The sequence below is a fragment of the Erythrolamprus reginae genome, chromosome 6 (genome assembly GCF_031021105.1).
Source record: "Erythrolamprus reginae isolate rEryReg1 chromosome 6, rEryReg1.hap1, whole genome shotgun sequence".
Classification (NCBI taxonomy): domain Eukaryota; kingdom Metazoa; phylum Chordata; class Lepidosauria; order Squamata; family Dipsadidae; genus Erythrolamprus; species Erythrolamprus reginae.
This window is the reverse complement of record NC_091955.1, coordinates 67591146-67643727: the sequence shown is the minus strand read 5'-3', so window position 1 is coordinate 67643727 and position 52582 is coordinate 67591146. Positions and strand designations below refer to the sequence as shown.

Below are 52582 nucleotides of genomic sequence, written 5' to 3'. Positions count from 1 at the left end.
AGGAGGGTTGTGTTCTCCCCTGCCCTGCCATGGTGTGTGCTTGACTTGTGGGATAATGTTGGCGTTGCCAGTGGTGTCTGTGTACCACGGTATCCCCAAATCAGTCCTTGCTATTCTTCTAATGGTTTATGATGTATTTATTAGTGTGTTTGTATAAATTATGCTGATCAATTGTGCCAAAGTGGTATGTTGCCTCTGGGCCTACTCCTTACTTACCACTTAACTGTACCTCCATGATGTTGTGCTTTTTCTGACGCTTGCTGTGATTCTGCATTTAATAAATTGCAGGCACCAGATGGAATTTGACTGTATTTATTGAACTATTTGGTGAGATTGCTCTATGATAGTTTCTAATTTCATGTTTTCATTAGGAATGTGCAGAAATCATTGATAGGGGGACGGAATGTTCCAGAGAATTCCAGAATGTTCCATTTCTCTTAGGATTGTGTTAAACCTTCTTCTCGACCACGTCTTTTTGAGACGGTTTGCCAATTTTCAGAAGTAAATCCTCCAAGCCAAAAGAGATTTAGGATATTTTAAGACTGATCTTTTATTACACTCATTGACGAACAAACATAACACATTCTATAAACAATTAAAAAATTAAGGTAATTCATACATTCATAATAGCTTATTAATCTGCACCATTTTTTTTAAACAAAGGGGCAACTTGGAGATTAGTACTTCTAAAATGTTTCTCCAAATGTTAGTACTTTAAAAAGCTGTTAAACACTTTTAAAAAGTGTTTTAATATTTTAGGTTCTATTCCTGCTCAAACTTTCCCATGCTTTATAAAAATAAGCTTTTTATCAGGAAGAAATTTGGCATAATTCACAAACACAACACTAGCATTCTGAGGAATGTTATTTTCACAAGTTGACAGATATTATACATTATTTTCATCCTAGCCACACAAATCCTGTTGGATAGAGTACAAGGCAAGGGAAATGACACTGGATTAATAGTCCTCACATAAGACCAGGAAGATTTTTGTTAAATTATTAATAGCCTCTGTTGTCTTTTTTTAAAAAGAAAAAAATCAGCCTGCTGTCATTGAGACTAAATATAGGTCAACACAATGCTGCAATATTTATTATGTTCCATTCATAAAGTTTAAAGTGCTAGAGTTAAAGCAGCTTAATAAATAATGTGAGTTAAACACAACTGTAATGATCTACTGCGAAGCCATTAAATGTCCTTGCACTTAAAAAAAACACAACCCATCATGCTATACTAAGCCTTGGGACCAAGTCAGCTGTTTATTAATTGTGTGTAAAAAATTGGTTTGACTAATCAATCTGCTTCAGATGAATCCTGTAAAACTGGTTAGAATTTTAAAGCTGGGTCAAAGAAAGAGAAAAACGTTACAGCCATGAGAGCAGGCCAAATGCATATAAAGATTAAGTGTAAAAGAAAGCTTCCTAGAGAGCAATATGTTTAGAATAAATAAAAACTCTAATTGATAATTATAAAAACTATAATTGATCACTATTCACAAGTTTCCAATATAGCGCCAGAAGAAATAGTGTATTGTCTTAAAAGTATTCAGTTCGGTAGTAACAATTCCTGCTTCTAGGGGTGGACTTCAAAAATTTTAGCGAGAGACTGTCTTTGTCTTACAAAGATTTTAGCAAGGGATTCTCTGCCCGGTTGCTGAGTAGGCGTGGCCTAGTCAGCCTTCTGCATCATGGCGGGAGTGGGGGGCGTTTTTGCTCTCCCCATGCTTTTCTTGAGCCTCTGGGAGGGCAAAACCGGCCTCACTAGGCTCTGGAGGCCAGAAACAGACCCATTTCCAGCCTTCCGGAACTTCCAGTAGGCCCATTTTATGCCCTCCCCGATCCTCCACACATACCCTGCACTTACCTACATTCAAAACAGGCCACATGGGGACTCCTGGGAGGGGTTGGGTGGGGCGAGCGGGGTCATCCAGGAGTGGAATTTGGGGGTTCTCTGAATTGCACAGAATCTTAGCCAGAGGTTCTCCCCAAACCCCAGCAGCCCACTCCTGCCTGCTTCCTCCCCCAAGATTCTTTTTCCAAAACTGCTTCAGGGCAAGACATAGACAAGGTTATTGAACACACGGGTACATGACATCTTTGCCACACCTTTCACACAATAATTAGTCACACTTATATTCGGTTACGCACTCTTGGGGCAGGAGGCACATTCATAATCTGGCACTTTGAAGTATATTTTTCAGAGTATAAAATGCACTGGAGTATAAGATGCACCTCAGTTTGGGTGGAGGAAAACAAGGAAAAAACGCCTCTGCTTCCCAGCAATTTGCCAAACAGCACAGATAATATACACTGTTTGCTGTGTATTTCTGTGCATGTGTGCCTGGCCCATAGAAATAGCAAAGAATTGGAGAAATGTACATTATGGCAGTACAGTGATACCTCATCTTACAAACTTAATTGGTTCCGGGACGAGGTTCTTAAGGTGAAAAGTTTGTAAGACAAAACAATGTTTCCCATAGGAATCAATGGAAAAGCGATTAATGCGTACAAGCCCAAAATTCACCCCTTTTGCCAGTCGAAGCGCCCGTTTTTGCGCTGCTGGGATTCCCCTGAGGCTCCCCTCCATGGGAAACACCACCTCCGAACCTCTGTGTTTTTGCAATGCTGCAGGGGAATCCCAGCATCACAAAAATGGGCGCTTTGCTGGCAATGGAAGTCCGGAGGTGGGGTTTCCCAGCGAAGGGAGCATCGGTGAAATCACAGCATCGCAAAAACACCGAAGTCCTCGAAACCCCAGCCCTGGACCTCTGTGTTTTTGCGATGCTGCAATTTCACTGAGGCTCCACTCGCTGGGAAACCCCACCTCCAAACTTCTGTTGCCAGCGAAGTGCCCATTTAAACGAGTGCTTTGCTGGCAACGGAAGTCCGGAGGCGGGGCATCCCAGCGGCGGCGGTGGTTTGTAAGGTGAAAATAGTTTGTAAGAAGAGGCAAAAAAAATCTTAAACTCCGGGTTTGTATCTCGAAAAGTTTGTATGATGAGGCGTTTGTAAGACGAGGTATCACTGTATATTAATCCCAGAAAGTTTTCTTAAATGTAATCACACTGACTCCCCCCCCCCACCCATTTAAATAGATTTACTCCAAACATGACTAAGTCAGGGTTTAACTCAGCTGCCTTATCTTAATACTAGAATAGGACACTGTTACATTTCAGATTATACATTTACAGATCTTTAAAATTGATGTGGCTTACTTGAAGTATTCTCTGCTATTTAAAAGAAGATACAATAGCACTGGACCTCTTCAGGTCAAGCATTTATTTTAAAAAGTTGCTTCATTTTACTAAGTTGTCTAGAACAGTGTTTTTCAACCAGTGTGCCGTGGCACACTAGTGTGCCGCGAGACATGGTCAGGTGTGCCGCGAAGCTCAGAGAGAAAGAAAGCAAGAGAGAGAGAGAAAGAAAGACAGAAAGAAAGCAAGAGAGAGAGAGAAAGCAAGAGAGAAAGAAAGAGAGAGAGAAAGAAAACAAGAGAGAAAGAAAGCAAGAGAGAAAGAGAAGAAGAGAAAGAAAGAGAGAGAAAGAGAAAGAAAGCAAGAGAGAGAGGGAAGTAGAGAGAGAGAAAGACATAGAGGGACGTAGGGAGGGAGAGAGAGAGAGCAAAAAAGAGAGGAAGGAAGGAAGAGAGAGAGAGGGAGAGAGAGAGGGAGAGGAAGGAAGGGAGAAAAAGAGGGAGGGAGAAAGGAATAGAGCGAAAGGGAGGAAGAGAGAGAGAATTTTTTTGTCCAAACTTTTTTTAGCGCCCCCCCCCCCGGTTCAATGTGCCCCAGGGTTTTGTAAATGTAAAAAATGTGCCGCGGCTCAAAAAAGGTTGAAAATCACTGGTCTAGAACGATAATAAAGCAATCTTTAAAAAATAAGTCTAATTTGAACATTCTATAGGCATTTATAGTTACTGACTTACCTCCTTGCAGGAAAAAACAAACAGCCAGTTTCAGCACAGTAGGATTAGCAGAAGAAAATAAAATTCTGTCTTTGCCTCTCCCTTCAGCAGTTTGCTTCCAGTGGAGCTTTAATTTCACTTTCATTTTGGCATGTCGGTTTACTGGCAATTTCAGTGGCTTGTGCTAATCAGGTTCTACTGCTCTTTCCTGCAAGGAGGTAATTTGCTGGCAGGCAGAAACCAAAGAGTGAGGGTGGATGGATGGGGTAACATTCGGTATATAAGACACACCCACGTTTTCACCCTCTGGGGGGGGATAAAAGGGTGCGATTTATACTCCAAAATATATGGTATGTTCATTTCCAATCTTATTTTTTTCTAATTTAAAAAATATATATTTTCAAAACTTCATTCAGCAGAAATTGGTCAGAAAACCTTCCTTTTATTTAGGCATTTTTAAAAAAAAATGAGAATGCTCTTGGTACAACGGTTTCTTGTAAGTTGTACTATTAGCATGATTTAGAGCAGGAGTCCCCAACACCGTCTGTGGATCTACATCGGTCCGTGGTGTGTCAGAAACTGGGAGAAACACACAAACAAGCGAAGCCCCAGCAGTGGGATGCAGGCAGCACATGAAACTACACCCACTCCCGTCTGCGGAAAAATCCTCTCCAAGGAACCAGTCCCTGGTGCCCAAAAAGTTGGGGGCTGCTGCTATTTTATAACTTCTCTTTTCAACTTTGGGTCAGGAATCCTGTATCTGAGTATTGTATTGGCAGTTCTGTGTTAGCAAAAACTTCAGAAGAGAAGGATTTAGGGGTAGCGATTTCTGACAGTCTCAAAATGGGTGAGCAGTGTGGTCGGGCGGTAGGAAAAGCAAATAGGATGCTTGGCTGCATAGCTAGACGTATAACAAGCAGGAAGAGGGAGATTATGATCCCGCTATATAGAGCGCTGGTGAGACCACATTTGGAATACTGTGTTCAGTTCTGGAGACCTCACCTACAAAAAGATATTGACAAAATTGAACGGGGTGGGCTACGAAAATAGCGGAAGGTCTTAAGTATAAAACGTAACAGGAAAGACTTAATGAACTCAATCTGTATAGTCTGGAGGACAGAAGAAAAAGGGGGGACATGATCGAAACATTTAAATATTTTAAAGGGTTAAATAAGGTTCAGGAGGGAAGTGTTTTCAATAGGAAAGTGAACACAAGAACAAAGGGACACAAGCTGAAGTTAGTTGGGGGAAAGATCAAAAGCAACATGAGAAAATATTATTTTACTGAAAGAGTAGTAGATCCTTGGAACAAACTTCCAGCAGACATGGTTGGTAAATCCACAGGTGGGTTTTAAGGAGTTTCCGAAAGGCAAGGAGGGTGGGGGCGATCCTAATCTCTGGGGGGGAGCTGGTTCCAGAGGGTCGGAGCCACCACAGAGAAGGCTCTTCCCCTGGGTCCCGCCAGACGACATTGTTTAGTCGACAGGACCCGGAGAAGGCCAACTCTTTGGGACTTAACCGGTCGCTGGGATTCGTGTGGCAGAAGGCGATCCCGGAGATAGTAGATGCTTGGAACAAACTTCCAGCAGACGTAGTTGGTAAATGCACAGTATCTGAATTTAAACATGCCTGGGATAAACATATATCCATCCTAAGATAAAATACAGGAAATAGTATAAGGGCAGACTAGATGGACCATAAGGTCTTTTTCTGCCGTCTATGTTTCTATGTTTCTAACTTGCTGCAAATTTTACAGTGTGAGATGTTGTCCTGCAATGGGATGAACAGCACCAAGCAGGAGGCTGTTAGCAAGTTCCTCTGGCTTTTATTAATTTGATCATGTCACTTAATGATTCATGCTATAATCACAAGATGTACATTATGCAAAGAAAACCAAGAAAAATACACAAGAGAAAGTATGTCTTGCCTCCTGATTCACAGCTATAGCTTAATAAAGCAAAATGACCTTTTCCAATCCAGGGAACATAAAGTTCAATTTGAAGAGTAAAGAATCGGGTGAGACAAGAATGAGACCAGAGGAACACAGGTCTCATAATGGAAAATTGTTTTCAATGCAGGGAAGGCATTTTGGGAGTGTTCCTAACTGGTGGGAATTCAGGACCTTCGCTAATTAGAAGAACAGATGCTTTCTGCTCTCAAAGACAGGGCTCTCCAACCTTGGCAACTATAAGACTTGTGGACTTTAATTCCCAGAGTTCAACAGCCAGCAAGGTTGGAGACCCCTGCTCAAAAATACATGCCACTCCTTTCTTCCTTAGATAACCATGTATTTTAAGATTGAGTACTCTCCCAAATTCTGGATTTGACCCCTTGTTCTGCGAATCAGCGATTATCAACACTGGGTCTGGATTGTTGATTTGCTCCCCATCTACAGGTTCTCTAGCTTGAGAACTAGGCAAGCCTGTAACAACAGTTAAATGGGAACGCTCCGTTATCCTGCCTGAGTAGGATCTCACTCTGAATTTTATTGCATAGAATATTTGTCTTACATCTCCTTTGAAGAGTGTTCGGAAACTTCAGATTGTGCAGAATGCAGCTGCGAGAGCAATCATGGGCTTCCCTAAGTATGCTCCTGTTACTCCAACACTCCGCAGTCTGCATTGGTTGCCGATCAGTTTCCGGTCACAATTCAAAGTGTTGGTTATGACCTATAAAGCCCTTCATGGCACCGGACCAGGATATCTGCGAGACCGCCTTCTGCTGCACGAATCCCAGCGGCCAGTTAGGTTCCACAGAGTTGGCCTTCTCCAGGTCCCATCGACTAAACAATGTTGTCTGGCGGGACCCAGGGGAAGAGCCTTCTCTGTGGTGGCTCTGACCCTCTGGAACCAGCTCCCCCCAGAGATTAGGATTGCCCCCACCCTCCTTGCCTTTCGTAAACTCCTTAAAACCCACCTCTGCCATCTTCCCCTTGCCCATGTAGTTTTTGAGTATGATATGATTGTGTGTATGTTTTTATATATTGGGGTTTTTTAGACTTTTTAATGTAAAATTGTTATTTTTAGATTTTAAATATTAGATTTGTTACCATGTTTTGTTTTTTTATCACTGTTGTGAGCCGCCCCAGTCTATGGAGAGGGACAGCATACAAATCTAATAAATAATAATAATCTCAAGATTAAAGGTTGAAGCAGCAGTCTTCTAAGATTAAAGGCTTAAACCTATTATTTCAAGGATAAGAAACAAAACACCTGATTATAGATTTGAAAAAGGTCATCAAGTCAAGCTGGTGATTTAATTCCAAGAATTCAAGCAAGCATTAAAGAGCCAGTCAAGGAGAGTTAATCATTTCTTTTATTTCTTGAGCTTACTGCCTTATTGAAGTTTTCTTAATATACAACTGGAATCTTTCTTGATTACAAATTATTATTCTGTATAATGAGTGAATAGGCATTGACCTGTGGAGTGTTATCCATTCATATTCTTGAAAAGTGCTATATTTCTACTTCCTTTAGTAAGGCTACCATATTTTTCAGAATATAAGATGCACCTTTTCCCCCCAGGCTGAAAATTTGGGTTGGTCTTATACTCTGAATGTTGCTTTGTTGAAGTTTTTTTTTCTAGCCCCAATGTGGTGCTAATCATCTACCTATCTTGCAGGACTTTTTCAGCCCTAACCAGGAGATAAAATACTGTTCTGAAGCTGACCAGACTAAGGACACTAGCCAGATGAATAGCTGGGAGACATATCCCCTCCCTATTTTACTCCCACAAAATTAAGGTGCATCTTCTATTCCAATGTGTCTTATATTCCAAAAATATGGTAATTATTACAGATAACACAGTTCTTCCAACAGGGTGGATAATTCTGAAATGGACTCAAACCTGATTACAATAATGTAATCCCTGGTCTCCTAGTCATGGTTGCCACCTGCTCTTTGAACAGGTCCTGTGAATCTAAGGAAGACCTTTGTATTGAACAATGGGTCTGTCTGAGATAATGCAACCCTGTCCAGACCAGAGGTGGGGGTGGAAACTTGATACTAAAAGGCCCAAGTACCCAGGGCCATTCAGTCTTTCTTGGGTTAAGCTGGAGCCCATTGCATCTTATCCCGGCAGGGAGAGGACCCACTCTTTAATCACATTCCTGTACTGCCCATAAACATAGAAGGGTAATTATTTTGTAAGGCAGGATACTGTGGTGTTATATATTTCAGTTGTCTTTACAAAATGCTCTAGCTTATTGGATGTTCTGTCTGGGTTCCCCCAGACCTCAACACCAACTGGAAAAAACAGCCAGACACTCTGGTAAAAGCCAAAAGTATTTTATAACTGGAAAAAAACAAGCACAGAGGAAAACCTGTTCTTCCCAACAGACAGGCTATAATACGTTACAGCAGGGTCCTGATGTCCAGACAATACAGCAAGCTTCTTGCTGGCACCCCCCCCCCCCCAAGGTTTCAATAGTCAAAGGCACAAACCAGGATTCCAAGACACCAAAGTTCACAGCCAGGTCCCACGACTCTCAAAGATAAAACTCCACAAGCCAGGAAGGGTGGGTCTGCCTTTTAGCCTTTCCCAAGAGCACCACACCCAAACCCAGCTGTTGCCACTTTAATGCTGAAAGTACTTAGCCAATTGATTCCGTCTCTGAGTAGCTCTTCGTTGTCGCAGATCAATTATGGCTTGTGCATTTTCCTCTAAGGAATCCAGGCTGCTTGCTGGGGAGAGCTCCCCCTGGTGGGACTCTGGCTGTCCTCCCTCTTCTTCAGCCTGGGATTCCTCCTCCTCGTCTGTCTGCACCTCCTGTTCCTCAGCCTCTCCCTCTGAGCTGGAAACCGACAGAAGATCAGCCATTCCCGGAGGGGCCTCAGACGGAACCACAACATTGGAGAAGGACAATAATAACAAGGAATGCATTTTCCCAATGAAGCTATATTAGATCAAATTTTAGAACACCTCAACTGCTTAAATAGAAACATTTCCTTGAAAAGAAACTACTGAATCCCACACAATATATTTATTATTTGTTATGTTCTTCAATTTGTCAATTGGCCTTGAAAGCAACTGGAAAATACAAACTTCAATAAAGAATTCCAGCAGTAGAGGGTGCTCTAACGCAATACTGTACCTGTTTTGCAATATTGCAGTATTGATGCAAAAATACATTGTAAGCAAAATAAGTATTTTATTTAAAATAGTGGAAAATACCATTTTTAACATTTAAATATATTTCTAACATAAAATTATTTTGGGGGCTTTTTAGGAAGTGTGATGTAATGACTTCTCTCTCTCTGTTAGAGTATCCCAAAAACAATCAAAGCAGGATAGGAAAAAAAATAATAGCAATTTCTTAGGATAATAAAGGAAGTAATTATCAGGGTATAATTTTCTTTTACTTGCCTTTCAAGTGATCTGTTAGACTGGAAGAATTGTGATACTTGGGTCACCAAATAGTATTCAAAAGAAGAAAGTAAATGCCAAGTAAAACAAATAATAGTAAAATTAACCACAGCAAATAAAAGGGTGAATCACAAGCAAAACAAGAAACAAAAAGAATTCGAACTTCTTATTCATGGGGAAAATAAATTGTTTTAAATCCTTGATTATAAATTACTCACTTTTTCCATGGAGAAGTTGAGTTGTAATCTTTTCCATAATCAATGCATGCTTTTTGAGTAGTTCCATATGCTGTAATCCCCGCAATCCTAACAGTGGTGTTAGTGATTAGGATAGTAGCATTGCTCATTAATTGTGGAATAGTAAATAACATGAATTTATTTCTCCAGGATCCAATCATTTCAAATTTCTATTTCAAATTAACTTGCAGACAAATCAATTTCTTTTACTCACTCTCTTCTCCACAAATCTGAGAGTTTATTTCTCTGTTATTATTTGTCAGACTGATTCTTTACGGGAACATAATATTTTCCCTTTTCACAACATAATCCAACAATCTCAAATGTCTTACTGTTAGTTATGTTTTATTTGCATTTTCACTGGGAGCATATTATCAAAACTAAGTTCTTTCACAAAGCTGTCTAGTTATAAAAACATGACATTCCCTTTCCTTTTTAAAAAATAATGTCAATAATATAAAATAAGAAATCTGTGAACTGTACATTTTTTTGGAATAAAACATGAAATTTAACAGCAGCAGTTGAGACCTATGCTGTAGGTGGGCATCAGAATTATTGCCCACATCTTTTCACCATAAAGCTGGACTTCCAAAAAATGAAGGAAAATGACATTAGTTCAGGAGTAAACCCATCTACTGAAAACCTGTAACTTAAGATGCAAACTCCAAATAATGGATCTCAAATTTAAAAAGTTCTGCCAACTGAATATACAGTACAGTGGAACCCCGACATAAGAGCTGCTCTACTTAAGAGCAACTCGAGATAAGAGCTGGGAGGGGAGAGATATTTTTGTTCTACTTACAAGCCCAAATTCGAGATACAAGCGCCAAGGAGCTGTCTCCTGAAGCCAAACGCTAACTTCCGCGTTCGGCTTCAGGAGACAACTGCGAAGCGGCGCGCGTGTTTTAAAAGGTTGCAGCCGGCCTGGGGGGCTCGGGGGGGTGCTTGCAGCTTTCTTTCTTGCTCTTTTTCTTTCTCTCTTTTACCTTCCCTTCCTCTATTTCTTCTTTTCTTTCTCCTTCCCACCTTCTTCCCTCCCTCCCTCCCTTCACTCATTCCTCTCTTACTCTCCCCTTTCATAAGTTTCCTTGCTTCCTTCCTCTGTTCCTGTCCCTTCCCCCTTTCTTTCTTTCTTGCTCTTTTTCTTTCTCTCTCTTTTCTTCTTTTCTTTCTCCTTCCCACCTTCTTCCCTCCCTCCCTCCCTTCACTCATTCCTCTCTTACTCTCTCCTTTCATAAGTTTCCTTGCTTCCTTCCTCTGTTCCTGTCCCTTCCCTCTTTCCTTCCTTCCTTCCCACCCTCCGTCCATTCATTCACCCATTCCTCTCTTGATCGCTTAAAGCCGGTCCCTGGTGCAAAAAGGGTTGGGGACCTCTGTCCTACAGGATTGGGTGGCAGAGAAGTTGAACATATGTAAATTTAAAAGTTTAAGAAAGTTTACAAGTTAAGTGAAAGAAACTTCATTATTCATTTATATGTACATGTACATTTCTTCATTAAAAACATGTCTTTCTGCATAATTTAGACTAACTTTGTGAGTTTTTTGAGGGCTGAAACCAATTAAAATTATTTACATTAATTCCTATGGGGAAAAGTCGTTCGAGATAAGAGCTGCTCGACTTAAGAGCCCAGGTCCGGAACGAATTAAACTCGTATCTCGAGGTACCACTGTACATCATTGGGTTAGGCATATGCTTGTCTAGCTGTCTACCAAATGCTCTTGTTTATATCCTGACCTTGTGCAAGACATAATAGTTGCATCAGTCCCTGGTATTTTTTTCTCTAATAATTGAATGACATCTCCAAGGCAAATTTTCTTATTTATGTATGGCAGAGAATAATATGGAAATCTTCCAGCTACCCCCCCCCCACACACACACACACCTTTTTAGTGAAAGGTTTGGCTGCTGTATGCCCTTCTGCTCTTTTCAGTTACGAACTTTTCTAGATAAGAACTGGGAGTTCAAGATTTTTTTGCCTCTTCTCAAGAATGATTTTCCACTTACAAACCCGAGCCTCTGAAACTGTAACCGAAAAAGGCAGGGAGAAACATCCGTGGGGGCTTTCTAGGAATCTCCTGGGAGAAAACGGCTGGAAAAGGTGGGGAGAAGCCTCTGTGGGGCCTCTTTAGGAATCTCCTGGGAGAAAACATGGCTGGAAAAGGCAAGGAGAAGCCTCTGTGGGGCCTCTTTAGGAATCTCCTGGAAGAAAACAGGGCCGGAAAAGGCGGACAGAAGCCTCTGTGGGGCCTCTTTAGGAATCTCCTGGGAGAAAACAGGGCCGGAAAAGGCGGACAGAAGCCTCTGTGGGGCCTCTTTAGGAATCTCCTGGGAGAAAACAGGGCCAGAAAAGGCGGACAGAAGCCTCTGTGGGGCCTCTTTAGGAATCTCCTGGGAGAAAACAGGGCCGGAAAAGGTGAGGAGAAGCCTCTATGGGACTTCTCTAGGAATCTCTTGGGAGGAAACAGGGCCTCCACCCTCCCTGTGGTTTCCCCAATTGCACACATTATTTGCTTTTACATTGATTCCTATGGGAAAAGTTGCTGCTTTTTACAAACTTTTCTACTTAAGAACCTGGACACGGAACAAATTAAGTTCATAAGTGTTCTGTCTGGGTCCCCCCAGACGCCAACACCAACCAAAAAGAGTATCCAGACACACTGGTAAAAAGCAAAGGCAGTTTATATACTGGAAAGCAAACACAGGTAACAAAAACTGTTCTTACAGACAGGAACACGATGAAGCTTCACAGAGGTTTCACGAAGGCCAGGCAATAAAACAGGATTCTTGCTGGCAAAAACAACACTGGAGATAATGAAACCCACGCCTCCCCCAAGTCTTTCAGCCTTCTAGGCCACAAGCCAAGATCAGAGACGCCAAGAATCGAAGCAAGGTCACAGGACTCCCAGTTGATAACTCTCCACAAGACTGTAAGGGCGGGCCTGCCTTTTCAACCCTGCTGAGGAGAACCACACCCAAACCCAGCTGTTGCCAATTCAGGGATGGAAATATCTTTCTAATTGGCCCCTTCTTTGAGCTGCACGTCTCTGCCTCATGTCTATTATAGCCTGTGCGTCTTCATCCAATGAATCCAGGCTACTAGCTGGGGAGAGGGCCCCCCCGGGGGTCTCAGGCTGCTCCCCCTCCTCCTCTTCCTAACGTTCCTCTCCCCCGTCTGCCTGGTCCTCCCCCTCCTGGTCACTGTCCTCCTCCTCTGGGCATGGATCCGGCAGAGCTCCAGCTGGTCCCTGAGGAGCCTCAGGCTGAATCACAACAATAAGTAGAGGTGCACAGTACACTACAGTATACCCATACAATGAAATCCACATAATACCTATAGACCAGGCCCAATGCACATAACAATCCCCAAAACATTCCCCACTCACCGCAAATTCCCCACCCTGAACCACCCAAACATCCACATAACAGACCAAGTAATACTGTCCAACAGCTCACTGATGACCCTTTAGTTCAATGTTAAGTGCAATTATAGCTCTGGGATAAAAACTATTCAGAAAGTGTGTGGTCCGAGTTTTAATTGTTCTGTATCTTCTGCCAGACGGCAACAGTCCAAAAAGATTATAAGCAGGATAAGAAGAATCTCCAAGAATGTTGTGCAACTTCTGTGAGATGCGAAGATATCCTCCAGGGCTGGTAGCTGGAGCCCAACGATATTCTGGACAGTTTTAATGATTCTCTGTAGAGCTTTTTTGTCTGCTATAGAGTTACTCCCATATCATGCAAGAATGCCATATGTCAGGACACTCTCAAGGACGGTGCAATGTACGAGAGGAAGTTCCTGTCCAGAATTTCTTCTTTGCTCCCTACTATGAGTTCTGATAGTGGAGAAGTACCACCAGTGAAGGGCTGCAATTTTTTTTACTACCACACTATGGATGTGGCTTATTTTGTGGATGTGGCTTGCCAGCCGGGTGACCAGGTGGGAGTGGCTTGATGATCATGTGACCGGGGTTGGCTTAAAGGTCATATGACTGGCTTAAAAGTGGCCAACTTCACGTCACTCACATCAAGGGTTAGGGTTAGGGTTAGGGTTAGGGTGCCTGGCCTCTTCTCACCTCAAAGAGATACAATTTCTCTGTCTATTTACTATTACTGAACATCCAAAATATACTATTTAATTCTATGTACATATGCCATATGTGTATATACATATTACACACAGGCACACAAAAATATACATTATCTACTATATAAACTCTATGTGTATGTACACATAGCTCTTCTTAACCTCATTTAATGTGATAGGAAAAACATACCCAGAGCCCAGAAGGGGGAAAAAAAGAAAAACATTCAAAAATTTTCTACCGGTTCTGTGTACCTGACCAAAATTTTTCACCCGGTTCTGAGTACCTGATCATACCTGTAGGAGCCCATCACTGAGTACCAGCCATCAAGTCCTCTGAAACAGATTACGATTCTAAGGTAAAAACCTACCTGTGGAAAAAAAATATTTGGCCAATTTTAACCCAGTCACATGACCTTTAAGCCACCCCAGTCACATGATCGTCAAGCCACTCCCACCTGGTCACATGTCTGGCAAACCATACCCACAAAATAAGCCATACCCACTGTTGTGGAGTTTTATCTTGGAGATTCGTGAGACCTGTCTGTGAACTTTGGTGGCTTACAATCCTGGTTTGTGCCTTGGACTATTGAAACCTTGGGGGGGGGGGTGCCAGCAAGAAGCTTGTGGTATTGACTGGACATCAGGACCCTGCTGTAACGTATTATAGCCTGTCTGTTGTGAAGACAGGTTTTCCTTTGTGCTTATTTTTTTCCAGCTATAAAATACTTTTGGCTTTTACCAGAGTGTCTGGCTGTTTTTTCAGTTGGTGTTGAGGTCTGGGAAAACCCAGACAGAACACCCACGATGTGGGATTTTAAAAATTTGCAGCCCTTCACTGGTGGTACTGAAGACAACAAAGACATTTGCAGATCTTGATCCAGAGTTTAGAAGCTCTTATCACCCTTTCGATTTGGCAAATAATGGTATTTTTGTTGTATAAAAAATATTTATATTTCTGATGATACTGATGCCACCAATAAATATTGATATATTAAATGGCAGTCAGTTATAATGATTGCAGGTGCATTCATTGGTACAGAGGAGCATTGTTCAGTTTATTAACTTTGTTTTTAACGAGAAAGGAAATTATATTAAAATTGTTTTCATAAGGCTAAACGTGCCTAGCTTCTTCAAACTATCTTCATAGAACTTCGTATCTAATTCTTTTGAATACAACTCTTGAGCCAGTTATATATCTACTTAATTATGCCATCCAGCAGGCACGTACAGTAACTAGCTAATCAACATGTCATTTGGTACATTGACAAAAGTTTTGTAATGCCTTCAGTATTCCCACACTTTATTAAGGAACTTGTCAGATTTAAGAAGGAGATAGGTTTATCTTACTTCTTAATAAATCCGTGCTGATTTCATATAATCGCTGCATTGTTTCGAAGGTGCTTACAACGTGATCTCTTCCTGATCTGTTCGAGCCCAACTACTGATGTCAGACTGGTCTGTAGTTTGCTGGATTCTTCTTTTTTCCTTCTTTTTCAAGATAGGATCAACATTTGTTATCCTCCAGTCATCTGGTGTTTCACCAGTTCCCCAATATGTTTAAAATATAATAAGGGTTCAGTCATATAATCAGCTAATTTCTTCTGTAACTGAGAAATGGAATTAGACTGGCCTGAAGGTCAGGCTAATTCAGGGAATCCAATTATTTATATAAGCAGTACTTTAGAAAGTCAAAGGCATGCTCACTGCACCTGTTTAATGCCTCCTTTAAAAAGCCACACCTTTTCCTGAGGCCTCAAATGCATATTTTTCTGGGATCACACATCTAAGTAAATAATATTTAATCCTTTTATATCCCCATCCACCCTCTGAAGAAGAAAGTAGTTAACAGACAATTCAGGAATTTCTGGCCAAATTTATGCTTAAAGGGAGTTTGTCTCCCAAAGGATTTTGTTTGATTTGTATCTAGCCTTTGGAACAAAGGGTCAAGGAGATAGACATTGCTCTCTCTCTCAAACCCGGTTCTTCCTGGAGCCAATCCTACACTTTAAGCACAAAGTCGATGCAACAGATGTTAGCATAATTAAAGTCTCCCATCACTACAAATTCAAATTTCCTTTTTGTAGACATCTTCTTTTTAGTTGAGAAGTCCATAATAAATGCTGACAACAGTATTTCTTTGATTATCTGAAATAAATATCATTTGGATAGCATTCATTTGGCTTTTTGAGCAAAAATAGATTTTGTTAGTTCTCTGGCATTCCTAAAAATAATAATTAAATCATATATGCAGGGGTGGGCAGCAGGCAGGAAGGGATGGAATACAGTTCCACCGGCAGAAATGAAGATGCGTGCTCAGCTCCAGCTGATCAGCAGATGTTACTTCCTGGTCTCATCTTGGTTGTCCTTTTTTCCCCTGCTGCTGCTGCTGGGTCTGCGCTCCTTGCTTTTTTCCTCTTTCCTCCTTCCTGGCCTTGGACGAGCTTCCCTCTCTCCTGAGGTACAAGCAGAAGGCGTGGGTGGAAGTGACGCTGGCAGCATTTATGCTTCTGGCAGCACCCATTCGCCTAGCTACCCAGCCTAAGGCGGGGGGTGACCCAGGAAGGAGAGCGCAGGAAACACGAAGCAAATTGTCACCCCAACGAGCGACACTGGTAAGGTTGTTAGTCGAGGACTTAACAGTTCACTTGAACGATGATGATCATTCAAGCCACTCCCACCTGGTCACATGGCCGGCAAGTCACTCCTACCCAGACACATGACCATTAAGCCACACCCACAAAATAGGCCACACCCATGGTGTGGCAGTAAAAATTTGGCTGCCCATTACTGCATATATGCCCTGCGCTAAAGCTGAAGTTCATCTTTTTGTGTGTTTGTCTGTATCAGTGTATTATAGACAATGGAGCCCTAAGCTTTATCATCCTGATTTTAGCCGCAACAAATCCATTCTTCTTCTTGTGCCATATCCTTCATCAGATTGCATGTTGGCAATCAGATGTTTATCAACAGCCACATGAAAAAGTGCTGGTGAGTTTTATTCAAACCAAGTTTGGACAAAAAATCTTTTGAAGCCATGATGTTCTTCTGCCTGGACCTCATTTGCTTTCAATTCTTCCTTGGAAGATTAAGTGAAGCATGCCAAATTTTTCTGAGTGTCGCATCGCATGACCAAAATATTCTAATTTTTGCTTTTTTTATGATTTTGATGACTTCCCTTGGCTTTCCCAGGTGGCTTATCACCTCCTCATTTCTTTTTTTTGTCAACCCAACTTATACGTAACAGATGCCTGCAAATCCACATTTCAAATGTTTCTAGTCTCTTCAAGTGGCTGTCAGAGACCAACTATCCACTGATGCCTCTCATGCCAATTTCTTATACAGTTTGCCTTCGTGTGTGCCTTTTGGAATTCCAGTTGTGTGCCGCAACTGTAAGCTTGAGAAAAAAAATACATTGCTTGAATTCCCAGTGAAGAGGGAATCAGGAATGCTTCCAAAGCCGATTTGATATAGTGGTTAAGCCATCCAGTTAGAAACCAGGAAATCAGGAATTCTAGTCCCACACTAGGTACAAAGCCAGCTGTGTGACCTTTAACTATTTACTTTATCTCCGCCATAGGATGGAGGCAATGATAAACCTGCAGGGACTTACCCAGGTAATGAGTCAGACATGATTGAAGGAAATGTGTTCTACTAAATATTCAATTACTGCCTTTTTTAAAAAAACAAACCAGACAACCGGTGACACAACTGAAATAATTCAGGTGACAAGCAGTGATGCAATTATTAGCGATAAAGTTATATTTTATTGTTGCTACATTCAGGCCACAACAGTTCCTTGTTGGCAGGTAGCTGCCAAACAAGCTTTCAAATATTTGTCTTTTTCCTACAAAGACAACTTTTTCTGCCAAAAAGTTTGTGTCTCATAATAAAGAAGTATAGTAGTAAATATTTTTCTTCTCACACTTCCTACACTTGTGACACTTCTCTCATTTTTCAGCCACAGTTCTAAAATCCTGCAACAATGGCAGCCAACTTTGAGTAGAAGGAAAACTTGTGATTTGCATTACAGGTAGTTTTCAACTTACAACTATTTGTTTAGTGATCCTTTGACATTACAATGCACTGAAAAAAGTGACATGACTATTTTTCATACTTAAAACTGTTGCAACTTCCCCATGGTCACATGATCAAAAGTTGGGCATTTGGCAAATGCTCTGTTTTCATGGCCATTGAACCATCCCAGGGTTACATGTTGTTCTGCCGGGCTCTCTCATAGGAGCCTCCCGAAAATTCAAGGATACAAATTTCAGATACACACATGTTTGAAAATTCAAAACAATGTTCTTTATCACAAAAGTCAAAATAAACTAAGCACTCTTTTTGTATTGCAAAGAGCACTCTTCCCAAAACAACCAGATAGTCTGAACCCATTTCCCTTAAGCAGTCATTAAGTACTTAGCCAGCAGCTGTGGAGAAACTTCACACCCCTTCTTCTTACAACGAAGGGAGACGCACACACACGTTGCTCTGCTTTGGTTTCAAAGGCGTGAAAAAGCAACAAAGTCCAGCACACAAGATTCCTGACGAAACTGCAACAGATATTCTTCCACAATGGCCAAACTCACATGCTGCTATTTATAGCAGCAGCCCTAATTACTGGAGCCCCACCCAAACACAGGTGGCCTCTCTTATTTCCTGTAATATGTTCTTACTTGGTCTCTTCTACGCATAATTCTGCGCTTGCGTGGGTCCAAAATGTCACCATCTGAAGCTGTAGAAGATAAGGAAGATTGACTGCCTTGGCTGTGTGCCAAGCCCTCCTCTGCCGAGTCACTCCCACCTTCTTCTTCGTCTGAGGAAACTAAACTCTGATCTGATTCTGTCGGCAATAACACAGGCCTGTGACATGGTGAATTTTCCCCTGCATCCACCTCCCCATTCCCTGGGGCAGGAGCTGGGCCAGAGCCAACCACAACACATGTTGACCATTTATAAACTTCCCAGCTGGCTTCAATGTGGGAAGCCAGATTCATTTCATGACATGATTTACTTAACAACTGCAGCAATTCGCTAAACTGTGGTGAGAAAGATTTAAAATAGGGTGCAACTCAACAACTGTCTTGCTTAGCAATGGATATTTCAGGCTCAATTATGGTTGTAAGTTGAGGACTGCCTATATTTAACTCCTTTAGCTGAGAAGATAACGGGTCTTCAGACCCAACCTTCAGTGTTAGGCAGGTTAAAAGAAGCATCCAGAAGCCCAATCTTTTGCTCTCGAGTCTATAAAAAATGCAGGAAAAATTTCACTTCCAGATGGCTTTTTCTCTGTGTGTGTGTTTGTAAGTAAACCACATTAGCATGGATTGAATTGATTTATGATTTATTTTACGAAATTACAGTAAATTAGAATGCATCGCTGCAAGACCGTTAGTCCCCAAGCTCTTTTCCATTGGCAGGGTTTTATATGCTTCTCAAGGAAACACAAAGCCAGAATTCAACAAGCTGCATCAGGTGCCTAAACATGTGGGAGTCTTCATTTATTTTGATCAGCAGATTCTTGGGTCAGAATCACAAGCTATTACGAGAAGTCCCCTTGGTTTCCAAAGCAATTGCATTTCAAAACATCCACATTGTGGGCAGGAAGTTAAGTAGATTCCATTATAGATTTTGATAATTTGTTTATGATAATGGTAATTTAATTTTAGGAAGGAAGGAAGGAAGAGAGGGAGGGAAGGGGGGAGGGGGGAGGAAAGAAAATGAAGGAAGGGAAGTGTTGTGATTCAGCCTGAGGCTCCTCAGGGACCGGCTGCGTCTCTGCTGGATCCATGCCCGGAGGAGGAGGACAGTGAACAGGAGGGGGAGGAACAGGCAGACGGGGGAGAGGAAAGTCAGGAAGAGGATGAGGGAGAGCAGCCTGAGAGCCCCGGGGGGGGCTCTCTCCAGCCAGTAGTGTGGACTCATTGGATGAGGAAGCACAGGCTATAATTGACATGAGACAGCGACGTGCAGCTCAGAGACGGACCAATTAGAAAGGTATTTTCACCACTGAATTGGCAACAGCTAGGTTTGGGTGTGGTTCTCCTCAGCAGGGTTTAAAAGGCAGGCCAGCCCTTGAAGCCATGTGGAGCGTTATCAACTGGAAGTTCTGTGACCCTGCTTTGCTTCTCGGCGTCTCTGATCTTGGCTTGTGGCCTAGAAGTCTGGAAGACTTGGGGGAGGCGTATATTTGTTATCTCCAGCATTGTTTTTGACAGCAAGAAGCCTGTTTTACTTCATGGCCTTCGTGAAACATCTTTGAAGTTCCAGCGTGTTCCTGCTTGTAAGGACATTTTCTGTTACCTGTGTTTGCTTTGAATTATATAAACTGCTTTTGCTTTTTACCAGTGTGTCTGGATTCTCTTTTTGGGTTGGTGTTTGCTTCTGGAGGGACCCAGACAGAACAGGAAGGAATGAAGGAAGGAGAGAATGAAAGAAGGAAGGAAAGAAGGGAGGGAGGGAGGGAGGAAGGGAGGGAGGAAGGAAATGTACATAGATTTTTTCTCTATATCATTACTTTTATAATTAACTAATGCAACTTTCTGGTGGATAGTTCAGCCTCTCTGCATGTGAAATTGAATTCTTTTTATGGCTCAATGTGCACCAATTTTCATTTGCTTCCATTGGACCATAATTGCTATTTAATGCACATCCCTGCAGATCCTTTCAAAGTTCTGAATATCTTTTTTTAATTTTAACTGCTACCCTAAATAAAATAATGGCTTCAATGGATATACATCTGCACTTTACTGCTCCAGATCATTTACAAATGACTTAAAACATTTCCCATTACAAATTCTTGGTGAGATCTTGTTATTTATATCCATCCATTGTGACATGAGAATAAACTATTCAATAACATTGAATAAGTTATTATGTCGTTCAATTGGTGCCCTCCAATACCTTTCTCCCTCTGCGATGTCCTTTTGAAAATGGATCAAAAACTTCAGAAAGTGCATTTCAGATTTTCTGTTCACATTTATTTCCTAATACTTAAAAGAATTGATTTTTTTTACTGTTGCTGTATATTATGAGTAACTAAGCCATGCCCACCAAGCAAGCCACGCCCACAGAACCAGTAGTAAATTTTTTTTGAAACACACTACTAGTCACTATGTATGACTTTTTGTACTAATTCTGCCCTTTTCAGCAAATGTCCTATTTATGTTCTTGCAGGATTAATGTTGCATTTAAAAAATATATTTCAAAGTGCATATGAAGAACAACCCTAACCTTGTGGTTTATCTCTTTTTTTATATAGAAAGTTTCTTTATTGGTTTTTATAGTAATAATTAAACATTCACACAACACATAACAGTGTGCTCAATGCTCCATGCATGCAAAGAGTGATACATAGGAGACAACAACTGAAGGATTATTACAAGAGAAAATGAGGCCACCTGTGGTTGGGTGGGGCTCCAGTAATTAGGGCTGCTGCTATAAATAGCAGCGTGTGGGTTTGGCCATTGTGAAAGAGTATCTGATTGCAGTTGCTGTTTTCTGGACTTTGTTGCTTTTTCATGCCTTTGAAACCAAAGCAGAGCGATGTGTGTGTGTGTCTCACTTCGTTGGAAGAAGAAGGGGTGTGAAGTTTCATCACAGCTGCTAGCTAAGTATTTAATGACTGCTTAAGGGAAATTGTACAGACTACCCAGTTGTTTTGGGATGAGTGCTCTTTGCAATACAAAAAGAGTGCTTAGTTTATTTTGAATTTTGGGATAAAGAACATTGTTTTGAATTTTCTAACGTGTGTGTGTCTGAAATTTGTACCCTTGAATTTTTGGGAGGTTCCTACCAGAGAGCCCGGCAGAACACTATCTATCTATCTATCTATCTATCTATCTATCTATCTATCTATCTATCTATCTATCTATCTATCTATCTATCTAGTCCAATGCACAATAATACACAATGAAGGTTATAGAGGTTATACTTGAGTAAAATATATTAGAGAAAGAATAGAAGTGAAAATTTAGGAATAGAATATATCAATTAGAGAATAGAAGGATATTATGAGAGTACTATAAGAAGAATAGAATAGAAGAATAGTAGACAAAATAAATTTGTATATATGTGTTTTTTAAAAAAATAATAAAAATTAAAAAAAAGAAAAAGAAGAATAGTAGACACAATATATGAGATATAGGAGAGACAATAGGACAGGGGATGGAAGGCATGCTAGTGCATTTATGCACGCCCCTTTCTGACCTCCTAGGAATCTGGAGAGGTCAACTGTGGATAGTAGAACCTGCCTGTTTGAAACACTGTGGTTTACCCACCGTTTCTTCCATCTTTCGCCCTTACCACAAAAACTAGGCACACAGATGGAAGAGAGCTTTCCCACTGCAAGAATCCATGACAAACCATCTCTGACGAAGGGCCATCCAGCTGCCTCTGAAACAGATGCAGTGGCAGGAAGCCCATTGCTTCACTGGGTAATTGGTTCCACTGTTACAATGTACAGTACTCTGAAGCGAGGGAGAATGAGAATTTTAAAGAGGCACGAAAGGGGGAAGAACTGAAGAGAGGAGGGCTAGGAACAGGAATAGCTGCCTCTCTGGAAGGCTCTTTTCAGAGGCCTCTTTATACTATATCAAATGCTCAACCTGATTGTTAGTTAGTCTGCATTGGTTGCTGATCAGTTTCCGGTCACAATTCAAAGTGTTGGTTATGACCTATAAAGCCCTTCATGGCACTGGACCAGAATATCTCCGGGACCGCCTTCTGCCGCACGAATCCCAGCGACCAGTTAGGTCCCACAGAGTTGGCCTTCTCCGGGTCCCATCAACTAAGCAATGTCGTTTGGCGGGACCCAGGGGAAGAGCCTTCTCGGTGGCGGCCCCGACCCTTTGGAACCAACTCCCCCCGGATATCAGAGTTGCCCCCACCCTCCTAGCCTTTCGTAAGCTCCTTAAAACCCACCTCTGTCGTCAGGCATGGGGGAATTGACATGTTCCTTCCCCCTAGGCTTATAAAAATTTATGCATGGTACGCTAGTGTGTATGATTGGTTTTAAATTGTGGTGTTTTTTAAAGTAATTTAAATATTGGATTTGTCTTACATTGTATTTCTATTGCTGTGAGCCGCCCCGAGTCTGCGGAGAGGGGCGGCATACAAATCTGATTAAACTTGAAACTTGAAACTAGTTCATGTATTCTTTTCTTTAAAGCTTTATTTATTCGATTTTTCATTTTTAAAAACACCACAATAATTTTACATAGATCAATACTAGTAATAGAGTTGTTGAAGCATGGAACTCGTTACCGGACTCGGTAGTATCATCCCCTAGCCCCCAACGTTTTACCCTTAGACTGTCCACAGTTGACCTCTCCAGATTCCTAAAAGGTCAGTAAGGGGTGTGCATAAGTGCACTACAGTGCCTTCCGACCCCTGTCCTATTGTCTCTCCTATATCCCATATATCTTCTCTTCTATCCCTATATCTTTCTTCTATTCTCTCATTGATTTATTTTATCCTTCTCTTCTATTCGTTCTCTAATTTTATTTCCTTGAAGGTGTCCTCTACTATCTTCATTGTGTATTATTGTGTATTGGACAAAATTAAATAAATAAAAATAAATAAATAAATAAATACCAATCTCTTATATTATATCCATTCCATAATCTACTATTCAACTCAGGAAGCTCAAACTGCCCAAGGAGCTGCTGATTCAGTTCTACAGAGGAATCATTGAGGCTGTCATCTGCAGCTCCATAACTGTCTGGTTTGGTTCTGCAACCCAACAAGACAGACACAGACTTCAGAGGATAATCACAACTGCAGAAAAACAATTTCTGCCAACCTGCCTTCCAGTGAGGACCTCTATACTGCACAAGTCAAAAAGAGGACGGGGAAAATATTTACCGACCCCTCGCCTCCTGGACATAAACTGTTTCAACTCCTACCCTCAAAACGTCACTACAGAGCATTGCACACCAAGACAACTAGACACAAGAACAGTTTTTCCCAAATGCCATCACTCTGCTAAACAAATAATTCCCTCAACGCTGTCAAACTAATTACTAAGTCTGCACTACTATTACTACTAGTTTTTCCTCATCATTCCTATCACCCATTTCCTCCCACTTAGGATTGTATTGCTTGTATCCTTAACATTTTTATTAATATTGATTGTTTCCTCATTGCTTATTTGACCCCTATGACAATCATTAAGTGTCTCTGCCCCATCTATTCTCAGCCTCCTGAGTCCCAGCTGATTGGGAAGACATTGGGATTTTGCAATAATCTTCCCTTGGAGTTGGGAGGGAATGGAGATTTAGCACCATCCTTCCACTGGAGTGGGATGGAAATGGAGATTTTATTGAATCCTTCCCCTGCCACGCCCACCAAGTCACACCACACCAACCAAGCCATGCTCACAGAATCAATGGTTTAAAAAAATTAAATCACACCATTGGTGGGGATGGAAAGAGATGGAATACTGCATCTAGATTCTGTGCAGTTGGAAATATGGGGTTTGGTTTTTTAAAATGTGGAAATATGTGAACAGAAAATTAACAAACTGGAAATGTCACATTGTCAAACCTGCCAGCACTTATACCCCTAAATAGAAACAATCCTTGGAACCATTTATTAGAGAAAGGTATAATTTTATTAGAAGTTGTTCTGTCTGGGTCCCCCCAGACGCCAACACCAACCAAAAAGAGTAGTCAGACACACTGGTAAAAAGCAAAGGCAGTTTATATACTGGAAAGCAAACACAGGTAACAAAAACTGTTCTTACAGACAGGAACACGATGAAGCTTCACAGAGGTTTCACGAAGGCCAGGCAATAAAACAGGATTCTTGCTGGCAACAACAACACTGGAGATAATAAAACCCATGCCTCCCCCAAGTCTTTCAGCCTTCTAGGCCACAAGCCAAGATCAGAGATGCCAAGAATCGAAGCAAGGTCACAGGACTCCCAGTTGATAACTCTCCACAAGACTGTAAGGGCGGGCCTGCCTTTTCAACCCTGCTGAGGAGAACCACACCCAAACCCAGCTGTTGCCAATTCAGGGATGGAAATATCTTTCTAATTGGCCCCTTCTTTGAGCTGCACGTCTCTGCCTCATGTCTATTATAGCCTGTGCGTCTTCATCCAATGAATCCAGACTACTAGCTGGGGAGAGGGCCTCCCCGGGGCTCTCAGGCTGCTCTCCCTCCTCCTCTTCCTGATGTTCCTCTCCCCCGTCTGCCTGGTCCTCCCCCTCCTGGTCACTGTCCTCCTCCTCTGGGCATGGATCCGGCAGAGCTCCAGCCGGTCCCTGAGGAGCCTCAGGCTGAATCACAACAGAAGTCAAGTATATTGCAGTAATGCATAACCAGAACTGAGAATCACACACCGAAATCCCTGAGTTCAACTTTTCCCTCGCTTAACTGCTTCCTATCATTGACCCCCTCATGTTCAATCAGATTCCAGCAAGATGTTTTCCAAAACAGATACTTCAAAAATAGATTGGTATGCAGTTGTCTTGTTCTTCCAGCCTTGAAGCAGCATCTGGGGAGGTCCAGAAATACTTTCACATTCCTCCAAGGATCCCCCCCTTCCACCCCCATCCCCATGCAACTTCAGGGCAGGTACACATGGTAGCATCATCACCACATAGTAGCAAAGTACATAACCAAGCATAAGGAGGCAGCCAACCCATATTTTCTAGTTCATTTATCACTTTAATATCTCGTTGTTATGCATTTTTAATTAGAAAATAATTGGAAGGTGATTGTGGTCTATAGAGTGAATGGCAGTCATCTTTATTAACAGCTGATATATTTCTTTTTCAGAAAAGAGCCTGATATTGCCAGATGTTTTAGGACCAATTTATAGAGATGAATCATCCAAGGAGTGGCAGGCTAACTAGAACCAGATTCTAGTACATTTGTAATCTGATGCAACTCCCACTGCAGGCAAAATGTCTTCCCTTGTGGAATGGAACTAATTACTACTTGTTCCAAGGAGTAAGTTTTAATCTATTTTAGTTCTTGCTTGGTTTCTCCCTATTCATAAAGAGATGGACTCCACAATTTCTTGCCTATTAAATCCGGTCTTAGTGGAGCTGAGGACAAGAATAGTTTATAGCAGAGATAGATGTGCAACTCTAAGAGTGTCTCTTGGTCTCAAACAGTTATACAGTATATACAAATTCCTAGTTAATACAGATATCTGTTACTTATTTAGACTATGGCTGGGGAGAATGTAGTTTACGATTACAAACCAACAAATCAGTGCTTTGCTGTAGAGATCTGACTTTCTGTCTCCCAGTTATTTAACTAAACAAAAAGCACTTTCTTTCCATTCCTAAATTATAGTGTCAACCTGGAAGAAAGTTTTGAATGAAAAACAAAGGAGTGCTTTTTATAAGTGCCTGAACTGTGAGTTAATCTGAACGTGTATTCAGAGGTATAGTCATTCCTCAACAGTAAGGTCAACATTTATTTGCATTTTCTCAAGCCACTATTTTGTACCTGATTTTTGTTGTTTCACAAAAAAAATGATACTATATGTTGCAGGCTTGGAGTCTCTGCTTCTTTAGCTCATGCTAAACCCCAAGTTTTTGCCTTATGCTGTCTCCCTGCCTATCTGTCTACTAATTGATTTGATTTAATCTCTCTATACATAAGTCAAATGCCACTCATGCATCATCACAAAATCTCCTTAAAATCAACAAACTTGAAATTTGGCACATATGTTCCCCTTGGCTTCAAGGTGCTTTCTAAGAAAGATTTTTTTCAAAATGACCGTAATATCATTAGTATTTCCTATACAGTAATCACTTGCTACTTCATGGTTCATCTTTCACCGATTCACTATTTCACGGGTTTTCAAAGGGGGGTTAAACCCATTGAAAATTTTAAATCCATTAAAAATTCATAAAATTCTTCTACAGTACTACTGTACTCTATTAAAGAAATTGGTAGGATATCCACCCGAGAAACATTATATAATGACTGTTTAATGCAAAGGGTGGGTTTTAAAAGTCCAAATACTCATTAAATACATAAAAAAATATCTTTCCTCTACTTCACGGAAATTTGTTTTTCATGGGTGGTCTTGGAACGCATCCCCTGAAAAAAATGAGGGATTACTGTATATTAGTGATGGTGAACCTTTTTTCCCTCAGGTGCCAAAAGAATGTGCATGCATGTTATCACACATGCACAAGTGCCCACACCCATAATTCAATGCCTGGAGATGGTGAAAATAGTTTTCCCCACCCCCTGGAGGCCCTCTGGAGGCCGGAAACGGCCTGTTTCCCAACTTTTGGTGGGTCCAGTAGGCTTGTGTTTTGCCCTCCCCAGGCTCCAAAGCCAGGGGAGCCAGGGGAGGGTAAAAATGCCCTCCCCCATCCCCCCGGAGACTCTCTGGAAGCCAACAACGCCCTCCCAGAGCCTCTGTGTGAGTCAAAAATCAGCTGGCTAGCACTCACATGCATGTTAGAGCTGAGGTAGGGCAACAACTCATGTGCCAGCAGATATGGGTCTACGTGCCACCTGTGCCACCCGTGCTATAGGTTTGCCATCAGTGCTATATACAATATATACTGATGCTATGGAGTTAGACATTCTACTGCCCCTCCCCACCTGAAAAGAGCTCTATTCCAACTGCCAGTGGGCATGACTCATCCGCCCTTCAGGCTGGGAGTTTAGGCATGCTACTTCATGCTGAAGAGTAAGACATTCTACTCCCCCTCCCCACCTGAAAGGGAGAGAAGGGGATAAGATAGGAGAGGCTTCTATGGGGCAAGCCTGAGGGAGAGAAGGGGATAAGAGAGGCTCAATGGGGCCAACCTGAGGGAGAGGAGGAGGATGAGAGAGGAGAGGCTTCTGTGGGGCAAGCCCGAGGAGAGGCCAATTGTAACTACTAATTACTGTTCAAGCTTTAACTTTCAATTTATCAAACCCGATCACATATTTTTTTAATGAAGCACAGCTAGTAGTGTTTCATAATTCTAGTTCTTTGGCAAGATATTTCTTCAGTCCTCCCATTTTAAACTAATTGGAGTTTTCAGCCTGTTTTCCATATATCCTAAGTCTGCAGCTCCCAGAATCCCAAGTTAGACTGTGACAGCAGGCATTGTATGCAAACGTTGAGTAGCTTTTGCATTCTTCACAAACATTTTGCCATGCACACCTATTAACTATAATTTGAAGCTTCCAAACTGTCTTGTTTTGAATCTGTTAGAATCAAAAGAAGCTGCATAGATGCTCCTGTGGGTATTCCAGAACAGATAAGGGAAATATTGCGGCCCTATTTGGACAGGGAGTCATTGCTCACAGTCGCTCATGCCCTCATCACCTCGAGGTTCGATTACTGCAACACTCTCTACATGGGGCTACCTTTGAAAAGTGTTCAGAAACTTCAGATCGTGCAGAATGCAGCCGCGAGAGCAATCATGGGCTTCCCTAAATATGCCCATGTTACACCAACACTCCACAGTCTGCATTGGTTGCCGATCACTTTCCAGTCACAATTCAAAGTGTTGGTTATGATCTATAAAGCCGTTCATGGCATCGGACCAGAATATCTCCGGAACCGCCTTCTGCCGCACGAATCCCAGCGACCAGTTAGGTCCCATAGAGTGGGCTTTCTCCAGGTCCCATCGACTAAACAATGTCATTTGGCGGGCCCCAGGGGAAGAGCCTTCTCTGTGGTGGCCCCGGCCCTCTGGAACCAACTCCCCCCGGAGATCAGAACTTCCCCCACCCTCCCTGTCTTTCGTAAACTACTCAAGACTCATTTATGCCGCCAGGCATGGGGGAGTTAAGATATTCCTTCCCCCTAGGCCATTACAAGTTATGCATGTTATGTTTGTGTGTATGTTTGGTTTTATTATAAGGGTTTTTAGTTGTTTTATTAATTGGATTGCTACATGCTGTTTTTATCATTGTTGTTAGCTGCCCCGAGTCTGCGGAGAGGGGCGGCATACAAATCCAATAAATAATAATAATAATAAATAATAAATAACACAAAATAGCTGCTCATGCTTGGCTAAGACCTACTGATCCTTCCAAAATATTTCTATCTTCTTTCTACCACTATAAATGGTGTGTAGGAGAGAAAAAAGGGTTAAATCAGGAAACTTTTGCTTTCCTTCGCTTGCTTCATGGATAGGCATAGTTTTTGCCTGGAGAACTGTGTCGATTGATGGTAGAGTTACTAAAAGGAATCCAGCCTCAATTTTGAAGTCTGAGAGGTAGGAATTAGGATTGTTTACAAAGAAACAAGAAACTAAAACAAGCTTATTGAAAGGTTAACACCCCTCTTTTTCCGTATGTTTGCACAAAGAGGGGAGAAGGGGGAAAGGGAGAACATTAAAATCATGTCTGGTGAGTTTAAAGGACTACAGAAAAGCATGCTGATTCTGCTCTGAAGATGGGGTAATTACTATTTAATTAAACATCTGCAAGGAGACAACCAAGCTTAGAGACCACTAAAGATGCCGCAGGCATACAGAAAAATCGTTATCCTAGCTCTAAAGTATAGGAAACAAAGGCCTGCAGCTATCTACCTTCCATTGTACATTCATTCATACATCCATTCATTCATTCATTCATTCATTCATTCATTTATTTATTTATTTATTTATTTATTTATTTATTTATGTCCAATACACAATAATACACAATGAACGTTATAGAGGATATAGTAGAGAAGAGATACGAGATATAGGAGAGACTATAGGACAGGGGACGGAAGGCACTCTAGTGGGCTTATGTATGGCCCTTACTGACCTCTTAGGAATCTGGAGAGGTCAACCGTGGATAGTCTAAGGGTAAAATGTTGGGGGCTAGGGGATGATACTACAGAGTCTGGTAATGAGTTCCACGCTTCGACAACCCGATTACTAAAGTCATATTTTTTGCAGTCAAGTTTGGAGTGGTTAATATTAAGCTTGAATCTGTTGTGTGCTCTTGTGTTTTTGTTGTTGAAGCTGAGGTAGTCTTTGACAGGCAGGACATTGCAGCATATGACATTATATTTATAAGGCTGGGCTAGGATTAATAACCTGGAAACAGTTAAGTGTTTTTGTTGCTGAAAAGTGCTTGAGAGAGAAGTTATACTTGGAGAGGGGTGGCATACAAATCTAATTAATGATGATGATGATGATGATGATAATAATAATAATAATAATAATAATAATAATAATAATAATAATACTTTCTAGATCCAGCATTCATCCTCTGCAACTGTCCCTACATCTTTCACTTATTATATCACCAATGCATTAAATTCCAGAGTTCCATGAGAATGCTAATATGGGATCAATTAATACTACTCCCATAAGCAAGCATAAACTAGTATAGTAGAGCAAAGGAGAACCGTTTGTTCTGAAACTCTTGGAAAGACTTCAGATGCCTTGAGATGAAAATTCAAGCAAAACCACGAACCATTAAAAAAAATTAACGTTTTGCCTCTGGCTTTCTTTTTTCTTTACTCTGCAGATTTAATTCTTCAGAGAACTTATTCTCCCAACCCGCTATCCTCCAAACTGAAAAGGTTCCATTTTGGCACCATGATGACTCACAGTTGGCACGATATACCAAAACCTGGTCACTTTCAAGTTCTGCAGAAATTGCCGAGAAGTCTTTGCCTCTGTACTAAATTCTTCTCTGTATTAAATTCTTCTGTTAACGCCATCCGAAACAGTTGGAATATCACCAAGCCAGACCCACCTAAGGGGTAGGTTGGATTTGAAAGTTGGCCACTTGCCTAAACAATTCAAGGCATCTCAATTTAATGAGCTTCCCACCTTGCCTTTTGGCAGCATTGGGCCAGATGACTTTACAGTGGAACAATTATTTTTTTTAAAAAAACAGTTGTAGAAAGCACGATGGCTGTCCTGCCAAAGTGACAAAACCAACACAATGATTTTACTCAAACAATGTGACTTGTTTGTGTTCTGCCGGTAGGAGCCTCCTGAAAATTCAAGTGTACAAATTGCAGACACACACACACATTTGAAAATTCAAAACAATGTTCTTTATCACAAAATTCAAAATAAACTAAGCAGTCTTTTTGTATTGCAAAGAGCACTCTTCCCAAAACAACCAGTTGTCTGTACAATTTCCCTTAAGCAGTCATTAAGTACTAAGCTAGCAGCTGTGAAGAAACTTCACACCCCTTCTTCTTCCAACGAAGCGAGACACACACACACACACACACGTTGCTCTGCTTTGGTTTCAAAGTCGTGAAAAAATCAACAAAGAAAGTCCAGAAAAAAGCAACACACGATTCCTGAAGAACTGCGATCAGAAACTCTATCACAACGGCCAAAACCACACGCTGCTATTTATAGCAGCAACCCTAATTACAGCAGCCCCACCCAACCACAGGTGGCCTCATTTTATCTTGTAATAATCCTTTAGTTGTTGTCTCCTATGCATCACTCTACGCATGCGTGGATGTGTCATTAATTCTTGTTCAGAATCCAAAGATGATACAGATGATTGATCTCCTCCTGGGCTGTCTGCCAAACTCCCCTCTTCCCTGTCACTCATGCTTCCTTGGTCAGAGGAGGCTTCATCGGCAGATTCCATCAGGAGCAAAACAGGCCTGCAGCATGTGGATGTCTCCCCCACATCCACCTGCACATTCCTTGGGGCAGGAGCTGGACCAGAGCTAACCACAACAGTTTGGATAGAAGAAAATATCTGTAGATTCAATTGTATCATGTTTGTTGCTCTGTTAGATTAGTTACTTGCTTTTTATTAATCAACCATGTTGCACAGTGGTGAAATCTAAAAAAAATTTCCTATTGGTTCTGTGGGTGTGGCAGGCATGGCATGGTGGTCATGTGACTGGGCGTGGCTTGGTGGTCATGGTCATGTGATCAGGTGAGCTCAAAAACCAACTTTCACACTTCCCACACAAACAACACAAAAGCCACACAACTGACTCACACACAACGCAAAAGCTGCTGACGTCACACAAAACAGCCCTGCAACAAGCAGGAACCTCACAGAGAGCTCAAAAACCAACTTTCACACTTCACACACAAACAACACAAAAGCCACACAACTGACTCACACACAACGCAAAAGCTGCTGACTTCACACGAAACGGCCCTGCAACAAGCAGGAACCTCACAGAGAGCTCAAAAACCAACTTTCACACTTCACACACAAACAACACAAAAGCCACACAACTGACTCACACACAACGCAAAAGCTGCTGACTTCACACAAAACGGCCCTGCAACAAGCAGGAACCTCAGAGAGAGCTCAAAAACCAACTTTCACATTTTGCACAAAAATAACACAAGAGCCACACAACTGACTCTCACACAATGCAAAAGCACACAAAATGGTCCTTGCAACAAAGCAGGAACCTCACAGAGTCAGTTACAGTGAATAAGTAGGTTTAAAAAAAATGCTTTAAAAAGTTTTTAAAAGATTCCCACGATCCCCCTGTCAACTGATTGTCAAACAGCTGAGAAGAATCGGGAGTTTTAATTTATTTTTTAAGCATTTTTTTAACTACCAGCTCTGGGGAATGGGCAATAAAAATACTTTTTAAAAAGTTTAAAAGTAAAAAGTTCATCAGCTGTGACAGTTTTTTAAAAAACTTTTTAAAAGCATTTTTACTACCAGTTACCTCTTTTGATGTGAACCTCCATTCAACATCCTTTTGCCTTTCATAAACCTTTAAGTGTTGATGAAAAGTTTCAATGCTCATTTTGTCACGGTGATGTCTAGAACCTCCTTACAGCTTGCAGGAGAGATGGGAGTCATGTTATGAAGTGTTGGCAACTAATGTCATGGAGAAAGAAAAATAGAGGTCTAAATAAAGAAGTCGAGGTACACCACTTAACTCTAACCTGATGACCTTCAAAAATAATGAATTTACAACTTTCAGAATTTTCAACTAGCACACTGCAGTTTTACAACTTTGTTCTGTGAACCTCCCTTTGATACTTCCCAATGTTAGTTTTTCTGGTGTGACTAAGTTTTGAAATTTTGCAGAAGGATTTTTCAATACCAAATTCCCCCAGCCTCAGAGGGAAAATGAAAGATGTCTTATGATCCCCAATAAGCCCTCCCACGGATCATAAGTATTTTAATCTAGGCATATTAACTGTTGGTGGTTATTATGTTCTCTTTTCATAGGAAGAATGACTTGAAGGACCCAGAAAATAATCCAAGAAATATTCTAAGATAGAATCATTCTGGTTAAGGAAAAGCACATTGCAATCCTTCCTGAGATCAAAATCAACTATACTGCTCAAAAATAAATAAATAAAGGGAACACTTAAGCAACACAACATAACTCCAAGTAAATCAAACTTCTGTGAAATCAAACTGTCCACTTAGGAAGCAACACTGATTGACAATAAATTTCACATGTCAGCACATTCAACTTTGTACAGAACAAAGTATTCAATGAGAATATTATTATTATTATTATTATTTATTACATTTATATGCTGCCCCTCTCCGAAAACTCAGGGCGGATTATTGCTGTTAGCCGCCCCGAGCCTCCAGAGAGGGACAAATCCAATAAATAAGTAAGTAAGTAAGTAAGTAAGTAAGTAAGTAAGTAAGTAAGTAAGTAAGTAAGTAAGTAAGTAAGCAAGCAAGCAAGCAAGCAAGCAAGCAAGCAAGCAAGCAAGCAAGCAAGCAAGCAAGCAAGCAAGCAAGCAAGCAAGCAAGCAAGCAAGCAAGTTAGTAAGTAAGTAAGTAAACAAATAAACAAACAAATAAATAAACAAATAAACAAATAAACAAATAAACAAACAAACATATAAAAGCAGTATACATTGAGATATGATTAATTAAAATTAAAATTAAGAATTATATTAAAAAAACTTTACAAAGCCTATTAGCATACACACATGTCCATTCAAATACATTCATTGGCCAGGGGATAGAATCTAATGACCCCATGCTTGGTGGCATAAATGAGTCTTTAGACTCTTACGAAAGGCAGGGAGGGTGGGGGCAACATGAATCTCTGGAGGGAGTTGATTCCAGAGGGCTGGGGCTCCCACAGAGAAGGCTCTTCCCATGGGTCCTGCCAAGTGAATTTCATTCATTCAGATCTAGGATGTGTTCTTTGAGTGTTCCCTTTATTTTTTTGAGCAGTGTATACAGTATTTCTGTCTCGCCCTGGAGAAATGACAGGTAAGAGTGAAAATATTAGAATAAAATCTCTGTTTGGAAGGAAGTCAGATAACAAAACTATCGAACAATGAATGTGTGGCCATTGCTGTTCTTGTTCAATAATTAAATCTCTTCAGTTAGATAGAAGAGTCAAGCGCCCAGCGGTGGATCGCTCCCAATTCAGAGCGGTTCTTAGAACTGGTAGCGGCAGCAGTGGGAGGCTCCGCCCACTCACTCACCCGCCCACTCTGCCCACTCATGTACAGCAGCATCGTACATGCTACTGGCCCTGCCTTAACAATAGATTAATTCAGCACTTCTGGTTTAAGCTTCCCCCATTTTTTAAAAAAAAATTAAGCCATTTATTAAAATATCTCTGAATCTTTTGGCTCTGAACTGTATAGGCTTTTACAATAAAAGGCCTAGAAAGCGCCTGCCAAACGCTCAATTTAAACTGGGGAGGGCAGGGATCTTGGACAATAAAGCCCTCTCATTGTAAAAGTATTTTCCATTGGCCTCAATGCATAATGGAAAAAAAAATAAAAGGAAGAACTAAGCCACATTGCCACATCCCCCACAAACAACTGCCTTGATAATCCTTCCAGCCATCATTCACTGCTGCTTTTCTATTGGTTGGTAGCATCTGTAATTTCTCAGTTGCAGAGTATTTAAAAGCAAGGGAGTGGCATCATAGCTCCCTTCATCTCTGCGTAGATCTTCCCTGTGAGCTGCAAGAACAAAGAACAGAGCCATGCCTGTGAGTTTATGGGACGGTGATGTATGATGCTTAAGGATGCTGGCTATTGCTGAAGCCAGGCTCTAACTAGGTTAGAATATCTTGCCTTGTTGTTGCAAACAGAGGCGAGAGATCCTAATCCTCCTGGATTTTGAGCTGGCTGAATAATTTTCCCTAAAAGCTGTCATTGTGGTAGTACAAGAGTGAAAGGTGAAATTGGTTTTAAAAATGATAAATAGAATATGTGGTCTCTTTAACAGGCTTCAATCTAGCACAGGGGTTCTGTAGTGTTGAATAGATACGAGGTTGTAATTTTCTCATTTGTTTGTAGAAAGTTTTTGGAAGTACACTGCTCAAAAAACATAAAGGGAACACTCAAATAACACATCCTAGATCGGAATGAATGAAATATTCTCAGTGAATACTTTGTTCTGTACAAAGTTGAATGTGCACAACAGCATGTGAAATGGATTGTCAATCAGTGTTGCTTCCTAAGTGGACAGTTTGATTTCACAGATGTTTGGTTTATATTGTGTTGTTTAAGTGTTCCCTTTATTTTTTTGAGCAGTGTATATCTGTAGAAGAGAGCTTTGGCTTACATTTGCTTCAGCTTAACAATTTTTCCCCTTCCCTATTCTCATCCTATCAGCTTTCTTCCAATTTTGCAGTAGCTGCCGAACATCGGCTGGAAAAACTGCTAATGGAAGCCTCGGTTTTGCAGACTGTGCAATCTCATTATTATAAGTCTGGCATGATTTTAAATCCACAGATTTTAAGGAACTGAAGACATATGTTGGAGGGAATAAATAACAGGAATGTTCAACGTCTTGGGGCAACTTGGTGTGGCTCAAGCTGGCATAGACTTGCAGGGGCGTTGCCCTATTAAGCCTTTCCTCACTTTATCCTTTTCTCTCATTTATGGGGAAACTTATCTTTTACAACAGAAAAAAAAATTAAATGAAACTTTCCCCATTTTTTTTTAGTTCACTGGTAGGAAGGAATATTGCTTGCTTGACTTTTTTTTTGACTGCTTTATAAAAAAAATACCCTGTAAGCATCAGAAAACCTAGGGTTTTCAATATGTTCACAAAACAGCAAAATTTAAGTATTAAACACTTTAAAAACCTAAGATTTATTTTGTCTTTTAAAAAAAAAAAAACTTTGCTAATTTTAACCTCTTAAACATACTCCAAAGGCTTTTGTAACAATTTCTCTGAATAGCAGATGGGGATTTCATGAAGGAAATCACATCGGGCATTCGGGATCAATATGATAAGAGTCGAACTTAGCTACTTTTCCCCTAAAGGAAGGGACTGGAAACTTTCATGTTACTTCTGAGATTTTCCACAAGCTTCCAGTTAGGAATTAGTGCGGAGAAGTTAACTATCAGATGGTGGGTGTCAGCACACTTCCTCTATCCCTGGCATAGACAGTCTGCATTGGTTGCCGATCAATTTCCGGTCACAATTCAAAGGGTTGGTTATGACCTATAAAGCCCTTCATGGCATCGGACCAGAATATCTCCGGGACCGCCTTCTGCCGCACGAATCCCAGCAACCGGTTAGGTCCTACAGAGTGGGCCTTCTCCGGGTCCCGTCGACTAAACAATGTCATTTGGCGGGACCCAGGAGAAGAGCCTTCTCTGTGGTGGCCCCAACCCTCTGGAACCAGCTCCCCCCAGATATCAGAATTGCCCCCACCCTCCTTGCCTTTCGCAAGCTCCTTAAAACCCACCTCTGTCATCAGGCATGGGGGAATTGAAATTTTTCCCTTCCCCCTAGGCTTATAGAATTTATACATGGTATGCTTGTTGGTATGATTGGTTCTTTAAATTGGGGTTTTTTAGATTATTTTTAATATTAGATTTGTTACATTGTCTTCTTTATTGTTGTTAGCCGCCCCGAGTCATCGGAGAGGGGCGGCATACAAATCTAATAAAAAAATAAATTAATAATAATAATAATAATAATAATAATAATAATAATAATAAAATAAGCAGGAGCTGCCCCTACATTGCATTGGATTCGAAGCATTTCTCTGCTACTCTCAAACAGCTTTTCCAAAAGTGAAATTCCATATGCAGCAAGAGCAAAGGCGGCTGGCATCATCATGACTCAGCCCAGTTCTTGTCTGTCTCTCTCCTCTCAGCTCTGTTAGCTTTGGCAGCATAGAAAAAAAAGCAGGATGGGGCTGCATAACTCACAGTCTAGGGACCAAAGAATGCCAGCTTAGAGAGAGCAGGATAAAAATGTCAGATGAGGCTTTTTCTGATTTTTCATGGTTGCCTTAATACAGCAGCCTAGAACCAGACAGTGACAAATGTTAGACCTTTCTAATGCTGCAAGCCCTTAATACAGTTCCTCGTGTTGTGGTGACCCCCAACCATAAGTCTAGTGCCAATTCTCCCAACAGAGCTTTTAGCTGATTGGCAGGAAGGTCAGAGGGACACCCTCACTGTAAACGCCTGATTGGTTGGATTGTAAAAATATGTTCCGAGGCGCCAGAGTAGAAGCTTTAGTTCCTAACACCAGGGGAAATTTGTTTTTTCCCCTAGTCTTAGGTGACCCCTGTGAAATGGTCATTCGACAATGCCCCATAAAGGGGTCCTGACCCCTAGGTTGAGAAGCACTGTGCTAGAGCCATAGTTCCCTCTAAGCTGAGCAGCGAGCAATCGCTCACTTAAAAATCATCATCAACTCAGAGTTTTCCAAACCTGCCCAGAAGCCGAGAGGGAAAGAGTGAGAGGGAAGGAGAGAGAGAGGAAGAGAGAGAAACAGATAGAAAAAAGAGAGGAAAGAAAAGAAAAAGAAAAAGAATGGGAGTAAGGAAGAGAGAAAGAAAATCAAAATCTAGTTTGAAACTAGCTCAACTATTTAAGTGGCATTTTGATATTGATAGAGTTGCCCTATTATGAGCTCACTGTTATAGACACACAGTACAGTATTTTATTTTGAAATTCTCTGAGGCAAAACAGGGTGGGTTTTTTATTTGTTTGTTTGTTTGTTTTAAAATTTATTATTATTTATTTATTTATTTATTTGTTTGTTTATTTATTTATTTATTTATTATTTCTGCCGCTCAGACACTATACTTTTCCGCCCACCCCCACCCCCAAAAATTAGAGGGAACACTGGCTAGAGCATGAGGTCAAAATTATGGCCGCTCTTATGTTTAACATTGCAGAGGTCTTCAAACCTGGCAACTTTCAGACTTGTGGACTTCAACTCCCAGAATTCCTCAGCCAGCAAATCTAGCTGAGGAATTCTACATAGAGGAAGGGGAGGGGGAGGGCGATTTTTTGTTTGCCTGTCAATAGCAACAAATAATCTAATTGCATGATTATCATTTCATTCTCAGCAGAACTGCCTACTTAAAGGTAACATCTTAATGTGCCATGCTAACACAGAATAATGAATTTCCTGGGCTTTTCTGTAAACACAGTGCAGATTATAAATCTCCCATCTAATAATATAAAATACTGTGAGAAATAGCCAATTATGTTATCACTTCTGATTTATACAGAAATATAATTCCTTTTTTTTCTGGCCAAGCATTATTTGGATTAGCAGAGAAGTATCAAATATAAATGTGTGTTTGGTTAGTGGACCACTTTACTATGTGTCAGTATCCTAACCTGGGAACAAAATAGATATTCAGGTGAATTATGGGGGCAATTCATGAATATACTTTATTTCTGCCATTCCAATTAACTTTGTACCAGTTTTATTTGCTTAAAACACCTTTTCTCAAACCAGTTCAGCTCTAGAAATATTACAGGTTTGATTCCATTGTTGTTGGCTGAAGTGATATACTGTATTGCAATCATTCCTAGAATGATTCTTTAACCTGGTAACACTGGGTAAAATCTACTTGTAGGGTTTTTTTTTTTTTAAAGTACATTTGTGGGTTTTTAAAAATCCAAACAATAGAATATGGTAGCAACTTTAATAAAGGTTAAAAAAATGAATTCTTCCATATTTAAGAGGACTTTAGTTTAGGAAAAGTGTTATGTCTGGAGGTTTCCTTTGAAAGGTCAATTCTGATTGGCCTCGACGCAGCAAGTCGAAATAGTTGCCGCCAAAACAAACGGCTGTCAAAAGATTCCCGCGCATTTAAAAGGTATAAATAGAGCAGCGGTTTAGCCGCTACTGTTGTTGGGTTTCAGAGTCGGAGTGAACTCTTTCTCGCTGTCATTTACTGTTAAATAAAAAGAGCTGTCTCTAGTCTCCCGACTACTGATTTAACAGTGGCAACGAAGGTACCCAAACTCCCACATTCGAAATGAACTCCACAATGGCTCAAGCGCCGGCTTTCTTCAAAATGAATTTCCGTGAAATAGAGGAAATATTTTTTTTATGTATTTAACAAGTAGTTGGACTTTTAAAACCCACCCTTTGCAATAAACAGTCCTTCTATAATGTTTCTCAGCTGGAACTACGTGTGATATCCTACCAGTTTCTTTAATAGAGTACAGTAGTACTGTAAAAGAATTTTATGAATTTTTAATGGATTTAAAATTTTCAATGGATTTAAGCCCCCTTTGAAAACATGTGAAGTAGCGAATTCGCAAAAGATGAACTGCGAAGTAGCGAGGGATTACCGTATTAATTTGAATATTCACTGGTTTTGAAGTTCAAGGATCCCAAATACTACATGTCCCTATTCCCCTGCCACCTAGTACAATAATATGTTTTATCAATGTAGCAAGGGAGGGGGGGGTGTTTCCTACAAAGGAGTAGGGGCTATAGGAGCAACTCACTAAATGCTATTGGAATTCCTTTTTTCTAGGGAATTGTTTGTACTAGCCTGAACATTCCACCTGGCCAGAAGGTAACAGTGAAAGGTGATATTCTATCAGGATGTAAGGGGTAAGTTGGCATCATTAATAAGATAATTTAGAACATATTTAGAATCATGTGTAGTGGAACCTTGTATTGGTTCATAGAAGCTTTCCCCATGAGGTAAATGACCAAATATATCATAAGAGTTTATCTCTAACACATTTGGAAGGTGCCAGATTGTTAAAATTAATCATAAGGGTTCACAAATTCCTGGGAACTAAGTATCATGAAGAAATTTCATTGTAGCTGTCTGATTGCCAATCTAATCAGGAGACCAGACCAGAAAATCAAGTCCACATTAAATTAGAACTGTACTTTATTGAGATAGAATATAATACCCGAATCTTGAACACCTGATGTGTTTTACTTCCTTCCTTCTTGTATTCTGGTGAATCAGGGTTGAGATTGCTCAAGTTACTTCTGGATACTACCTTGCTTTCTGAGACATAAATAGTGTTTCAGGTTTTTTTGTTTATTGTATATAATGATTCTTGCATATTTCTATCCAAATCATCTCCTGACATTGATATATTCTCCAGTGGAATACAGTACAATATAGTCTGGGCCTATGGGAGTAGAAGGAAGAACTTACTAATAGTTCTCACTAACAAAACAGAAGAATCCTGTTGCTTCTTTCCTCCTCTTACTCTAAAACAGGGGTCTCCAATCCTGGCCACTTTAAGACTTGTGGACTTCAACTCCCAGAATTCCTCAGCCAGCTTGCTGAGGAATTCTGGGAGTTGAAGTCCACAAGTCTTAAAGTGGCCAAGGTTGGAGACCCCCTGCTCTAAAAGATTCCAAAGTTGTTGTTTTCAAAATGTAAGACATCCTTTTGGGGAAAAACAACACTGGGACCACCATGTCTTGAATGATTGAGAATCTCCATGGATAATTTGATAGAAAAGGGTTAATGCCACTGTAACATTTTCCAATGACTCATATCTGAACACATCCCCCACCCACCCCGCTCTCTGCTACTTTGGCCAAGAAACTAAATAAAAGCAGCTGTTGGGCAGCAGCCCCATTTTCTGTCTTCTTTCTGTCTCCTTTTGGAAATGTCTCTATTCACTGTACATGGTAACCTGCATTGGGTGGTCTTCTAGGAAGAATGAGCACGATGATGGGAAAACCGTCTTCTTACTGTGGTTTCCAATTCGAGTCTCCATTTTTAGAGACACACATTTGTCCACTTGTTGACTCATACTGCGGCATTCTTCAACCAAATGCCCTTCAAATGTGTTGGATCGCAGCTCAACAGCTCAAGCCAGCACACTCAAACATCGTTCAGGCTAGGAATTGTGGGACATGCCTAAACACTTTGTTCATGAAGTTGAGAAAAATGATCTTGATTTTTTTTTTTTTTTTTGCAAAGCTTGGCATTACAATTTTTGAGATTTTTTTTTTTTTTTTTTTTTGCAGAAATAGATATTTGTCTACTAGAAATGCCTCATTTCCCCCCCTCTTCTATTAAATCATGTCTGATTCTCAGAAACTGCCTGGACTAATCTCTGCAGTTTTCATGGCAAGGTTTTTTTAGAAGTGGTTTGCTATTGCTTCCTTCTTAGGGCTGAGAGAAAGTGACTAACACGAGGATAGTTAGCTGGCTTTGTGCCTGAGATGAAATTAGTACTCGCAACCTTCAAATTTCTAGCCTGATCCTCTAGCCATGCCACCAACCGCTCTCACCTATGATTCTAAAATGTTTTATAATGCAAGCATGCTCTTCCAGTTCCCAGCAATATCAGGAAAGGAACTGGAGTCTTTTTCTTGGGGGGAAAACTGCACCATCAGCACCATTTAGTGCTTTAATCAGTCCTTAATATTTGCTTTGGCATAAAAGCAAAAGTAGGTGTTGGGTCTATAGAGGAGGAACGGGTCTGGGCAGGAAAATATTTTAGAAATCATTCCCAGTGATGAACCATGGAGCATCTTGCCAATAGGAGCATTCTCCCTTAAAATATATTGAAGAAGTATCAATTATAGCAGTAAAATCTATCATTGAAGGCCATTTAAGGGGAAAAAAAGGAAGTCATGTAGCGGTGGGCTACTAGCCGGAACGCTAAATTGGGCTTGCCGTGGAGGCTTGTGAGTGCTTGCGTGACCAGCACGATTTTGCATCTACACCTGTGGAGGTAGCGAAATCGGCATGGAGCCGCATGTGTGCCCGTGTTTCAGCATGCGTGAAAGCAAAAAAACCTCACTGAAACACAGGCGCATCTGCAGTTCCGTGAGCCATTTCGCTACCTCCACAAGTGCAGAAGCAAAATCTCGCTGGTCGCATATTTATTTATTTATTTATTTATTTATTACTTGGATTTGTATGCCGCCCCTCTCCGAAGACTCGGGGCGGCTCACAACATGTAGAAACAAATCATAAGTAATCAAACAATTTAAAATTTTAAAGATTTAAAAAACCCCATATACTAACAGACACACACACAAGCATACCATATATAAATTAAACGTGCCCAGGGGGAGATGTTTCAATTCCCCCATGCCTGACGGCAAAGGTGGGTTTTAAGAAGTTTACGGAAGGCAGGAAGAGTAGGGGCAGTTCTAATCTCCGGGGGGAGTTGGTTCCAGAGGGCCAGTGCCGCCACAGAGAAGGCTCTTCCCCTGGGGCCCGCCAACCGACATTGCTTAGTTGACGGGACCCGGAGAAGGCCCACTCTGTGGGACCTAATTGGTCGCTGGGATTCGTGCGGCAGGAGGCGGTCTCGGAGATATTCTGGTCCAGTGCCATGAAGGGCTTTAAAGGTCATAACCAACACTTTGAATTGTGACCGGAAACTGATCGGCAGCCAATGCAGACTGCGGAGTGATGGAGAAACATGGGCATACCTAGGTAAGCCCATGACTGCTCTCGCAGCTGCATTTTGCACGATCTGAAGTTTCCGAACACTTTTCAAAGGTAGCCCCATGTAGAGAGCATTACAGTAGTCGCATAAGCAGTCATGAGCTGTGGCAGCGAGACCAATTTATCATTCCGGCTAGTAGCCCACTGCTGAAGTCACGTATCACAAAGGTACAAATTGAAAGAGGAAAATTGCAGGATATCATGAAAACGGCGCTAGGCTGTCTATACCAGTGTTTCCCAACCTTGGCAACTTGAAGACATCTGGACTTCAACTCCCAGAATTCCTCAGCCAGCATTTGCTGGCTGGGGAATTCTGGGAGTTGAAGTCCAAATGTCTTCAAGTTGCCAAGGTTGGGAAACACTGGTCTATACAATGGATTTACCCAAGTTGTGACTTCCAGCTGCATGGCTTTTAAGCTCCCATCACCCCTAGTTAAAAGGAATTGTAAGACCCTCTAGCAAGCACCAACGATGTTGGCGGGGAGTGTTTTAAGCAGTCTTGAGGGAGTCGATTTTGTCATGGAGATCTGAGGATCAACGTGCCCTGACTCTTCCCTTACTGGTTATAAAATAATTCCCATTATTTGGCTTAGACATCTCCCACCTGTACCCTAAAGGCAGGGAAGATCCCTGGAAGAGACAAATAATACTAATTAAAGCCAAGAGAACTGATATTCTTTGGGAAGATGCTTGAGCAAGACTTCTTCAGGTTGCCTTAGGGGAAGGCGAGGCAGCTGCTAGGCTGTAAATTGGGATGGGAGAAGTTTGGAATTGGCAGTGGGTGCCTTTTCTCCATTTCCATGTTGCAGAGCTCCCACCCACCCTGAAGTTGGTGTGAAATTATTAGCATGAAATTTTCCATTCCCATTGATGATCCACATCCTTGCCACATGCATGCTTATTCTTATCTTCATGTATTTCTATTTATCAGAATAGACAAGTGTGCAAAATGGGAAACATTTGGACGAGTGAAAGAGAGAACACTTGAACTTACTTATATACCATATTTTTCAGAGTATAAGACACACCAGAATATAAGACACACCTTAGTTTTTGGGGAGGAAAATAGGGAAAAGAATCTGCTTACCAGGTATTCATCTGGCTAGCGTCCCTAGTCTAGTCAGCTTCAGCACATTATTTTATCCCCTGGTTAAGGGCTTAAAAAATGTTATTCCGAGAGAGTAACAACGAAAGAGATTGTAAGCCAGTAAAAGCTGGGAACATCATTAGCACCTGATTAGGGCTGGAAAGAAACTTACTCAGAGCAAGTTAGAGTAATGAAAAAACTCTACAAAGACTTAGGGCTTGGAAAACATTCTTCAGAGAGAGTAACAATGAAAGAGCTTGGGTACCTTCATAGCACCTGGTTAGGGCTGGAAAGAAATATCTGAAGCAAGTAAAGCAATGGGAGAAAAAATACCCCACAAAGACAGGGCTTGGAATACATTCTTGGCAGAGAGTAACAATGAAAGAGCTTGCAAGCCAATAAGAGCTGGGAATATTGTTAGCACCTGGTTAGGGCTGGAAAGAAACTTACTCAGAGCAAGTTAGAGTAATGGAAAAAAAACCCTGCAAAGACTTAGGGCTTGAAAAATATTCTTCACAGAGAGAAACAATGAAAGAGCCTGCAAGGTAAGACCTGGGAAGATCATTAGGGCTGGGGGGGGGGGGATCTACATTCAGAGTATAAAACACAACCAAATTATCAGCCTCTTTTAGGGAGGAAAAAGGTGCCTCTTATACACCGAAAAATACCATAAGTAAGACCAATAATAAATCAATAAACTTGCTTCAGATTACAATGTGAAAGAGGGAAGTGGGGAAACCACCACAATAATTCTCAGTGGCTGTATTTGTTGAGCATATAGAAGACTAGCCAAGCACACTTCAGCCTACTTCATTGTGTCTTGTTGAGCCAAAAAAGTTGGGTTAATAAAGTATGAATAAACAAGGGTGCCAGGCAAATACTTCATGTACATATTGCCACTGTTTTTTTTTCACATCACATTAAAATGCTGCTTGCTAACCTAAGCTGATAAATTCTTCATGCTTAAATGCAAAACACTGTATGAAATACTGCTGAGAGTAATTTGTTTTATGGTGCTAGTAAATTGCCCTGGAAATAAAGTGATACCTTGTCTTACAAACCTAATTGGTTCCGGGACGAGGTTCTTAAGATGAAAAGTTTGTAAGATGAAACAATGTTTCCCATAGGAATCAATGGAAAAGTGATTAATGTGTGCAAGCCCAAAATTCACCCCTTTTGCCAGACGAAGTGCCCGTTTTTGTGCTGCTGGCTCCCCTCCATGGGAAACCCCACCTCCGGACTTCTGTGTTTTTGTGATGCTGCAGGGGAATCCCAGCAGGGGAATCCCAGCATCGCAAAAACGAGCGCTTCGCTGGCAACGGAAGTCCGGAGGTGGGGCATCCCAGCGGCGGCGGTGGGTTTGTAAGGTGGAAATAGTTTGTAAGAAGAGGCAAAAAAAATCTTAAACCACGGGTTTGTATCTCGAAAAGTTTGTATGACAAGGCATTTGTAAGACGAGGTATCACTGTATTTTGGTTTCAATGATTTTGGAGGAGAAGGATATAAATGCCACGAATCAATCTATTTCTGTTATTCTTCCTGCACAAGGATCTTACCATATTTTTTTCCCCATCCTTCACAGTTTTGCAGTAAATCTTGGCAAAGATCAAGATAATTTGATGCTGCACCTCAATGCACGTTTTAATATGCATGGAGACACTAATACCATCGTGTGCAATTCCAAGAACAAAGGGCAATGGGGGAAAGAACTCAGGGAGACCACCTTCCCTTTCCAGGAGGGGCACAATTTTGAGGTGAGTCTTGAAAGGGCACAATAAGAGACAAAATGTGTCTGTGCATGCTTGGCAACGACGGAGCAGCTTTCCCCGACATTTACTCTGCACACGTTCGATAAAAATGCCCATTCTCTGTTCTGTCTGGGTCCCCCCAGATGCCAACACCAACCAAAAAGAGTATCCAGACACACTGGTAAAAAGCAAAGGCAGTTTATATACTGGAAAGCAAACACAGGTAACAAAAACTGTTCTTACAGACAGGAACACGATGAAGCTTCACAGAGGTTTCACGAAGGCCAGGCAATAAAACAGGATTCTTGCTGGCAAAAACAACTCTGGAGATAATAAAACCCATGCCTCCCCCAAGTCTTCCAGGCTTCTAGGCCACAAGCCAAGATCAGAGACGCCAAGAATCGAAGCAAGGTCACAGGACTCCCAGTTGATAACTCTCCACAAGACTGTAAGGGCGAGCCTGCCTTTTCAACCCTGCTGAGGAGAACCACACCCAAACCCAGCTGTTGCCAATTCAGGGATGGAAATACCTTTCTAATTGGCCCCGTCTTTAAGCTGCATGTCTCTGCCTCATGTCTATTATAGCCTGTGCGTCTTCATCCAATGAATCCAGGCTACTAGCTGGGGAGAGGCCCCCCACCAGGGGTCTCAGGCTGCTCTCCCTCCTCCTCTTCCTGACGTTCCTCTCCCCCGTCTGCCTGGTCCTCCCCCTCCTGGTCACTGTCCTCCTTCTCTGGGCATGGATCCAGCAGAGCTCCAGCCGGTCCCTGAGGAGCCTCAGGCTGAATCACAACATTCTCTCAGCCAATTCCAGAGAATAATTGAGACATTATTCATCTAGTAGTCCTTCTTTGTTATTATTAGTTGTGAAGTCATGTCCGACCCATTGCAACCCCATGGACAACATTCCTCCAGACCTTCCTGTCTCCTACCATCCCTCAGAGTCTATTTAATAATAATAATAATAATAATAATAATAATAATAATAATAATAATAATAATAATAATAAAAAATTTATTCTCATTGTCAATACAACAAATTGTCATTGGCAACGAAAGTCGTGTGACCCCCAGAGACCAGTCCCACCATACATAAATTCAGAATAGGTAATTTAAAAATAGAATAAAAAATAGAGTTAAAAATAGAATAAAATATCCCCCCCACTACAAATTCCCCACCCTAAACCACTCAACCATCTATATGACAAACCGAGTAATATTGTCCAACAGTTCACTGATAGTGACCCTTTAGTTCGTTGTTAAGTGCGAGTATATCCCTGTGATAAAAACTATTTAGGAAACGTGTGGTCCGAGTTCTAGTTGTTCTGTATCTTCTGCCAGAAGGCAACAGTTCAAAAAGATTGTAAGCAGGATGAGAAGAGTCTTTGAGAATGGTATGCACCTTCCTAGAACAGCGAGATGTGAAGATGTCATCCAGGGCGGGTAGCTGGAGCCCAATAATGTTCTGGGCAGTTTTAATAATTCTCTGTAAAGCTATTTTGTTCACTACAGAGCTGCTCCCATACCAAGCTAGAATGCCATATGTCAAGACACTCTCAATGGTGCTGCGATAGTAGGACAACAGTAGATGCTGAGATAAATTTATCTTCCTGAGCATGCTGACTGCTTCAGTGACTCCATCCAGCCACCTCATTCTCTGTTGTCCCTTTCTTCTTTTGTCTCACTCATTCCCAGCACTAGGCTTCCTTCTCATTAGGTGGCCAAAGTATTTGAGTTTCACCTTCAGGATCTGGCCTTCTAAGGATCAGTCAAGTTGATCTCCTCTAGGACTGACCGGTTTGATTGCCTTACAGTCCAAGGGAGTCATAGGAGGCTTCTCCAACACCATAGTTCAAAGGCCTCAATTCTTTGGCGCTCAACCTTCCTTATGTTCCAACTTTCATATTCCTCTACTAGTCCCTTTAATTACTCCTCTGAAAATACCAAGTGATGCCCCCAAAGATTTTGAGATGGATAGCTCTTGGGAGCAGTTTTTCTCCTTATTTATTCAACTTGTCATTGGGAATTTCTGTTTCTACTGACAATAATTTTTTTAAGAATGATGCAAAGTCTTTCATATATGAAGATCTCAAATTAGGTAAGTCTGTTGTGGATAATAAAGTGGAAATTAAAAATCTATGCCCTTTCCAGCATTCTTGGACACTGGCTATATTGGGTGAGATGAATGGGAACTGGATTCTGTAACATTTGGAAGACTATATATTCTCCAACCTTGTATTAAAGAACATTTATCCATCACATGATTAAAGGGTCAAAGGCTTTATGAAATTACCAATCATTAGTCAATCTTCTTTGGCAATTCTTTCACCTACCCAACTCCTTCCCAACTTATGATTATTATTATTAGGCTAATTAAACAGATCTTGTCTTCTCTGTTGAACTCTACTTTATATTTCAATCCATTGTGTTATTTTTCTTTTTAGTTGACCTTCGCACTTGACAAAAAAGAAATGACCATTACATTGCCCGGAAACCATCAGTTCAAATATCCCAATGAAGTTGGTACGGATATCATTGAATTTATCTGCACAGAAGGAGATATGAATTTCAAAGGCATTTCACTAGCTTAAACCACTACCACCCTTTAATAAGGCAACAAAATAAATGTAGCTGAGTTCTGGTCTTCTGTTGATGTGTCTTTTCAGTTATTTCCTTTTAAATTCAGGATTTTTTTTTAAAAAAAAAGCATCTCTATATTCCTCAAGGGTGGCTGACTGGGCATATAGCCACTTGGTTGAGGGATAAAAGCTGTATAATTTTTTTTAAAAATGAAAAATGAGTATATTTTGGGGTCCTTCTTGTTTAGAGGAACTATTTGCATCTCAGTTCTTAGTTTATAACAAAAAGAAAATTTAAGATAAAATAAAACAAGATAACAAACCGTAATAAAAACAATTTATTTCAAAACAAAATGTAATTTAGGAAGTGTTACTGGCTAAGCCAGTGGAAGGAAGGAAGGAAGGAAGGAAGGAAGGAAGGAAGGAAGGAAGGAAGGAAGGAAGGAAGATTGATAGATAGGTAGATAGATAGATAGATAGATAGATAGATAGATAGATAGATAGATAGATAATGACAGATGCTGAAATCTGAGGCCTGATGTGTCATAAATTATGGAAATTATTCTGCAGAGTAGATGCTACCACATAGAAAGTTTCTCAGCATGGGAAAAGACAAAGAGATAAGCTTATTTCAGTTTTGTCCCTCATCAGTGCAGGAGAATATCCAGTGAAGAGCTGCAAAAAAATTTACTACCACACTGTGGATGTGGCTTCTTTTGTGGGTGTGGCTTGCCAGCCACATGACCATGTGGGAGTGGCTTAATGATCATGTGACAGGAGGGTAGCTTAAAGGTCATGTGACTGGCTTAAAAGTGGCCAACTTGACATCACTCACGTCAAGGGTTAGGGTTAGGGTGCCTGATCTCTCCTCACCTCCAAGAGATGCAATTTCCCTATCTATTTACTATTACTGAACATCCAAAATATACTATTTAATTCTATATATACATGCCATATGTGTACATAGATATTACACACAGGCACACAAAAATATACATTATCTACTGTATAAACTGTATGTGCATTGTACACACACAAACACACACACACCTCTTCTAAAATTATAGACGTTCAACCTCATTTACTGAGATAGGAAAAACATACCCAGAGCCCAGAAGGGAAAAAAAGAAAAAAAATCAATTTTTTTCTACCAGATAGCAGTTCTGGTACCAGTTCTGCATACCTGACCAAAAATTTTCTATCGGTTCTGCATACCTGACTGTACCTGTAGGAGCCCATCACTGAGGATACCACTTAGCAGAACTAGAGAGCCAGTTTGTTGTAACAATTAATCTGATGCCTTAAAGCAGGGCTGTCAACTCGCAACCCATGGGCTGAAGGCGTCACATGCTGACCACGCCCACTCTCGGTTTAGGGAAGGGGGGGGATCCCAATATATGTCATATGACGACACCATGACAATGTAAGTTTGACACCCCTGCCTTAACGCCTGCCTAGAAACCAGGAGTCTCTGAGTTCTTGTTGTGGTTAGCTCTGGCCCAGCTCCTGCCCCAAGGACTGTGGATGTGGGGGAGACATCCACATGCTGCAGGCCTGTTTTGTCCCCGGTGGAATCTGATGATGAAGGCTCCTCTGACCAAGAAGACATGAGTGACAGGGAGGAGAGTGTGGCAGACAGCTCAGAAGGAGATCAATTATCTAGCTCCTCCTTGGATTCAGAACAAGAGTTAATGATACAGCCACGCATGCGGAGAGCGATGCATAGGCAACAACAACTGAGAGATATTATCAAAGAAAATGAGGCCACCTGTGGTTGGGTGGGGCTGGGGTAATTAGTGAGGCTGCTATAAATAGCAGCCTGTGGGTTTGGCCATTGTGGAGGATTATCTGATCGTTGTGTTTTGTTTTTTTGTTTTTTAATTTTATTTTTTATTGATTTTTAACAATTTTTATATCACACAACATAAAACAGTGCGTAGTGAATTATGCCCACCACCCCGACACACACACATTCCCCACCACCAAATTGGGGGTGTTTCTTGTATAGTCCACTTAACCCAAGAGCAATATATCTGTTTACATATTATAGAGTGATTCCAATTTATTTCTTGTAGCTTGGTCTCGGATTCTGCTCGTCATATATCGTCTTACCTTGTCCCACTGTCCCATCAGCTGTCCCAACTCAGTTTCATTATCCAAATTTATCCTTTTTTCCATAATTTCAAATTGAATATGGTCCACCATGTACCTATACCAATTTTGCATTGTCCATTTTGTCGCATCCTTCCAACCCAAAACTATTACTGCCTGAGCGCTTTCTATTGCTGCTTTTTTTATTTCTCTAAATACCAAAAGAGAGATTAGGTTAAGTGAATTTTCATTATAAAGAACATTGTTTTGAATTTTCAAATGTGTGTGTGTCTGAAATTTGTACCTGTGAATTTTTGGGAGGTGTCTTCCAGAGAGCCCGACAGAACAGTTCTAGTCCTCAGTAGAAGCCAGGTAGGTGACCTTGGAATACTGACTCTAGGAAAACAAACAATTAACAGAAGCCTGCTTCACCTCCAGCCTAACCAGCTGATGAAAATTAACCAGAACTTCCAAGTGCTAACTTGTTACTTCTGCAACTATAACTACATCATGAATACCCTAGAGGTGTATGAACATATACCTATGTGAAATCTTTCTGGAGCAACCGTGCAAGAAAAATGAGAAGTTATAAGTATTTATTTCAGACTACCTACTTGTATAATGATCTTCAGTACCGTATTTTTTGGATTATAAAACGCACCAGAGTATAAGACACACCTTCGTTTTTGGGGAGGAAAATAAGAAAAAGGCATTGGGGGGCAGGTGGTCTCCCTGAATACCCTCAATCAGCTGTTCGCAGAGGTGAACTTTAGCAACAGGTTCATTGGTTGTGAGCAGGAGTGGGCAGCAGGCAGGACGGGGTGGAATGCAGTTCCACTGGCGGAAATGAAGATGTGTGTACAGCTCCAGCTGATCAGCAGCTGTCACTTCCTAGACAGCTCTCCATTTTTCCCCTGCTGCTGCTGCTGCTTCTGCGCTCCTTGCTTTTTTCCTCTTTCCTCCTTCCTGGCCTTGGACGAGCTTCCCTCTCTCCTGCCTGGCTCCCCTCCCGCCTCACACGGCCACCTCCCGCCTGAGGTGCAAGCAGAAGGCGAAGGTGTAAGCGGCGCTGGCAGCATTTATGCTTCTGGCAGCACCCGTTCGCCTAGCTACCCAGCCTGAGGAGGGGAGCGACCCAGGAAGGAGAGCGCGGGAAACGCAAAGCAAATTGTCACCCCAATGAGCAACACTGGTAAGGTTGTAAGTCGAGGACTTAACAGTTCACTTGAATGATGATGATTTTTCAAGCCACTCCCACCTGGTAACATGGCTGGCAAGCAAATCCTCCCCAGTCACATGACCATTAAGCCACACCTACAAAATAAACCACACCCACAGTGTGGCAGTAAAAAAATTGGCTGCCCATTACTGGTTATGAGTTGCTCTGCCTTGCTTTTTCAGCCTGTGAAACCTCCATTTGAGAGGCATTTTTCCAGCCTGTGAAATCTCCATTGTAGCCCCGCCCAGCCCATGAAATCTCAGTTTCAGAGGCTGGAAAAAAAGCCTCTGAAATGGAGGTTCAGATGCTGTTTTCAGCCTTTGAAACTTTTGTTTAAGAGGCTGGGCGGGGCTACATTCGGTATATAAGAAGCACCCCAATTTTCACCCTTTTGGGGGGGAAGCTGTGTCTTATATTCCAAAAAAATTATGGTAATTGTTAAAATATATGAGCCACCTCAAAGTGCAATGCAAGAATTTTAAAGTATATTCACACATGAATACATTCTCAAATCTCCATGTCAGGCAGGAATAATCTCATAAAAGGCAGGAGCAAGGAAATAAACTCAAGAGTCTGGGGATTTCTAAAATGCAATACATGTTCCACTTACAACCATTCATTTAGCAATCACTCAAAGTTGCAACAGCATTGAAAAGGGTTACCTATGGCCCGTCCCCACACTTGTGACCATAGTAACTTATGTCATGTGGTCAAAATTTGTGCACTTAGCAACCAGAATGTATTTATGATGGTTGCAGTGTCTCAGGTCACGTGACTTACCATTTGCAACCTTCCCAGTCCACTTCTGACAAACAAGGTCTTGGAGGGATTTGCTTAGTGACCACATGATCACTTCAAATCTCAACCAACAAATGCTGTGTCTTACACATTGGTAAAAAGAATCAGAGCATAAAATACAAACTTGGAGGACATGGCCTTATAGATAATGCTCATTGCCCCAGAAGCAGAGTAAAGATGCTGAGACATTGTATGGATTAAATATAGGGTCATTTTATTAAATTAACATAAATTTAAATAACGTAACTTTAAATACGTAAATTTAAATATTTAAATTCAACTATAACTAAGGACCTGCAGAGGCCAAAAACTAACGGGGCGGAAATTCCTGCCAGAACCTTCCTTGGCAACATTGGGCATAACTCCTTGCTGAACCAGGTGAAGGTAGCCACCTTCACCTGGATCTGAGCCACGCCCCTTGGCATGTGGGAGGAGCTCACCCTCCAATCCCCCAAGGGAAATTGGATCCGGTGAGTCCCATGGGCATCCTCTCTCCAATCCCCGACGTTGTTCTAACCTCTAGTTCCTGGAGAGAGGCGGTCCATCACCTTTTAAAAAGATGCCCAAAGGAGCATGCACAGTCGCTTCTACTGTCCATTTCTGCCCCTAACCTGCCAACCCCAGTGACCAAAGGGAAACCTAAATGTAAAAACTATGTGCGCCGCACCCCCTAACCATTCCATCCTTACCGTCAGTGTGGAATAGGCGAAAACCGGCCGCCTCTAAAGGGGAGGCCGCAAAAAATTCCTATTCGGTCCCTAAGCGACCTCTTTCAGACACACTGTTGATAGCGGAGGGTGGGTGGGTGTTCGCTTCAGGAGTTTCCAGAGCAAGGAGGAGGTCCTGCTCAGATTGCCCTTAAATAGGGCGATCTAGGACCTCCCCCTAGCCCAGCAAGCAGTGCACCTGCTTGGTGTGCTGCCAAAAGCCGAACTTCCGGT

The 52582-nt window shown here is 41.3% G+C and overlaps 1 protein-coding gene across 1 annotated transcript; it reads left to right on the top strand.

Moving 5' to 3' along the window:
- The first annotated feature begins 34333 nt into the window (after window positions 1-34333).
- LGALS1 (galectin 1) lies at window positions 34334-47605 on the top strand. Its single transcript, XM_070754816.1, has 4 exons — window positions 34334-34442; window positions 39210-39289; window positions 44789-44960; window positions 47399-47605. Exons 1-4 carry the CDS (start codon window positions 34437-34439, stop codon window positions 47543-47545), a joined length of 405 nt encoding a protein of 134 aa, XP_070610917.1. The 5' UTR covers window positions 34334-34436; the 3' UTR covers window positions 47546-47605.
- Window positions 47606-52582: the final 4977 nt, after the last annotated feature.

Bases quoted from the DNA above. Each gene is read 5' to 3' on its own strand.
- LGALS1 (XM_070754816.1), top strand. The intron at 39,290-44,788 runs GTAAGTTGGCAT...CATCCTTCACAG, and splicing joins ATTCTATCAGGATGTAAGGG to TTTTGCAGTAAATCTTGGCA. The intron at 44,961-47,398 runs GTGAGTCTTGAA...TTTTCTTTTTAG, and splicing joins AGGAGGGGCACAATTTTGAG to TTGACCTTCGCACTTGACAA.